Source organism: Pogona vitticeps, chromosome 2, assembly GCF_051106095.1.
Source record: "Pogona vitticeps strain Pit_001003342236 chromosome 2, PviZW2.1, whole genome shotgun sequence".
Classification (NCBI taxonomy): domain Eukaryota; kingdom Metazoa; phylum Chordata; class Lepidosauria; order Squamata; family Agamidae; genus Pogona; species Pogona vitticeps.
The window spans coordinates 31369428-31428563 of record NC_135784.1 but is presented as its reverse complement, the minus strand read 5'-3'; the positions used below and the strand labels follow the sequence as shown (position 1 = coordinate 31428563).

The 59136-nt window shown below is 44.4% G+C and overlaps 3 protein-coding genes and 1 long non-coding RNA gene across 5 annotated transcripts; 1 reads left to right on the top strand and 3 right to left on the bottom strand.

Annotated features, from left to right (window-relative positions):
• Positions 1 to 16537: 16537 nt before the first annotated feature.
• LOC110089325 (cholinesterase) lies at positions 16538 to 24222 on the bottom strand. The gene is made up of 4 exons (XM_072989187.2): positions 24075 to 24222; positions 21883 to 23338; positions 20538 to 20698; positions 16538 to 17625 (listed from the first exon to the last, which is right to left on the bottom strand). Exons 1-4 carry the CDS (start codon positions 24091 to 24093, stop codon positions 17615 to 17617), a joined length of 1647 nt encoding a protein of 548 aa, XP_072845288.2. The 5' UTR covers positions 24094 to 24222; the 3' UTR covers positions 16538 to 17614.
• Positions 24223 to 25509: 1287 nt separating this feature from the next.
• On the bottom strand, positions 25510 to 39517 carry LOC110089326 (cholinesterase). The gene is made up of 4 exons (XM_020812304.3): positions 39359 to 39517; positions 33386 to 34862; positions 30782 to 30938; positions 25510 to 28538 (listed from the first exon to the last, which is right to left on the bottom strand). The coding sequence occupies exons 1-3, from the start codon at positions 39372 to 39374 to the stop codon at positions 30797 to 30799; spliced, it is 1635 nt and encodes a 544-aa protein (XP_020667963.3). The 5' UTR covers positions 39375 to 39517; the 3' UTR covers positions 25510 to 28538; positions 30782 to 30796.
• On the top strand, positions 30945 to 32228 carry LOC144587606 (uncharacterized). The gene is made up of 2 exons (XR_013542765.1): positions 30945 to 31105; positions 31298 to 32228. It is a non-coding gene; the product is annotated as an uncharacterized LOC144587606 (long non-coding RNA).
• A 13120-nt stretch (positions 39518 to 52637) lies between the features above and the next one.
• Positions 52638 to 58425, bottom strand: LOC110071630 (cholinesterase). Of its 2 annotated transcripts, XM_078388747.1 has the most exons (4): positions 55423 to 58425; positions 53784 to 53937; positions 53538 to 53603; positions 52638 to 52968 (listed from the first exon to the last, which is right to left on the bottom strand). In XM_078388747.1, exons 1-3 carry the CDS (start codon positions 56907 to 56909, stop codon positions 53577 to 53579), a joined length of 1668 nt encoding a protein of 555 aa, XP_078244873.1. In that variant the 5' UTR covers positions 56910 to 58425; the 3' UTR covers positions 52638 to 52968; positions 53538 to 53576. The 2 variants fall into 2 exon arrangements, with proteins under 2 accessions (XP_078244873.1, XP_072845287.2); XM_072989186.2 differs by lacking the exon at positions 53538 to 53603.
• Between the last annotated feature and the right edge of the window lie 711 nt (positions 58426 to 59136).

The window sequence follows — 59136 nt, the reverse complement described above, 5'->3', positions numbered from 1 at the left end:
CTTCCTCAAACTCTTGAATTTATAGGTGTTTAGCAGTCTTTGGCCTTAAGACTGAGACAGGAAGAATTACTGCTAGAATGGACTCCAAGGAACAAGTTCCAAAAGATTTGAATAAATGCGAAGGAGAATATAGAGGCTGGCTGGACAGCTCATTGGTTTAGGTATCTGGCTGCAGAGGCAGAGGCTGGCAGGTAGATTCCCCATTATGCCTCCCAGTAGAAGAGTCACAGTCATGTACAAGCCGTGGTCAAGATGGACAGTCCCAGAAATGCCCCCAGAAGACGGGAATTGTCAACCACTTCTGAGTATTCTGCATCTAGAAAACCCTGAACAGGGCTGCCATAAGTGAGGAGTAGGTGTCTAGATGCTTATAGATCTATAGTGGATGAGTGATAACATTCCCATAAGCAATGTTTTTCAATATGGCTCGGCAAGATTCCACCCGTTGTGCATGCAACTCTGCTCTCCCCCTGTGTAGGGTTCAGTTGCGACTGGAGCCAAAGGAGCTGGAAACAATCAATGGAGGAGGAGGAGCCCTACATGTAGGGTGCGGAGTTCCACGCAGTCCCGCAACTTAGAGGAAACCTTGCCCACCAGTAAGGGGTGTGCAAAGTACAGCCACCCCAATTGTCTATTACTTCTACTCTTCCCCTGTATCACTCCCATCAATTAATAAAAAAACTAGACTCTACCCTACAACTTTCAGCAGACCTGCCTGGAACCAACCCAAAGAGGCTTTCGATATCAATGCCCTCACTGTGGGCATACTGACCCTCATTTCTTAAGATGAGACAACCGCCAAGCCCCCTTTGGACATGGAGTCTCAGCGCCAGTATCTACTTCAGCCTCAGTGAAGAGAACATTGGGTGTTCCTCCGCGGAAAGAACTAAGGGACCTCAGACTGTGCGTATTGATCCTCTCCCAGTGAAGGGAGGTGGGCAGAAGGAAGTTGAGTTGTCATATATTAATCCCTTCCCTGTTACAATAAACCCTATTTTGGTCCCCTTTTTTTGGTATCTGGAGTTTCTGGAACACAAGATGGAGGAAAGTAATCCAGCATAGCCAGCTGGGGCTGTCAGGGCTCACAATGATTTCTGGTAGAACATATTGTCAGACGAGAGGCTTTGCTGGACTGGGTGAAAAGGTGGCTTTGGTTGACTGGGAACAGCCCTCTCTCTTTCCTGACACCCCAGCCCTGGCATGACATGACATCTTGTGAAGTTATTCAAAGATTGGCATTGCAAAAGAGTATGGTTTTCCTTTACTGGTGTGGATAATTTCTTGATACAGTAAATCTAGCATCCATCATTCAAGGCAAGCCCCTTTTCAGGAATTAGGGCTTGTAAGGTAAAGGTAAAGGTTCCCCTTGACAATTTTTGCCCAGTCGTATTCAACTCTAGGGGGCGGTGCTCATCCCCGTTTCCAAGCCATAGAGCCAGCGTTTGTCCGAAGACAATCCTCCGTGGTCACGTGGCCAGTGCGACTTAGACACGGAACGCTGTTACCTTCCCACCGAAGTGGTCCCTATTTATCTACTTGCATTTGCATGCTTTCGAACCGCTAGGTTGGCAGGAGCTGGGCTTGTAGCAGAAATTAAATTTGGTTTATCTTCTGACAGCCCTTCATGTATAAAACATGGCTATTAAAACATCACTCCATTTTTCTTCTCCAGGGATATATATACTCAGATCTCTCAGCTATTCCAGATTTTTCAGATCCTTTGCCATCTGTCTCATCCTTCTCTGAATATGTCCTGTTTTTTCAATACTTAAATTATGGTGCTCAGAACTGGACACAGTATTTTAAGTGAGGGCTTGCCCAAACAGAATAAATAGAGTTATTGCTTTGATTCTTTCCTTTGATCTAGACACAATACTTCTGCCGATGCAGCCTAGAATTGCATTGGCTTTTATTACCATGGCCTCACATTGGCTGAAATCCAGTCATAAATCAGAATTAGAGTAGGCCCATTGAACCAGTGAACATTTGGTGAATCAACTTCTCCATAAGTTCCATTGATTCAATGGACCTATTGTGGTTGTGACTAAACCCAGACCTACTGGGATATGTCACACAGTTACACTAAGCTGCCACCAACCATTCCCTTTAAGAAGTCACACAGACCAGGGATGGATTTTTAAACAATAAAAAGAATAAGGTTTATTTAAATACACACAGAAAAAAATAACAATCAGGTGAATAAAATAAAGTAACGTGGCTTATTCTCACTCATACAAGCATACAGTTTGGTTCACCCAGAACCCTTAACTTGAAGCACAGACCCTGAACCTATCAGTTCTGGCTAACCAACAGACACCTGAACCTATCAGGTTGGTACTCTGACACACAGTAGTACCCTGTCTGACACACAGACTCCCACAACAGCTTCTTCTTCCCAGCTGCTGCTTCGTCACAACCCAGTGTCTCTCAGTGTCTCTCTCTCACCACACAGGTTTCACCTTTATATACAGTACAGCCCCTCCTCCTGATGTCCCGCCTTCCACTCCCCATAGGATGGAACTTTCCCTCCAAACCCATGACAGACAGGTAACATCAGTGCTGTATGTAACACCTCCCCTCTTTATAAGTTGTTTTGTAGGGGAAAAGCTAAGGTGCTTTTCACCAAAAAAACAACCTGGATAAAACATACAACAACAGTTATACATACCATATAATACTTACTTATCCTTACACTCTAAGTTAACCATAGCAAATAGGCATTTAAACATTTACCATATACATTACATCAATTTACCTTTATTCATACAAACCAAGTTCAAAAAACAGGTACATTTTACTTTTTGTCATCATTATATACACATAGTCCATGTTCTTTCGCCGTCTTCATTCTTCAGGTCTTCTTGATAAGGCGTCAGCAACACAGTTCACTGACCCTCTGACCACCTTCACTTCAAAGTCATAGTCCTGTAGGTTTAAAGCCCACCTCATAAGTTTGCTATTGTGGGTTTTCATTGTCTTTAACCATTGCAATGGTGAATGGTCAGTACACAGAATAAAATGTCTTCCCCAGATGTAAGGCTTGGCCTTCTGGATCGCGTAGACTATGGCCAAACACTCCTTCTCCACGGTTGCCAAATGTCTCTCACCTTTTTGAAGTTTCCTACTCAGGTAGGACACTGGATGCTGGTCACCATTCTCATCCTCCTGGCACAGAACTGCTCCTACCCCGCTGTTAGATGCGTCGGTGTAGATGATGAACTCCCGGTCGAAGTCTGGAGCCCGCAGGACTGGATAGTTGATTAACGCCTCCTTCAACCTCTGGAACGCCGCCTCACAGTCGCTGGTCCACGGGATGCGGTCATCAGCCTTCTTCCTCGTCAGATCGGTCAGCGGAGCCGCAATCTTGCTAAACCTCGGGATGAACTTTCTGTAGTAGCCCACCAACCCAAGAAATGATTTGACTTTTTTCTTGGTGTTGGGTCTAGGCCAATCACGAACAGCTTCTATTTTGGCCTCCAGGGGTTTTATCACTCCTCCCCCTACCATGTGACCCAAGTATTTTATTTCTGGGCTACCCAGCTGACACTTGCTGGCCTTTACTGTTAGCCCTGCTGCACTTAACCTCTGCAGCACTAACTCCAGGTGTATCAGGTGATCTTCCCAGGTATTACTGAAGATCCCTATGTCGTCAATGTAGGCCACTGTAAAGTCACTGAGCCCTGCCAAGGTCTGGTCCATCAGCCTTTGGAATGTGGCTGGTGCATTTCTGAGACCAAAGCTCAGGACTCGAAACTCATAGAGACCAAAAGGGCTGCAAAAGGCAGTCTTTTCTTGATCCCTGGGATCAATTCTTAATTGCCAATATCCCTTTACCAGGTCCAATGATGAGATGAACCGACAACCCCCTATGGTTTCAATCAGGTTGTCTAGCCTGGGCATTGGGTAGGCATCAGGAGTGGTTACACGGTTTAATTTCCTGTAATCAACACAAAACCTAATGCTCCCATCAGGCTTGTCAACAAGGACTATTGGAGAGGACCAAGGACTAGAAGAGGGGACGATTATGTTCTCCCTCAGCATTTCGTCCAGCTCCTTCCGCACCTTGTCCCTATAGGGTCCCGTTACTCGGTATGGGGATACTGCCTGCGGGGGTGCATCCCCTGTGTGGATCCGATGCATCACTCCCTTCACTATCCCCGGCTTGTTGGAAAACACCTGTTGATATTTACTAAGCAGCATTTTTAGTTCTTGCTGCTGGTCTTGGGTGAGTGCAGGACTGATCTTTACCTCCTCTGGGTTGTATTTTACTTCCCCTCTACCCTCCCAGAAGGGTAATTCAGCTTCCTCACTCTCAGCTGCTTTTATCGCGAATAAAACCCTCTGTTCCCCTCTGTAGTAGGGTTTTAGGGCATTCACATGAACCACCCTCCTTGCTTGGTTCTCCTCCTGCTCTATTAGGTAGTTCAGGTCTGACATCTTGGAAATGACCCTATATGGTCCTGCCCATTTGAGCTGCAGTTTATTCTCTCTGCAGGGCCTAAGCCAAAGCACTTCCTCCCCTGGGTCAAAGTGTCTCTCTCTAGCTTTGTGGTCATACCATGTTTTCTGTCTGACCTTCTGAGCTTGCAGGTTTTCTGCTGCCAGCTCGAGATTTCTCCTTAGGTCATTCATCAAGGTGTCTATGTATGTCACAACGTCTTGTGGGTCATCCTGGGTGATCTGCTCCCAAATTTGTTTGATCAAATCAAGGGGCCCTTTCACCCCTAAGTGTGCAGCAGACATGTCAGAGTGACCCCTTTGTAAGATCATGGGGCGATACTTTTCAGGTACCACCAGCTGACTTCTGATCCCATCTCCCCCTTTTGAGATATTCCTCAGGGTCTCTCTATATAAAATCCCCTTTTTCTCCAGAAATCTCACTGGGGTTTCAGGTGTTAGCTGGGCGTCAGTCACCTGTTCAAAACACTTTTGGAGAGTGGCGTCTGCCTTTTGCTCCTGTCCAAATCTGCTGTCTGTGGTTAAGGTTTCCACCACAGCTTCTGAACTCCCCTCTGCTTCCGTCTCTGGCTCATCATTACCCCCCTGAACTGTCCCCGTGGTGGCTTGTGAGCGTGTAATCACTAGCACCCGTTTCACATGTTCAGCCAGGTCATTTCCCACGAGCACGGCTGCTGGCAGAGTCGATGAAATCGCTAGCCTCCAAACTCCCCTCCAGCCTTGAAAGTTGACAGGTACCTCTGCTACTGGCAGAGAGATTACCTGCCCCTCAATCCCTGCCACCTTCATGCTCTCATTTGGGATTATAAACTCCCTAGGAATAATATCTGGATGGCACAGGGTTACCTGGGAACAAGTGTCCCGCAGCCCCCTATACTGACGGTCAAGTATTCCTACGTCCACCCCAGCTGTCTCAAACAACTGAGAATCTGTTTTTACCAGCAAGCAGCGCTTTACCTCCACAAGAGGACCATTTTCCTCAGCCTGATCAGCAGAGGTAGCTGTCCCAGACTGAGTAGCCATGGCAACAGGTTCCCTCAGTGACACTGAGTCTTGCTCTTTCTGGACACAGAACACAGCTTTTGGCTTGGTCCCACTAGAATTCTGAGGCACCATTCCTTTTAGCTGCTTCAATTTCTCACAATCTGAGATTAGATGACCCTTTCCCTGACAGAAATAACATTTTCTGGTGTATTTTGATTCTCTCTCATCTTGTTTTGGTTTTCCCTCCAAAATCTGAGGTCTTAGTTTCATGTCTGAGGGCTTCCCTTCACCATGGGCCCCTCCCCCTTGCTGGCTTTTCCCTGGTCCCTGAGAGTACTTGCTGTAGGTTTCTTTGGGTTTACCTACAGATTTCCCCTCACCCAAGGGCTTTCTTATTTGGGAAATAAAATCTGCGATCTCTGCGGCTGCTGCCACAGATTTCGGTTTCCTTTCCCTCACCTGGAATTTCAATTCCCCATGCAGGACTGAATAGAACTGTTCCAGTGCTATCAAGTCTTTAAGCTGCTCATAGGTCTCTGTTCCCTCCTGCGATAGCCATTTCTCAAGCAGCCTCACCAATTGGGCCCCCACTTGGGTAAAAGTCTGTTCTGGCTTTTTGGTGAGGGACCTGAATCTTTGTCTCAGCTGCTCCGCATTTATCCCATGTCTGGCAAACACCAGTTTTTTAAACTCTGCAAAATCTTTCATCAGTTCCTCAGGCATCTCGGCATAAACCTCAGCCAGGCTACCACTGATTAAAGACCGCATGATGGTCATCTTCTCAGTTTCCCTCACTGAGAAGTCCACAAACGCTCTTTCCACTAAGGAAAAGAACACCTCAGGACAATCTCCCTTGTGGTACACAGGGAATTTCTTCAGGTCAGCTTTAGACAATTGGCCTCCCTCAGAATCCCTATTGTTATTATTGTTCTGGTTCATCAGTTCCAGTTTTCTTAATTCAAACGCCATTTTTTCTTTCTCCAGAGCAATTTTCTCTCTCTCCCTCTCCATTTCCATTCTCTCTCTCTCCAATCTTTCCTCCCTCTCCATTCTCTCTCTCTCTCTCTCTAATTCAAACGCCATTTTCTCTCTCTCTAATCTTTCCTCCATTTCCCTCACCCTCAGTTCATGCTGTTGGGCTAGGAGTATTTTTCTGAGTTCTGGGTTCTGCTCTCCTGTGCTGTCACCCTGCACTGAGCCAAATTCATCCTCAGAACCTTGGTCAATCTGGGGGTCTTTCACTTCACTCATTTCTGCTACTTGGCTTCGAGTCAAGGGCATAACCCCCCCCTCAGAACAGGCTGCTTTAAAAAGTCAAGCCTCAAAATAAAACGACCACTTTTTTTCCTTCTTGCCTCAGAACCAGCTTTCCCTAGAGATTGCTGCTGTTCTTCAGCACTAAACTTGCAACAGTATCGAGTCAGAGCCTACCCCCCTCTGCTGGGCCTCTCAGCTGGCAAGCTAGCTCACTGTTACTACGCAGTTTTGCCTCAGCTTTTTCCCGCCAAAACTAGGCTGCCTCAGAGCACCTTAATCTAAGTCTCCCCAGTTGGCACGTTCTTCCACTAGTGCACCCCCCCGTGAGGTACACCTAGAAGATTACCTACGCGCCTCAGACTGTCCCTGACTAGACCCCCCTTGCTCTGGGCACACTTGCCAAGGCTTTGCTGGACCGCTGGACAACTGGACCAGTCGTATCCCACACGCTGGACACCAATCAATGTGACAAACCCAGACCTACTGGGATATGTCACACAGTTACACTAAGCTGCCACCAACCATTCCCTTTAAGAAGTCACACAGACCAGGGATGGATTTTTAAACAATAAAAAGAATAAGGTTTATTTAAATACACACAGAAAAAAATAACAATCAGGTGAATAAAATAAAGTAACGTGGCTTATTCTCACTCATACAAGCATACAGTTTGGTTCACCCAGAACCCTTAACTTGAAGCACAGACCCTGAACCTATCAGTTCTGGCTAACCAACAGACACCTGAACCTATCAGGTTGGTACTCTGACACACAGTAGTACCCTGTCTGACACACAGACTCCCACAACAGCTTCTTCTTCCCAGCTGCTGCTTCGTCACAACCCAGTGTCTCTCAGTGTCTCTCTCTCACCACACAGGTTTCACCTTTATATACAGTACAGCCCCTCCTCCTGATGTCTCGCCTTCCACTCCCCATAGGATGGAACTTTCCCTCCAAACCCATGACAGACAGGTAACATCAGTGCTGTATGTAACAGAACAGAACAGGCTGTTGTGACTAAACTACTGGATTTCAGCCATTGTTATTCATGTTTAAGTTGTTGTCTGCTAGGACCCTCAGAGCCTTTTCAAATGTGCAGTTGCCGAGCCATTTGCCATGAATCCTGTGTTTATACATATCTGTTTTTTCTTGTCTAAACATAAAACTTTACATTCATCCCCACTGGAATTCATTTTGTTGTGTTTCTGGCCTGGCTCCCCAACCTGTTAAGGTCATCATGAACCATGATTTTGTCTTCTAAAATATTGGCAACCCCTCCCATTTTGATGACTGCTGCAAATGAGCACCCCCTTCATCCAAGTCATTCATCAAAAACTTGACCAACACTTTTCTTCAGAATGATGATAAACCACTGTTGAACACTCTTTGGGTACAAACTGTAAGTCAGCTTCAAGATGACCAGCTCCATTCTTTAAATTGGTTAAAGAATGTTCTTGGACTACAATCCCCAGAAAATTCTGCCCAGCACAGGTAGTGGTGAAGGCTTCTGGAAATTCTAATCCAAGAACATCTCAGAACCTAAGGCTAGGAATCACTGGTATAATTTATATATTGTCAGCTTATCTCCAGGAAATCCATGGGGATCTTGTCAAAATCCCAGCTGAAATCAAGTTAAACTCCACTCACAGCAGTTGAAGTCCTGCAACTACAGAGGTGCCTTGCTAGATGATGATAATCCATTCCACTGAAATCGCTGTTTAGCGAAATCATTGTCTAGCAAAAAGCATTTCCCTATTGGAATGCATTGAAACCTGTTTAATGCGTTCCAATGGGGAAGAATCGTTGTTGTCTAGTGAAGATCGGCCATAAGAAAGCAGCTTTGCGAACCGATGATCAGCTGCTTAAATAGCTGTCTTGTGAAGCTTAGGTCCCGAAAACACTCGTTTTGCAAGCGCGAAGGGAGCTGTCAAAATCGTCGTCTAGCAAAAATCAGTTTATTTATTTATTTAATTTATATGCCGCCCACTCTACCCAGAGGTCTCTGGGTGGCTTACAATAATTAGTTTGCGAAGCAGGGACCAAACATTGTCCAGCGAAATTCCCCCATAGGAATCTCTGTTTTGCGAGTCGCTATAGCGATCGCAAAAAATCAATGTCTAGCGAAAAAAATATCATGCGGGGTAACTGTCTAGCGAGGCACCACTGTATCAATGAAAGGTTAATCCAGCATGATTTGTTTTTTGAGAATTTAGCCTGGCTCTTAGTAATCACAGTGCTTGTTTGTCTGTGGTCACAGATTGCTTGTTTAATTATTTGTTCTAGAACCCAGCTGGTTGGCATTTGCCCAAATCCTTGTCCTCTGCATGTGAAGAACCATGTCCTGAACAGAGGAACTTCTGCTAGAGATGGATGCTCTCCATACAGCCAGGAACTATGACTTTCCAGGATTCTCAATTATCTAGGACATCCACACATGAAGGTCCTCTTCAAACGAATGGATGAGGAAAGGTGATGGCTGGTTCATGGGTTTATTTCCCACAATATAACAGAATGCTTGACTAATAAGTCAGTTTCCAAGCAATTCAGGGTGTGATCACGTGGGTAAGCATTTTGGAGTGCTTGTGACAAAGGCTGGTGCAAGCTATTCCCGGATGATCACAAGACTTACAGGCAATAGTGCACCAGCCCAACCCTGATCCCTGCCCAGGCTGGCCCTTTTTAGTCCAGCAACAGAACTACATATAGAACTGCTTCTTTTGGGGGCCAGGCTGGAGCAAGTTCACAATGGACAGAAGTATTGCTTTAAAGGAGGTTTCACCCAGCAAAGTGATCCTTTCCAATGAGATCGGACATGCGGCTTTCTTCCCATCTGATTGCACCACCCTCGGTGAATAAGCATCAACCTGCTCTTTAGAGGACACCAGCAAATACAGATAAGATGTTCTTAATGTTAACAATTACATTCAACAACATGTACAAATAAAGATATCTAGTATTGCATTCAAAGACAGGCTGAAATTACAGCTGGTTCTTGTTAAATCATTCACATAGCAAGTTCTCTTCGTCTACCTACTCAAGGAAAGCAGCTGGGGAAATCAAATGAAGTCATTTGCCTTTGAAAACTCTTCCCACAGGCTTCTGCTTCTGTGGGCTCCTTGTAACTACTGAAGCATGCAGGAAGGGCTCCGGCTTAAAACCTTCCCTGTCAGGATCTTCATATAGAGAGAGCTGGATCCGGGCTATACATTTTCCATATAAACTACAATTTATTGTCAGAAAGTCAGCAGCTGTGTGTGAATCCTGAACAGCCTGATGCCCCTTAAAAAAAAATCCATTTCCTGCTGTAGTTTGACCCACTTCCCAAATGATCTCAGACTACGAGAATCATTGGAAAGTTTTTGCCTACTGACTTGATGAGAAATTGAGGTATTTTGAGAAATAAAAAAAAAACAAAGGGCTGGGAGGATCAAACTCAAGGACTCATTTTTAGGCCAAGAGCAGAGTTTAGCGATAGCTCATAATTCCAGCTAACAGCACATTAATATTGCAGAAAAATGATTGTCCAAAACTAGACTTGAAAGGAATCCTGTGATCATCAAACAAAGCAAGCTAATTTGCAAAAATTAAGCATATGAGAGAAACCCGTGTGGTGACAGGTGCTTTCATTAGTCAAAGGACTTCCATCTTCTGGTCGTAGGCTACCTCGGATGTCCTCTCTGGCTTTAGCTGCAACGTTCAATGTATAGTTGCTGCTGCCTCTCCTTCTGATGGGTTTAGCAATTAGCAGTTGGATGGAGGAGGATCTCCTGGGTGAAGGTGCATCTAAGCAGAAGGAGGATGCCTGGCTTCTATCTTGCTACCTGAGGACCTCAGTGAAGGCAGTCAATAACTGAAGGAAGAGGCGCTTAAGTATAGTTCTGCTGGACATATATTCCAGCATAATACATGGTGCCTGATGTTGCTTCATGTATGATTTCATCAAAACGTGGTGGCTGGTAGGTCTTCCATTGGGCCCTCATATTTTGGGAGGTGAACAGTGGATGAAGACAGGGCCCTTTCAGGGGTGGGGAGTCATCTCACCTGGAAGGCTCACCTGGAACCCAGATGATGACATGTATTTGCCAAGGGATGTGATCTTTTACATTGTTGATATCCACAGCCCAATTAAGATCAATTGCTCTTCTATGCTTCTGCTGCATCTGTTTTGTCAATTTATTTTTAGACTTGCTCTATCATTTCTAAGTACGATTGGCCATTTAGATTGTCCTTTACTGGGAACTGAAGACACATAAAATAGGTTAAATCTCTCTCTCTCTCTCTCTCTCTCTCTCTCTCTCTCTCTCTCTCTGTGTGTGTGTGTGTGTGTGTGTGTGTGTGTGTGTGTGTGTGTGTGTGTGTGTGTGTGTGTGTGTGTGTGTGTGTGTGTGTGTGTGTGTAGCTCTGTCTCACTACCTATGATCCTCTTTCTTCAGTGCACCTGCTTTCTTCTCAAGCCATGTGGTAATCTGGATGGCACAAGGTGAGCCAGGTAGAGCTGGAAGAAGAAGTGCCCAGCCTTTTGGTGCAGGGATTTTATTAAATTATGCAGTTGGTCTTCTCCAAAATGATAGCTTCAGAGGACGCCATTCTGGTGACCCTTTTATTCCTTAGATATTAAAACAAGTCATCTGAGTGTTCAGCCTGGAGGCAGGCACTGCATCACGGCCTCTCCCAATTTGAAGAGACCCTTGCCCAGCAGGCCGAGGCAAAGAGGAAGTCACAAAAGCAGCAAAACCAGGGAGCTGGACAGGGGACAGACTGGATTTGTCTTCAGTGTGGAAGGGACTGTCACTCTCGAATTGGCCTTCTCAGCCACACTAGGCGCTGTTCCAAGTCCTCCACACAGAGCACGTTACCATAGTCTTTCGAGACTGAAGGATGCCTAACTAACTAACTAAAAACAAGTCAAAAGATGGTGGGAAGTATCAGGTCCTGGAAGTCTGGGCAGCTGTGTGGGGCCCATGGACATCAGAAAGGGCCACTGAGCTAACCCTGAAATCCCATCACACTTCGTCAGTCTGGCACTTGATGGAAGGAATAACAATTTTGGATGCGAGTTAAGTGCTGGAAACAATGGGACGATTCTCCTATCTCCTAGCCTCCAGAGGTATTGGCCCCTGTTGGTTGCAGGATTCTGGAATTCTGAAGCTCCCAAAGGTACGCTTCTCAAGTTCAAGCAGGCTCTGTGACCTATCCAGGGTCAGGACCCATCAATCTGAAGATCTCTTGGTGGAGCCCACACAACACCTTCGGGTCTTGACACAGAAGAAGCTGCTTACTTAATATTTAGCTACCCAGCTGGCACTTTAACTCTAGAGACCTTGTTCCTGCAAATGCCCACGGATCCCGGAGAATTCCACCTAGATTGCAGGGGTCAGACTCTGATGGAGGTTGCCAGCCAGGAAGAGTGAAGAGAGATCAATTCCTCCGCAACCCTTTTGTCCAGGACCAACGCAGGGGAAAACATTTACTCACTGCAGCACCGCTTGCTTCTAAGAAATTCAGCTTAGAAGACCAGGATGCCGAGAGCTCTCCATTTCACAGCCTGGGTTTTGCTCAGCTTTGCACACATAGGTATGTGCTCCCTGCTTAAATTAGTCAGTCGGCTGGATCACCCCCTTCCAAGTTGGCAAATAGTTTGGCTTGCTTCAAAACCAATTGTACTTCGACTTAATCCCACTTCCTCATCACTCTCTATCTCCTTTCTACCCATTAATTTCCCAAATCATCTCCTTCCAGCCCCATTTACAGGAGTCATGCTGACAGTGTAATACAATTGTTGTTGCTTAGTCGTTAAGTCCTGTCCGACTCTTCGTGACCCCATGGACCAGAGCACACCAGGCCCTCCGGTCCTCCCCTGCCTCCCGGAGTTGGGTCAAATTCATGTTGGTAGCTTTGATGACCCTGTCCATCCATCTCGTCCTCTGTCATCCCCTTCTCCTTTTGGCTTCCCACTTTCCCAACATCAGGGGCTTTTCCAGGGAGTCTTCTCTTCTCATGAGATGGCCAAAGTATTGGAGCCTCAGCTTCAGGGTCTGTCCTTCCAGTGAGCACTCAGGGTTGATTTCCTTCAGAACGGTTTGTTCTCCTTGCAGTCCAGGGGACTCTCAAGAGTCTCCTCCAGCACCACAATTCAAAAGCATCAATTCTTCAGCAGTCAGCCTTCTTTATGGTCCAGCTCTCACTTCCATACATTACTATTGTACAGCAAAAACCATAGCTTTGACTATGCGGACCTTTGTCAGCAAGGTGATGTCTCTGCTTTCTAAGATGCTATCAAGGTTTATCATTGCTTTCCTCTCAAGAAGCAGGTGTCTTTTAATTTTGTGGCTGCTGTCACCATCTGCAGTGATCAGGGAGCCCAAGAAAGTAAACTCTGTCACTGCCTCCATATCTTCCCCTGTTTGCCAGGAGGTGATGGGACCAGTGGCCATAATTTTAGTTTTTTTCATGTTGAGCTTCAGACCTTTTTTTTTTTTTTTTTGCACTCTCCTCTTTCACCCTCATTAAGAGGTTCTTTAAGTCCTCCTCACTTTCTGCCATCAGAGTGGTATCATCTGCATATCAGAGGTTGTTAATATTTCTTCTGGCAATCTTAATTCTGGCTTGGGATTCATCCAATCTGTATTTTGCATATAAGTTAAATAAGCAAGGAGACAATATACAGCCTTGTTGTACTCCTTTCCCAATTTTGAACCAATCAGTTGTTCCATATCCAGTTCTAACTGTTGCTTCCTGTCCCACGTATAGGTTTCTCAGGAGGTATATAAGGTGGTCAGGCACTCCCATTTCTTTAAGGACTTGCTATAGTTTGCTGTGGTCGACACAGTCAAAAGCTTCATTGCCGAGGCAATGAAGCAGAAGTAGATGCTTTTCTGGAACTCTCTGGCTTTCTCCATAGTCATAACATGATGTTAACTGTTGTAAGCCAGGGCAAGAAAGGCAAAAAACAGATTTTTCTCTCCACATGTCCTTTGGACAGCAAAAACAGTAGCACTTTTGTTGCTGACAAGTCAGAGAAACTGGGGGCGAGGGGAAAGGAAAGGAGTGCTGTCCATAGCAGCATTTTAGGATGCCAGTATATGGCTCACAAGAGTTCAGAAGTCTCCTAGGAAAGTTTAGCTTTCAGAAACAGAGTGTTTTTTGGCAAGTGGTACGCTGAGGGGACATTTGGGGATGTCTGCGAGTGGGGTAGGAAGTGGGCCTTTCCCCTCCCAGTCTGGGCAGAAAAATGTATAGCTCATGAGGGAAAGGAAGAATATAAATATAGCAAATACTCCAATCATACGTGTTGTGTGTCGTCAAGTCACTTCTGATGTATGGCGACCCTATGAATGAGCGATCTCCAAAATGTCCCTTCTTCAACTGCCCTGCTCAGCTCCTGCAGATTCAAGCCTGTGGGGAGTCACTCCATCTCGTGTTTGATGTTCCTCTTTTCCACAAGAGAACTCAGGGGCCTTAAAGCAGCCTGTCCCCTACAAGGAGCTGGAGAGCAGACTCCACAGTCACACAGGTCACCTGGTCTCAGTCCTCCCCCACTCAATCTGCAGTGCCATTCAGATTATTACATGAAAATTATTTCTAGTTTCCCTATTAGTTAATATAATTATCATATTCAGTTTTATGCAAATAGAGAGAAACACCCCCCATTGGTATCTCCCACCTTTATTTGGCAATCCTGTCGTTTTTGTTTTGAATGTCATTTTTGTTTTGAATTGGTGGGTAGGTGGCGAGAGTATCTGGTAGCTGTCATGAAAAGATTCTCTTTCCTCACCACCACCCTCACAGAGAAAGAAAGAAGGCATAAGATGCTGCTATTTTCTGCCATACAAAATAAAACTAGATTAAATAGGGAGCCTCTCCCTCAATTTGTTTGAATCTTTTTGTTGTCTTGAAAACTGAACATTGCCCCTCCCCACATTTCCAGTCAGGCACAAGTTCAGACTTTTAGTATTAATCCCGACGAGAAACGTCTGTACCCACTGACATGCTCTTAAACTTTCAAAGTATTTACATAATCTGGCACAGGCAAATCATACATTGATTGACAATCTATAATAAGGATATCTTTATCCTTATTATCCGAGGTGGCAATCCCTCTGCCACCTCGGCAAGTCAATGGGGTTTTGAGAGGTGCAAACCGCATCCACAAGCTATACATTGCCCCCCCAGCAAGCTGGGCACTCATTTTATCGACCTGGGAAGGATAGAAGGCTGAGTCAACCTTGAGTCACTACCTGGGATTGAACCCCAGGTCGTGAGCACAGTTTTGTCTGCAGTACAGCAGTTTAACCACTGCGCCACGAGGCTCCTCCACATTTAAACTCTGTATGAAGCAAAATACTAATTGTCTCCTGTAGAGCATGCCATTCTTACCAGCTTAAAGTTTTTCCTCTCTCTTTTTCTTGCAGCTTATAGTTTGAAATGCAACTATTGTGTACGGGAGAACCCTCAACAAGGCTGTAATAGCAGAATGAATGTATGTTTCGCAAAAGATAATCAAAAGTGTATTGCAGTCACTATCACCTTCCGTAAGTTGACACGGTGGAGCGGCCATAATGATGACGATATGCTTTTCTTTTCATAGTTTCAAAGCTGTCTTTCCTTTTGCTCGGCTTAGATTTCCCTCAGGAAGGACTGTTGTTCAGGGAGACGCATATACCTGTGATGGATCCATGTTCCCTCCCACAGCAGGGTCTCCTTACAGATATATGTCTCAGCCATGCAAATGATTCCCATGTTGACCTTCCACTGACCAATTACAACTGTGCTTCCAGAAAAAAAAAAAACAGGTTGTACTGGGACCCTCAAAAGGAAAATGTGATATGCAGTAGAGAAATATCAAGAGAGGAAATGGTGTTTGTTTGTTTGTTACATTTATAGTCTATGTTTCCTTCATTGAACTAAAGATGGGGTACCCAATTCTCTCCTTCTCCCCGCTTTTATTCTGGTTACAATCCTGGGAGATCAATCTGGCTGACAAGAGGATGTAAGCAATTCTAACAGCAAGGGTGTCACACAAATTCTTCACAGTGGGCTGACGAGGGGTCCATGTCCTCTTCTTGTGGGCCGCAGGGCAACAGGGCCTTGACCACTCAGAAGAGATTGACAGGATGCTATAGACACAATGGCGGCAGGAAAAAAAGGAGCTTCTCCATGGCCATGGAGACAGCAAAGTTTCATTCACTGGAGGAAAAGGGGGCTATCAATGAAAGAAACGTCATTTCCTCTCCTATCCTTTTTCTACTACATGTGACCTATTCTTTCTGCTGTCCAGAAAACAACCCCCTTTTTTCATGGGGACACACCTGAGCTGTGCTTGCCACAAAGTTGGTCCCTCCTGCTGGGATTCTGAATGTCCGGGTACATGAACAGTATGGTCGAAAACAGAGGCTTGAAGCTTTTCTCAGCTATTTCACTTGGAACATCTGGCCCAACTTATCAGGGGAGGCCTTCCTCTCAGTCCCACCACCCTCACAGGGGCAGTTGGTGGGGACACGGAAGCGGGGCCTTCTCTGTGGCTGCTCCCAGACCGTGGAACTCCCTCCCATGGGAAGCTAGGTTGGCCCCATCTTTGCTGTCCTTCTGTAGGCAAAGGGCAGCTCCAGTGGCTCAGTTTTTGCCACATATCAGTCGGGTGAGGACTCTGGTGTTATCAGGAGCCTCCCAGCCCTGACTGACCGGAAAGAGAAGAAGCCCTCCTGCAAATGTGCATTGACACAGTTTCTAAACTGCATCAGGACTTGCATCTTGTGCAGAGAAACCAAAGAAATGTAGATTTCCTTCAAGTTTTCCATAATACAGTATATCTGTATTATAATACAGTATATCTGTATTACCTCTCCCTCTTTCTTTCTTTCTTTCTTTCTTTCTTTCTTTCTTTCTTTCTTTCTTTCTTTCTTTCTTTCTTTCTTTCTTTCTTTCTTTCTTTCCCTTTTTCTCTCCTCAGAAGACAAACTGAAATACAGGATGGAAGGGTGTACCCGTGGCAGGAACGACTGTACGCGAGAAAGGAAGAGCCCTGTGGGTTACATCGTGAACGTGACGTGTTGTGCCACAAATTTGTGCAACCACTGGGATCATGATCACGATTAATATCCGAGGAAAACTCAGACCAAAGTTAAAATAGTTTTGTAAGGTTTGGAATTTTGCAGACTGAGAGGTTTAGTTACTGTATTTCTGTTAATTAGGGAAGGGACCCAGGAAGTCCAGTTTGGCAAACTTTGCACTTCCTTGAGGGCAAGTCTGTTTTTGGCCCATGCATGTTTCTATACATTTGTTGGGAACAAGCTCAACCAATGTCTTAATAATAATATCAGGAAAATGTCATTAAGAAGCTGACGACTGCAGAAGAATAAAATAACTCAGAATTGTTCCTGAAATAATGTGCCCATCATTGGAATTGACATTAAAATCTGCATTTTGTAAAAAACAGACTCAAAAGTCATCAAATGACACAAAATGCATGCTAACAATATATGACTAGTTTTAATACTGTACACTGGGTTTCATAGTAAAGAAACAAATGTGCATATTATGTTCAATAACATTTCATGGATCTTTTCCCCTGCTTACCTGCTACGACTTGAACAAAGCTTCAAATTAACTGTACCTGTGGACATTCTTCAATCATCTCTCACCACGTTGGGTGAATATTGGTCCTCATTTTCACTTGTGCCTTCCCTGATACTGCAAATAGTGACAAGTGCAGAAGGTGAGGGCAGGTCAACACATTTGATAAAGACTTCCATTGTGTCTGAAAACACAATGCTCCTTTATTTTCTGAAGAACCAGTTCAATTGTAATAAAAACCATAGGTCATTATTTTGTTTTATTTGGATCCTGCTGTACTTCAGAACCATGAACTTGGAATTCTCAGGCGCCAGAGACTACATTAAGTCCCACTCTTCTTCACTTCAAAAACATGCTGAAATAAAAAAGAATATTGATAGTTGCCACAGAATGTAGTTTTTACAAATGCTTACAGGGGAATGCATGCTGGACTAAACTGTCCCCACACATTAAGATCTACTGAAGAGAAAGTAAAGGAATATTCTGACAAATAGAGGCATGAGAGGCTGAATTAGAGGGTACATTGATGGGCTAAAAACTAGAGGGTACATTGATGGCAGTACTGTATAATATAATTGTGGTTAATTTTAAAAACTCACACCCACAAAAAGAATAGTTTCCTTCTCTAACAAGGGGAAGGAAGGGTTCACTACTTGAATTCTCCACAATGAATGTTCACATACAGATAAACATTATGGAGAATGGTTGTTGTGGGTTTTTCGGGCTCTTTGGCCGTGTTCTGAACCTTCAGAACACGGCCAAAGAGCCTGAAAAACCCACAACAACCATCAGATCCTGGCTGTGAAAGCCTTCACCAATACATTATGGAGAATGATGTAAGCAAGTAAAACTGCAGCAAATATAAAGCAATGAATTACAGAAATATTTTCACTTCAGAAATCTGCTAAGGATTGATTAAAATGGATTGATTAAAATATATGTGAAGAGGAGGAAAAATAACTTGGGGGGGGAGAAAAAACTTGAAACTAGAGATGGAGGTACTGTATTCGTATACGAATGTCCCCACGCAGCTGGACTTAACAAGGGGCCGGCCCCTATGGCCGGCCCATCCACTCACATGTCTGGCAGCAGGGGCAGCCTCGCTCATCCTTCCAATCACTTCCGCTCACTTCCTGCTCACCTGGCCACTTCCGGCAGTGGGAGGGAGGACGAGTCTCCCCGCATGGCTGCTGGGCTGGACATGTGAGTGGATGGGCCGGCCACAGGGGTCACTCCCTCCTTAAGTCCAGTTGCGCAGGGATATTCGTATCTGTACACGAATACAAAACAACCATCTCTACTTGAAACCAACCTCCCTTGCCATCTAGGGCTCAAACATGAGCTTGTGATGTAACAGCTTAGCAAGGTGGATGTAACTGGATTTATATGGTGACTGGATAGCCCATGGCAAAATATAATCTGGGATTAAAAAGTAAGCCTATCACACAGATAACTCTAATCCACCATTCCCCTTCTTCCCCAACCAATTTGCCAATGCACAAGTGGAATTTCTTCACACGGATGCAGAATGCATTGACTGGGCAGTTCGCCACCCTGCACAATTCCTGTTATCTGAACCACCATTCCCTTTCTGTACAGGTCCCTCAACACCTTCCCACATATCTTACAGTGATAAAGTGTTTATGGGATCCTAATGCTCTGAAACAACACTATATTTGCATAATTGCTGCCTCCGGACACAGGGTGCATATTGCCCAGCATCATTCTCTCACCCACCCACATGTCATGGCCTTAAAGCCTTTTCTCACCAGCATCCATGCTCCACTCTGTTGTATCACAGACACACACATACATACACACACGCACACTCTTCTCCCATGCCACATGGAAATTGCACATCAGTTCCTTCCTGGTAAGGTCTGATCCCTTTTCCTAGTCATTTACCTGGCCACATGGAACAGTGTCCTTTCAATCAGTCTGCAAGAGCGGTTAAAAAAGAACAACAATAAAGAGAAAAGATGTATTTGTGAAGGGTTTCACGGCCGGGATCTAATGGTAGTTGTGGGTTTTTTGGGCTCTTTGGCCGTGTTCTGAAGGTTGTTCTACCTAACATTTCGCCAGCCTCTGTGGCCGGCATCTTCAGAGGACAGCACTCTTCAGAGGACACACAGAGTGCTGTCCTCTGAAGATGCCCATGGTCACAGAGGCTGGCGAAACGTCAGGAAGAACAACCTTCAGAACACGGCCAAAGAGCCTGAAAAACCCACAACCAAAGAGAAAAGAAGTTGACTGAGCATTTTGCCGTTGTTGTGATCTCAGTTCTCATTGCTGCTTTGATTTAGGAAACCCAATTGCTTAATCTTTGTCCCACAAGCCTATGGCTTTTAATTGTTATGGCCCTCACACCTCTTGAGACCAGTTGAGTAATTATAACAACCTTGCATTTGAAATCCACAGATCTGCAAGTGTTGGGTGGTTTCAAGAGAAAACAGGTACATGCTGTTACACTTTTAAAATATAACAACTAAGTATGTATGAACTATAAAACATTTTACCCTTTGGCGTGGACACATTTAAGCAAATATATTAAAAATGCATGCAAATGTGTATGCTTTTATAGTGCAAAAATATACATGAAAGTCCTTAATGGGAGGAAAAACAAAGTTATTACTGTAATATTAACCTACTGTCACATAAGGAGCCATTAAGATGGCTATTTGGCCTGTCCAGTGTTGAAGGATGTATGTCTCTTTGTACAACTTGATGGGCTGGCTGGATAACTCAATGAGTTAGGTTGAAGCTAGAGGTTAGGGGTTCAAATCCCTGCTGAGCCTCCCAGAAGAGCCAGCCGTTGTAACCCTGAGCAAGCTGTACAGTCCTATTGCACACCCAGAAGAAGGGAACAGTCAACCACTTCTGAGTATTCTCTACCTAGAAACCCTGAAAAGAGTCACCATGAGTCAAAATTGACTTATTGACACACAATCATTGTATCAGTAGAAGATCTGTCAAGACAGGGGCTGTGGTTGTACAATGTCCAGCTGAAGGGCTTCCCATGACAACTGGTGTGAGGTGGCACTCACACCTTGGTTAAGAAAACAGGAAATATTGTAGAATCACAACAGATGGGAAAATGAGGTGTTTTCCTGCCCCGATCCAAAACTCCTGCCACAAATAGTAATCCCAGGGACAAAATAAAATACTGTATGATACTAAACACCTCATCGGCAACATCATGGGCAGGGTGTGGAGAATTTAATAGCAGGCAAGATGCTGTGGTACTGGGATAGAGAGTTTGTAACTCACTTCTCTGGGTTATATTTTGGTGGGTTGCCAAAAAACTGCAGTGGTGGGCAGGCGACACCTGCATGACCTGAGGTGATTCTGTGCTGATGTGGAAGAAGTTCTGCTCTGTGGCATTGTAGAGCGGCCACTGCACATCCTCGGGGGTGGATCCAGTGGGATTCCTACCAAAGAAATGAAGAAATCGTTGCTATCCATATTATAGTATAGCCAGAGATTTCGTGGACTTCCCTGACTGATTTGGTGCCTTTCCACTGTGTTCTCAACTGTTCGTGTTATCTCCTGCTGCCTGCGTCTTTTTCAGGTCTAGAGCTGGCCAGATGAAGCCTCAGGGAACTGCTACAATGCTTTTCTCTGGATCTCGAAAGACAAAAAAAAATCTCAGGGCAAATAATGCAGGAGAAGTTGATAGTTTGCGTTCAGTGTCTGAGGTGGTTTTGAAGCATGGCTTCTATCAACAAGCACTCCCAGGCAGGTTAAGGAACCATTTCCACCAGAGAAGGGGATCAAGTTACAGTTTGTGTGAGAGAGTGCGTATGTGAGGGGGGAAGAGGGAGGGGATGAGAGAGAGCTATATTTTTTTAGATCTACAACTTCTTGGAAACCCCAGCTACCATGGTTTCTAGTATGTTGTTTTCTCCAGCTCCGGAGGGTAGAACTTGTGGTAATGGACCCAAATTCTGACTACAGATTAGGAAGAACTGTGTGATAAGGTTGACAGTGGAATAACCTGCCTCCAGAAGGGGTGGATTCTCCTTCATTCGTTGTTTTTAAGCAGAGACGGGATGGCCCTCTGTCAGGCTTACACTAGTTGTGGATTTTCTGTTTCTGCAAGGAAGTGGGTTCAATGATCCTTGCGGTCCCTACCAGCTATAAAATTCTGGGATTTGAAGTCCAAAAATGAGAGAGAGAGAGAGAGAGAGAGAGAGAGAGAGAGAGAGAGAGAGAGAGAGAGAGAGAGAGAGAGAGAGAGGCTGCCATGGTGGCATTCACATAAGGAGCCATGGTGGCTGCCATGGCGGTTGCCATGGTGATGAGCTATCTTCAAGTTAACATTTAGCATTATACCACAAAGTACATTTAATTCTGTATACCATATATCTAAGAAGAGGCGGTTCATTAACCCTATGAGAACCTGATTTGGTGCCTCTGCCAAATCACATGGAAAAAAGAATGGGAAAATATAGGAATGAATCCTGGGAAGCCAACCTATTGATGGTGGCAAGCAGGTGGAGCAGGGATATTTTGTGGCCCCATGAAGGGAGAGCTTGGACTCGACAATGGCCAGATTTATTCCCAGGGCTTGAGTTTCCCCATGCCTGGTCTAGAGGAGTATCACATGCCTTACCCACTTCGGGCAAACTCTGCCCAGTAGCGCATCACCCTGTGGCTCAGTCCAGCATCTGCTTCCGTGGTTGTTTGGTTTCTCCCTGGCAGGGATGACAGAGTTCCAAACAGGTAAGGCACCTCAGCGCCATGGGCTGCACCCATCCACTCTTGCCAAACGGAGCCAGAGACGTATTGGTTAAAGGAGTAGCCATATATAGGACTTCCAGATGTTGCCATGCTTGCAGCAAAATCCATCATTGGGCACAAAAAGAAGTAATCTTTGTAAAACTGGGCCAAGGCCCTACGGTACTGTTCTGGCCCATGGCCATCTTCACTGTATTTCAGTGCTATAGCCTTGACCGCTTCAGGTTCAGATTCCCCGTTCAATGCTAACTCTGTTTCTCGCAGTTGTTCCTCCCAGGTAAGTATTCCATCCTTGGTTGGAACACCAGCTACAAAGCTAGACCCATCATTGCCAGTGACTCCAAAGAGCAGGGGTTTAGTCTGTATCTGCCCAGTCTGTAGAAGTTTCTTTGGTTCATCAGGAAGAAAGTCCCCATCTGGGACAGGTCTGATGAGAGAATCCATAGTATAAAACACATCATCCCCAACATCCATGTCCTGTAGGCAGCTCACCACCGCACTGTGATTTTTTGGATCGCATGCTAGGTTTTCCAACAAAGCTTGTGCAGACTCTGTGGCCTCTTGAGGAGACTGCAAAGCCCAGCAAGAATTGGGAGTACCGCTCTGCAGCACTGCTTGGGCAAAAAGGGGTTTGCTTGCTGGGGAAAGGAGATGGAAGCCCACAGACGCTCCCCCAGCACTATGACCAATGAGTGTCACCCGAGCAGGATCACCACCAAAGACGGCGGCATTTTCCTTCAACCATTTCAGAGCCAAATGTTGGTCCCACAAGCCCATGTTTCCTGGGAAATGTGGTGGGAAGAAGAGGAAGCCCTGAAGGCCCAAACGGTAATTCATGGAAGCCACAATGACCTTCTCAGTGGCAGCTAAAAAGGCCCCGTTGTACAATGCCAGAGAACTGGCCCCAGCAAAGAATCCTCCCCCATGAATCCAGACCAGGACAGGCACTGGGGCTGCTGGCCGTGGGTGAGGGACCCAGATATTGAGGAAGAGACAGTCTTCCGAAGGCGGTGTGTCAGCAAACCACAAGCTTCTATATGGATCAGAAAAATAATTTTTCTGACGGCAAGGGCTTCCGTAGCTGGTGGCCTCCAAGACGTGGCTCCATGGCTGATGAGGGAGGGGCTTCTGGAAACGCAGTTTCCCCAGTGGGGGCTCAGCATAGGGGATGCCTAGATAGGCCGTCACAGAGCCTGATCCTGCTGGGACCTGTTTGCCTTTGATAGGGCCGGTGCTGGTGACGACCACCGTGTCCTCCTCTGAGGCGGCCGAACAGGAGACCAGGAAGAAGAAGCCGAAGCATGAAGACAGAAGAGCAGGCATGGCCACAGCTAAAAGAAACAGGGACCAAAAGTAGTTACATCTTGAATCTCATCTCCTGGGACAAGGTCTCCCACCAATGAAGGAGAAGAAATGAACTCTTCCTCAAGACACACACATACATACCCTGTGTTGGTGCAAGAGTAAGCCACTCAGTCTCACCCTGGTGCATCTCTACCCTGTCGAAAACCACCAAGCCAACTGTATACCAGCAAAAGAAGGCCCAGCCTTGCTGTTCAGTTTAGCCCCAGTTAGTCTAGTTATCTTCAGCAGTAAGACCTGAACTCAAGGGTTCTCGCAGATAAGGCTTCAGTGATCCTAAGAAGCCCTTAACACAATCTGATAAACCCAAAGGTTTTGTGTAAATTGAACAAAGCATCAAGTTCTGTTTTCATCCCTTCTTTCTCTGCAGTATTTCAATTTAGAAACCTTTTCAGTCCTATGTGGAAATGAGAAGGGTGGCAACGGAAATTCAGAAGTGGAATCTTCCAGAATTGAAATCTGCCCTCCAGGTGCAACAGCTTAAAGGGGACAACTCAGTTCCACCTTGATCCCTTTAAGCTAAAAAGCTGGGGGTTGCTCATTCACCAGAATTCTGGCTTCGTTCAATTCCATGTATATTCTCTTTTGAGGAAACAGAGTTCTAGTGCTAGACCTCAGAATCTCTCTCACATTTCTCCAACTCATGCATCAATATTTTTGTACATTCTTGAAGGGCTCTAGGCCTCCTGGGCTTAATGGACTCACCTATTCCTCCTTGAAGCATTTGCCTGTCTGCAGTGTCTTTGTAGCTCACTCCAAATGACAAGACTAGATAATCAAGGCGTATGGGCTACTGTCAAATCCTACCAATAATGTGTGGGGAGGAGGTAGCTGACAGTATATATGTGTACAAAGGTCAATGGCCCCTTGGGCTTTGACTGCTCCATAGATGCAAGCCAGGTCTTAGGTAAGCACCCATGTCAAGGCTCAGAGGTCACAGGGTGAGAGGTGGCTGAGGTGAAAGAAAACAATGGTTACTTAAATTCCCCTTGCCTTTCCGCCACAGGAAAGGGAAGCCTCCCTCAACACACATAGCAATGGAAGCCTGGTAAAGCCAGGCTTACACTTCTACTGAGGGTGGATCTTTACTTATTTTACACCCATGGCCACAAATGAAACCTAAATTCAGAAGGGCCAGCTCAAGACCTTTTGCTGTGGAATGAAATGGACTGCAAAGGAAGGCTGGGGCATATTGCTGCCTAAAGCAAAGGATAAAATGGTTCCCTCTCCCCGGTTCTATGTATAGAAATAAAGTGACTTTTTGTTCAACATTAATTCTGGAACACGTTCCTCTAGCACATGTCCATTGAGAACTGGCGACTCCAGTTTCAGTGAGCACTTCTATTTTTCGGTTCGAACTTTACAAGAACTGTCCAGGGTGCTGAAGGGTGTCCTCCAAAATGGTGCCTTTAAAGTCTGGGCTTAAAAACTGGAGCAGATTCACTGCCCCTGCAAAAAGGGAGTGCAGGACAGACCATGTAACACTCACAGCTCTGTCCTCCAGGTGAGGGGTATAGCTGGAAGAGAAAGCTGAGAGAGAATGGCCGGGGGGGGGGCTGCCAGAACTGCCCCTGCCTCCATCAGTATTTTCTGGCTGCTGTTTTTTTTCCCCTTACTCTGCCCAATTGGAGGGCTGGTCCTGAAGGACTCGCAGCGGAATCTTACTTCAGCAGTGATTATGGGAAGGGAGGGGAGGCTACCTTTTGCTAGCAGAAGGCAGGCCACATGGCACAGTGCAGAACCTATTAATATCTGTTACGTGGTACATAAAATATGTATATATTTTGCTTGTACCTATAGCAAGAGAGATTGTATACACTTTTTGTTCTTGTAGCTCTCGCGCTGCTGCTGATCCCCTGTGGAGGATGGAAAATGCTGGTACTTCACATCAGGAACGACACCGTTGATTCTGGGGAAGTTGCTCTCTTTTGCGCTGCTTGCCCTGAGCGGCAAAATTGGTAGGTACAAATCTGCCTTTCCTAAATGCTTGCCTATTCTGCATGACCTGCTCTTCTGAAAAAAACAAGGCTCCGGGTTGTTTGTGATCCCTCCACCCTGTTAGCACACGCATAAGGGAACTTTGATCTTTCACTATAGTGTGCCTTGACGTAGATTGGGCTGAATATATAATACAAACAGCTATGCATAAGGGGAATTTTATTAAAGACAAAAAGAACTCATGTACAGCGCAGACACACAATGAAGTATAACGAATATGGGGAAATACAAGCTCATATAAGATATATGATGAAGATTACCTCTTGTCTTGGATCTATGGACTGTTGCAACTCCAGCTGGCAGGAGCGAGAAATACAGAAACAAGAAACTATTCATGAAACTGAACTGGAACTGAACCTGAACTGAACCCTGAATTTGAACAACTGGTAATGGCTGCTGCTACATGTATTTTTATAGGGTTTAGTGTTTTCCAGGCTGACTAGTGGTCTGGCTCCTTGTTGTCATGTGTTCTACTTTGTCTTCTCACTTGGCTAATCCACAGACTATAGACATAAGTGGCCATTGGCTAAACAGGAAAAAGAGGGTCTTTTCAGAGGCTGATCCCTGGTGTAATGTATATAGTTTGGCTGGCTAGCCTATATTATTTTAGTGAATGTCAGTCAGTGAACAAAAAAGGGTATGGCTTAATAGATTAGGAAAAGGGGGGAGGGGTGTTCTTCCCAGTACTGTACAAGCTCTCTGGCTTATCTTTGAACTTGCATTGGGACTTTGCTATACACTGCAGTTTTTGTTCTTGTTTTTAATTCTCAGGCAAAGAACAATATATTAAGAAACAAAACACCTTCCCCACAGAGGCCAGACTGGCCCCCTCCCTTCTTTCCATCCTCAAACATCCTTTGGTTCAGGCAGATAAATGCTTGCCTGCCAAGCAAGATGCTTTAATCAGGCATGCTGTGCTTTTCAGTTTTAAAAATACATTAATGTTTATTCTTTTAAATGTTTTTGATTCAGTAGTCAGTTTAGGGCTCAATCACACATGCCAAAAGAACCCCAGTTATACCAATATTGATGTTATTTAGAGTGTTTCAGAATTTTCACTTACCACAATGCACAGCATAACATTGGGAGGGAAATGACCCAGAATTAAGAAATCAGCATAGATAAAACTACTGGATAGCTCTATGGTTTAGGTATCTGGTTGCAGAGCCAGCGTTTTGGAGTTTGATTCTCTTCTGATCTTCCCTGAAAGGGGCTGGACTTGATGAACCATACCCTGTTTCCCTGAAAATAAGCCCTAGTATGATTTTTCAGGATATAAGCCCTACCACCAAAATAAGCCCCAGTTAAGTGAAACCCCGCCCTCTAACCTTGTGCAGCAACCAGAAGAAGATGACATGACTGTATTTGAATAAATGTAGATTGTTGTACATGGAAAAAAAATAATCCCCTGAAAATAAGGCCTAATGTGATTTTTGGAGCAAAAATTAATATATGACCCTGTCAATTTTCAGGGAAACACAGTACAATCCTTTCCAGCTCTATGGTTCTAAGACAGTGGCGGCGGTGGTGGTGGTGGTGGTGATGATGATGATGATGATGATGATGTTCAGGTACATACTGAGTCACACAACGTAGTACACTATGCAGCTGATAATGTCTGTGCTGATTTCTTAACTCACAGCTATTTGCTTCCAAAAGCTATGCCTTTTGTGCTACACTTGCATAAGTAGGTAGGTATGCAACTATACAGCGAGGTTGATTTGGACTAATTCAGAGTTTTCTGTCCCAAGCCACTGGAAGCTTCTACTGCTGAAACCGCTGTTGTTGTTCATTTGGAAAATGATTACTTATCCATGCGAACCTAAAATCACTGTCTATATCAACTGCAGCAAAGACTCCCACCCTATTAGCACCACTCACTTCCCCACCCTTCACCCCTCTCCTTCGTCCACAGACTTCTTCCTTTTAAAAAATCGACAGATGATACTATGCTGAATGGACGGAATAGCCTGCTAACTTAGCACAGTCTTCTCCCATGTGTAAAAAAAAGAGAGAGAGAGGTAAGGGGATGTGAAAAGTGTCCTGGCAAGAGGAAACAGCTGAACATGGGGGGGAGGGGAGAGAGAGAGAGAGGCCTAAGCTGAAGAAGAAGCACTGAAGTCTAGCCACTTGGGAGGAGGAGAATGGGCTGGAAGCAACAACAATAGCAGCAGCTCTGGCAAAGCTTTCTCCATATGAGTGCTCCAGCTCCTTCCAACCAACTCCAGTGAGAGCTTGTTAGTGTCAACATCACCTAGGGGACACACACACACACAGAGAGAGAGAGAGAGAGAGAGAGAGAGAGAATTGGTCCCTACACACACACACACACACACACACACACACACACACACACACACACACACACACACACACAGCCTCCTTAGACCAAGATAAGCAACAACCTCACAAAAACTCTCTCTCTCACACACACACACACACACACACACAGCCTCCTTAGACCAAGATAAGCAACAACCTCACAAAAACTCTCTCTCTCTCTCTCTCTCACACACACACACACACACACACACACACACACACACACACACACACACACACACACACACACACACACACACACACACACACACACACAGCCTCCTTAGACCAAGATAAGCAATAACCTCACAAAAACTCAGTCTCTTCTGCCAGGGGGGAGTTCTGGGAGTTACAGTATACTGTAGTCTAAAAGAAGTGAGATTTCCAAGCTATGGCCACTCCTGAACTGATGTTCATGTGCACTCACCTAAAGGTATGAACAGGGTGTTTTGTGGTTCTCATGCTAAGCAAACCAGAGGCTTCAGTGGGGATGACTATTATGCACACAATCTTTGGGGAAGAAACGGCCACAACTTTATTGTTTACAGCAGCAGTATTCCTGGCACTGCATTGGGAATGGATCCAGAGGATTGAGAGACCTGAGTATCAAGCCCAATGCAGGCACTACCATTGGACCAGGAATTATGCTCCAGTGGACATCTGATCTGTTGATCGTACAAATAAAATTGAATTGATGCTCGAGTGGAATACATGAACATAGAACACTCTGTGGCATCCAGTTCCTGAGTGACTGTCTCTTTGCCCCAGGTCCCTTAGGAAGATCCCCACAAACACTGAGAGGGAGGTCTTCACCAGGATAAAGCAGAAGCTTCTTAGGATTTACTGTATCTGCAGAGAAAGAAGGAACAAAAGGGGGAAATAATGGATCAACTAAGGAGCAAACAATGTGTCATACAGTAGATCTAGGGCTTGTATACACAGTTTTGTTGTAGTTTTTTTGTTTTTGGAGCGGGCTGGTGTAGGGTAAATAGGGTCACTTGAGAGTTGATAGAGATGTAATATGCCATTTAGTGCAGTCCGCACATCCAAAAAACTTATGGGAATTCAAGCTCCTTTTGTTCTAGCGACTCCCACTGGGGATTTACAATATCCTGAAGTGGCTTAAGAAGAGAGCCACTTCTGGATATTGGCCAAATATACACTTCCTCTGCTCCTTGGTTGAAGGGAAGAGGAAGTGGGGGGGAATAGATTCCATTAGGATGGTGAAAATGTGCTGTATCACTTATTAAAAAGTTTTTTAAAAACTTTTTCTTTGCCTTGTCTTAAAGGTCCTTTCCAGAAACTTTCCACAGCCAAATCTATGGCCTGTTTGGTTGTAGGCAGATCCTTGAGTGGCCCTTTAAGGCAATGCAAAGAAAATATATTGTAAACAACATTTATAAGTGATGCAGTACATTTTCACAGCCCTATTAGAATCTAATTTCCCCCCACCTTCTCTGCCCCTTCGCTGAAGAACAGAGCAAGTTTAATTTCTCAATATCCTGAAGTGGCTTTCTTCTTAAGGCTCCTCACAATATTGACAAATCAAAAGAGGAAGCCTTTTTATTCATTCCCATGATTCACACACACTGGAAATGAACCAAAGGAGACAAATAAACCACGTGCACACACACACAAAAGAACAAGCTCATAACAGGGGCCCAGAAAGGTATGGAGAGTACTGCTCTGGGGACAGGATGGTTTGCTCCAGCAAAGATTACATCTGATATTTGAGGAGCAAAGTAGTTTAGTCCACAAAGTGATGTGGACCATACAATGGGCTAAATGGCCTCCCAGTTGGTCTTTTGAATGTTTTTAATTTAAATGCATCCAAAGACAACTACAAACCTCTTGGCAGCAGCACCGGGGGTGGAGGTTATCCCTTCTCTTTGCTGTTGTTTTTCTGATAACAATCATCCTAGCTCCATGGATTACCCTACTGGAGAAAAGCGCCAGCCAGCCCTAACATATATATATATATATATCTTAGCGATTACTTCGTTTAACGATGAAATCGCTTAGCAATGACTTTTTCGGAGCTATTTTGCACTCCGTTTAACAATGGTTCCTATGGGCGATTTTCGCATAGGGACCATGCTTCACATAGCGATGACAGTTTGGGTCCCCCTGTTTCGCTTAACGATGGTTTTGACAGCCTCATGTTGGCTGTTTTTTTAAATGTTTAAAAATGTTTTAAAAATGTTTAGAATGCTTGAAATCATAAGTGCACTTAATAAACCCTTTGTTAAATTAATTTGACTTTGTTCCGACTCCTTTTAAATTTGTTGTAATTTCTTTCCCCCATTGAGATGCATTGAATAGGTTTCAATGCATTTCAATTGGGGAACCGTGTTTCGCTTAGCGATGTTTCCTATGGCAATTTTCACTTAAGGACGGCAATCCGTTCCCATTGGAACGGATTATCCGGTTTTCAATGCATTTCTATGGGAAACCGTGTTTCGCTTAGCGATGAAATTGCTTAACAGCGATTTTTGGGAACCAACTGTCATCATTAAGCGAGGTACCACTGTGTGTGTGTGTGTGTGTGTGTGTGTGTGTGTGTGTGTGTGTGTGTGTGTGTGTGTGTGTGTGTGTTAGGGCTGGCTGGTGATTTATATATATATGCTTGTTGTTTGGGGTGGTTGTAGATCTATCTATCTATCTATCTATCTATCTATCTATCTATCTATCTATCTATCTATCTATCTATCTATCTATCTATCTATCTATCTATCTATCTATCTATCTATCTATCTATATCTATCTATCTATATATCTATCTATCTATCTATCTATCTATCTATCTAAAATTCTACAATCCCCCCACCCCAAAAAACAACCATCGGATCCCAGCCGTGAAAGTCTTCGAGAAAACATTTGGGGGTATTTTTTAAAAATATTCCTACACTTCCTCTCTACAGGCTCCTGGAATCTTTGCCTTCCCATGAGGGAGCTATGGTTAGAAGAATCCATATTTCTTTATTTGCCAGACACACCATTTCATTCATAAATACTTTCTTCTCATTTAAGAAAGTATTTTGATCCTGATTTTGTGCATTCGTGTTCCAGACAAAGCCAAATGCTGCACTTACTTGTGCGAGTCATATTCAAAGTGTGGCTAGGAAATCACAGTGTGGGGCTGGCGATATTGGTTTGATCTGGGGTGTCCCGGTGCTGATGTGGAAGTAGTTCTTCTCTATGGCATTGTACAGGGGCCACTGCACCTCATTTGTAGACCCAGTGGGATGCCTACAAATGCAAAGAAGAAACTGTAGTTCTCTTATTCATAAAGACAAACTGTTTTTTTGTCCTAGCACATGAAACAGAAAGAGTGGCCATATAGTCAGCATCAAATTGTCAGTAGATTATTTTCAGAGCTGAATGGATTTTCTGGCTGCTTATCAGTTATCAGATAGGTATATTTAGATCTGCCTATATTGATTGTGTATCAGTTTATCACGGTGGCCCCCAGCCTTGGGCCTGCAGATGTTCTTGGACTTCAACTCCCAGAAATCCTGGCCAGCAGAGGTGGTGATGAAGGCTTCTGGGAGTTGTAGGCCAAGAACATCCGGAGGCCCAAGGTTGGGGACCACTGGTTTATCAGACAGGAATATTTAGATCTGCCTATATTGATTGTTTATCAGTTTATCAGACAGGAATATTTAGATCTGCATACATCCAAATCAGTTTTGATTGTGTTCTGTACAGAAAAGAGGACAATGTAACTGTAACCAGGTCATGGGTGCAGGATTATCACCAGATTAAAGGACTCATCCACAAAAATGTATTCAGGTGTATTCTGCAAACCATTACTGCACATTCTGTTCTGTAAATCGTCTTGGCATGGCTGTGTGGCAGGAACAGAGGCAGCAGCGTCATTTCAAGCAGCATGCAGTGATTGTGTTTAGCCCCCATTATAGTTTTCAGCCACGCCCCTGACAAAAAAGGCAGCATGTGAAGGAAGGCTGCTTCCTCCATGTTTGATTGGCAGTCAAAATGGCTGCCCCTGCATAGGGTTGCCAGATACAGTACATGGGTACCAAAAGGAGGACATAGAAAGACAAAAAAGAGGACAGAGGAGGACGTATTGAATGTTTCATTTGAATCGTTCCAGATTAAACCCGCAATCAATACAATTTTATTACAATAAAGGAAAAGGTTCCCCTTGACATTTAGCCCAGTTGTGTCTGACTCTAGGGGGCAGTGTTCATCCCTGTCTCCAAGCCATAGAGCCAGTGTTTTGTCCGTAGACAGTTTCCGTGGTCACGTGGTCAGCGCGACTAGACACGGAACGCCGTTACCTTCCCACCATGGTGGTACCTATTTATCTACTTGCATTTACATGCTTTCGAATTGCTAGGTTAGCAGGAGCTGGGGCAAGCAACGGGAGCTCACTCCGTCGCATGCATTCGATCTTACAATGGCTGGTCTTCTGACCTTGCAGCACAGAGGCTTCTGCGGTTAACCTGCAACAGCATCACGTCTCTATTGTATTACAATAGCTGCCAATAAATGTCTCTTAGTGAACCAACCAAGAAACAGTTATGTTAAAAAATAAAAAATAAATTCAATTGAGGCTTTTTTTCAAAATACCAAAAAACATTATTTAAACAGCCAATTGTACCCGAACCCACCCCTGGCCGCTCACACTCTCCACAGGCTCAGAGTCAACCTTGCTAATCTGGACATCCAAACAAGGCTCTGGCACAGGCAGGTGGAAAGCGGCACCGGGCAAAAGCAAATGAGGCAGCCTCCCCTCCCCTGAGGGTCATAAGTTTAAGGCTGGGGAGTGTGGGAGTTGGAGTCCCCAAAAGGGACCTTGAACACACACAGTCCAGGCGCTCGCCTTCCCATCGATGCGCTCGGGCGCTGCTTTCTCCTGCCTGGCTCAGTGGGCGGTGCTCCACTCAGGCTGCCTTTTGGGCTCCACGTGGCCTGGGCGGGCATGGCGGATAGCAGCCGCCACTGCAGTGAAAGGGGGTGAGGGCTGTGCTCTGGCGCTGCTGGCAGGTAACGCGGGGTGGGCAGGCAGGTGGGGGCGGGGAAAGGCAAGGGGAGGGGGTCCTTCCACCTCTCCCCCTCCCATCCAAAATTATAACATAAAATAGACAAAAACCTGACGTTTTAAAAGTTTTTTTTAATCTTTGCCTGCCTGACGGAGGACATTAGGCTAAAAAAGAGGACATGTCCTCCTTTTGCCTCACGTCTGGCAACCCTACCCCTGCACTACGGCTATTTTGTGTTACAAAGTGATGCCTCCGGATCCAGAGCTATGAACGATCTGATGTTAACTGACCCACAGCTGTGTCCAAAGCATTGTTCATATCTGTAGGACAAACATCATCTTTTACAAAAGCAACAGGCTGGAAGTGGGATTATTGAAGGTGGGCCTCCTTCACCAGCGATACCAAGAACAAAGGGAGCAGATAAGCACAGAATGTGCATGGGTGAGCCTGGCGTTATGCAGAGCTCAAGCGTGTTATTTATTTGGATTACCGCTCCCCAAATCCCGCATCTAGCCCAGTCATTGGCTGTACATGACTGGGGATTCTGGGATTTTTATTCCCAAAAATAATGTTTCCACACATCTGCTCTATGTCATGAAAGCAGAACTTGGAGAAGCATATATATTTTTTTTTGTTTGCTCGTTTGTTTTCGACTACAAATGTTGTGGCATAACATGAACAATCCCTTACCCATTTCTGGCAAACTCGGACCAGTACTGCATCACCCTGTGGCTTAGCGCCTCTTCAGCCTCTGTGACAGTTTGGTTCGTCGGCAAAGCTGATGCAAAGCTTCCAAACAAGTAAGGTATCTCAGCGCCATAGGGCATCCCTACCCATTCAGGCCAGATGGAGCCAGAGGTGCGATGATCGAAGGAATAAACATACGCTGGTCTCCCAGCTTCTCTGATCTTTGCCGCAAATTCATCCAATGCACACACAAAGAAGTAATCTCTCATATATTGGGCAAATGCCAAACGGTACCGCTCTGGTCCATGAAAACCTTCGCTGAACTTCAACGCTAGCATCTTGGCAACGGCTTCGTCGGTTCCTCTTTTCATCGTCCCCATCACTCCTTGAAGGAACTGCTTCCAGGTCAAAATCCCACCGTTCGTCTTGGTGTCAGAATACATGAGCATCACGAAGGTAGATCCTTCATCAGCTGTGATGCCAGTGAGAACAGATTTGCCACGAAAACTGGCAGTCTCCAAAAGCTTCCGGGGCTCATCTGGAAGGAACTCTCCATCTGTTGTCAACGAGTTGACAGTAGCGAGATGAGAAAATTCCTTGCCACCAATCTCTATACCTTGTAAGCAGCTCACTACAGCACTGTGGCTATGGTTAGCACACCCCACTGAGCTGCTGACGGACACCGTTTCCAGTCTGGCCTCTTCAGGGCTTTTCCAAGGCCAGAGAGCATTGGGAATGCCGCTCTGAAGCACAGCATGAGAAAAAAGAGGTTGGCTTATTGGTGAGAGCAGGTGGAATCCCACCATGGCTGCCCCAGCACTGTGGCCAAGGAGAGTCAGTTGAGCTGGGTTTCCACCAAAGACCTCTGCATTGTCTCTTATCCATTTCAGAGCAAGATGTTGGTCCCATAAGCCAATATTTCCTGGAGCGTAGGGTGGCAGATATAGAAAGCCCAGAGCTCCTAGGCGGTAATTCATGGAGGCCACAATCACTTTCTCTCTAGCAGCTAAGAGTGCTCCATTGTAGATGTCCAGCGAGGCTGTGCCAGTGATAAAACCCATCCCTTGGATCCATACAAGGATAGGCAGTGGGGTGGAAGGCTGTGGGCGAGGCACCCAGATGTTGAGAAAGAGACAGTCCTCTGAGAATGGTGTATTGGCAACCCATATGTCTGCATCAGGGAAGCCAGAAACGTTTGTCTGGGGACAAGAGTTGCCAAAACTGGTGGCCTCCAAGATGTGGCTCCATGGCTGATGAGGGAGGGGCTTCTGGAAACGCAGTTTCCCCAGTGGGGGCTCAGCATAGGGGATGCCTAAATAGGCCGTCACAGAGCCCGATCCTGCTGGGACCTGTTTGCCTTTGACAGGGCCGGTGCTGGTGACGACCACAGTGTCCTCCTCAGAGGTGGAGATGGAAGTCAGTGAGAGAAAGCAGAAAAGATGGAAGAATAAAGGGATGAGATGAAACATGGTTGCCACAACTGGGGGGAAAAAATCAGAAATAGTTAAAAGTGAAGAAGAATATTTCATATGCTGGCTGTAATCTTATTGGTCTTTGCATCGGGTTTTTGGTAACTTGCCATGGCTAACTGCAGCTAATTCACAAAATATCAGTTGTTTAAGCAGGTGCAGGACCAGACATGCAACCAGGATGCATCCCAACAGCTTGTCAATTAGCCACAATTAGGCACAGGTAGTTTCACAAACCTGAAGTGAGCACCAGTAGGAGTCTAACCATTGTCTGTCTCATTTAGGTCTGTCTCATTGTTAGGTTGCTTCCAACTTATAACAACTTTAATCACATTGTTAAGATACTGTATGTGCAATATTTATAGTTTAACTTTGGTAACCCAATTGGATTTTCACAGCCACCTGAGAATTTGAATCCAGATCTCCTGATTTCTAGTCTGACATTCTATCTGCCACACCATTGTGGCTCTCTATTAGAATGTCTGGTACTGGAGGAGGTTCTGGAGAGTCCCGTGGACTGCAAGGAGAACAAACCTATCAATTCTAAAGGAAATCAACCCTGAGTGCTCACTGGAAGGACAGATCCTGAAGCTGAGGCTCCAATACTTTGGCCATCTCATGAGAAGAGAAGACTCCCTGGAAAAGACCCTGATGTTGGGAAACTGTGAGGGCAAGAGGAGAAGGGGAAGACAGAGGACGAGATGGTTGGACAGTGTCATTGAAGCTGTCAACATGAATTTGACCCAGCTCCGGGAGGCAGTGGAAGACAGGAGGGCCTGGCTTGCTATGGTCCATGAGGTCATGAAAAGTCAGACACAACTTAACGACTAAATAACAACAAAAGTCTCAGCTAGCTATAAAGTGTCAGAAAGAGAAAGCCTATTTTGTTTCTTTGCTTTCCCAAGAATTCTCTGATGCATAAGACACTAGACATTATCCCGTGTTGGGCAACAGAATTAGTCTAGAAATCTTCATCATCTTAGAACTGCAACGCTGGAAGGGACCCCATAGATTCAGCCCCTGTCAAGGAGGCACAGAGGGGAATTAAGCTCCCAACCTCTAGCTCTCCAGCCAGATGCCTAAAATTTGTGAGAGAACCTGTGGATCCCTTCTGATGCCTCATGACAGGATCTCATTAATGTCAATCACCCAGTTTACAGATTTTGTGTGACCAAATGCTATGAGTATCAAGAGAGGCCCTCTTATGTTGGAAGTGACTAGATGCAACTCAGGTAAGACAGGGAAACCCCCCCCCCCAGGTTTCCTATTTATTTATTTATTTATTTATTTATTTATTTATTTATTTATTTATTTATTTATTTATTTATTTATTTATTTATTTATTTATTTATTTATTTATTTATTTATTTATTTAATATCCCGCCTATCTAGTCACTTAAGACCAATCTAGGCGGCTTACAACAGGCGTGATACAATATAATTAAAACAATTTTAAAAAGGGGACAAACTTTGGACAAGATGGAACAGACACTAGGAGAGAGGAAAAAAGAGGGAAAATCAGGAATTGGTTGAGGGGAAGGCCTGCCGAAACATCAGTTATTTTTTTTTATTTTATCTTGTTTTTCACATGCTCAGCATGAGCTGAACTTCCTTTAACCAGCACTGAGGGCATTTTTCAAATAAACACTAGTTTTCCCCTCCCCCTAAAATAAGAAGTGTGGATGTGATTTATTTCCAAAGCTGTGGGGGCATGTGCTATGTAAATTATTCTGATATTCAAGGGCTGACTCTGTAAGTTAACTTAGCTACTCCTTGTTCTGGTAACAGCCACCATTGTCTGCAGTTAGTTTGTTTAGACTAGTTGTTGTTTAGTCGTTTAGTCGTGTCCAACTTTTCGTAACCCCATGGACCAGAGCACGCCAGGCCTTTCTATCTTCCACTGCCTCCCAGAGTTGGGTCAAATACATGTTGGTAGCTTCGGTGACACTGTCCAGCCATCTCATCCTCATGTTTAGACTTAGAGCATTACCTGTATTCTAGAATCCGTGCTTGGAAAAATTACTTGGCTGAGCTGAAACTCCCAGAAATTCTTCAGCTATCATGAGCAGAACTCAAAAAGCCACTTTTCTAGGCTTTGTCTGAAACTATCAAGTAAGTCCTGCCTCAGAATCTTAGAACTGCAGAGCTGGAAGAGACCTTATGGATCATAGAGTCCATCCCTTTCCAAAGAGGCACAGTGAGGTTTTGAACTCTTAAAGATGCCTCAACCACCAAGCTATCCAGATAGGTCTTCTGTAATCACTTCCCACAACAGAACAAAGGCCTTCCTTTCTAGAAACTACAACTGTATCAATGTAGGCACCTAAATTCACCGTTCCATTTCTTGGGGTAAGTTTTAGGCTTCCATATTGTCTCTTGGTGTTTCTTTATTTCAGTTTAATGGCCCCACGCTTTGGTTGCAGCCAGCAGGTTGCTTTGCTTCCTTGGCATGTTTTAAAAGGCTGTCTTTTCTTCCCAGGCTACTAAGATATTTTCCATTCCCCCCCCTCCCCAAAAAATATGCTATGTCTCACAACATATAAGTTTATTTTACTGGGTAAAAAGGAAAAGAGGGGGAAAGATTGCTGCCATGTCAGAAAAATACTTTTCAGCTGTGCATATGGGAGAGAAAGCTTCTAGCTCCTCATTTTCCCCCCTTCAGATTTTGGGGTCTTCCCACCCGGTCCTTCACACCCCAAATCATTCCTCCCCCACCCTCTGCCTTTGAACAACCATTTACTTTCTGGAACTCAGTTACTATGACATTGTTTTTAACTCATTTTGTTTTTAATGTAAACCTGTATATTTTAAATTGTTTTTATATTCTAAATTGTGAGCCGCCCAGAGTAGACTATGTCTAGATGGGCGGCATATAAATGCAATAAATAAATAAATAAATAAATAAATAAATAAATAAATAAATAAATAAATAAATAAATAAATAAATAAATAAATAAATAACCTCTTCCTGTACACTATCTAGCCTTGCTATGGATTCTGATTTCTTGTGACACTTCATGTAAGTGATGAAATACAGTAGGTCTTTACCTACGAAAGCTCAGAGCACAATAAATCCTTTGTTATCCCTCTAAGTAACAAAGGGCTCTTCGCTGTTCTTCCTGTTAGTTTTGGCTTCTCAAAGTAACAGGAACAGATCCTTTGACATTTTCAAGGATGCCAACATCCTTGGTGAGGTACAGAGTTGGTATCCTCCTTATCACAGCAAAGATGTCGGCAGGCTGAAAATGTCAAAGGATCAGTTCCATTACCTTAAAAAGCCAACACAGGTTACTCACCTTGGAATCTTCACATGAATGTATTTATTTTATTATTATTTATTTGATTTATACCCTGCCCATCTGGTCTATACAACCACTCTAGGCGGCTAGAACAACTTGCCAGATGGACAATTTTTGCCCAAGTTTTGTGACCATGTATAAATATTTGCCATGTAGTGCCACTCTTATTACCGAGGAAGTAGACTTGTCCATAAAGGCTCACATTAAGATACTGTACAACACTTGAAGGTGTGTTTTGTCTTCTTTTTTGTTTGTTTGTTTGTTTTTGCCTGATATTCGAACACAGACTAATATAATGGCTATTGCTTCTAAAACGTCTAGCAAGCAAGTTGTGCTCATTTGATAACCTGGGCTGTGCCTTAGGCCAGCTCCTTGTTTTCTCTTTTTTGAAAAACTTGAATCCTGGGCGCCTGCTAGTACACTAGTACACTTAATGCTACATCTCCATGTTAGCCTAATACAGTATGTATACCATTAGTAGAGATCCTTTCAGAGACCCTGGGGGATTCTGGGAGTTGTAGTCCAAAAAAGTAACTTTTCTAAAAGTAGGACTCTATCTTGATGTGTTATATCCAAGGAACACACACACACACACACACACAAACACACAAACACACACACACACACACACACACACACACACCTTGCCGAATCTTGGCAAACTTGGCCAAGCTACACTTTAGCCGTTCCATTTCTTTGTCATCTCTTTTTCAAACACACTAGACAACCACCGCTTGTGCCAGCTGGCCAGAAGGCATTGTCGTTGTTGTTGTGTGCTATCAAATTGCCTGCAACTTCTAGCAACCCTCTGAATGAGTGACCTCCCAAAGGTCCTTATCATTAACAGCTCTGTTCAGCTCCTGCAAACTCAGAGTTGTGCATTCTTGTCAATTCATCTCGCATTTGGTCTTCCTCTTCTCCTGCTGTGTTCAACTTTTCCTGGTATTTTTGTCTTTTCCACTGAAATGTTTATACAGTATAAAATGCATGCTTACATGTACATATCAGACGAAACCACAGAGCTAGAAATCTGGGTTCTTAATTTAGTCTTATGCAGCTCTCTTCCTGTTTGCAAAAATAAACAAACAATTTTCTCATTTTCACCCATTTCTATTCTCCCCCCCCCTTTTTTTCCCCCTGGTGTTTTGGAATGTTTGAGAACATTCATGCCTGACACCTACAACCTTTCTATGTTATTATGGACTCACCTCCTTTCTCCCACATGTGGTTTTATAGCTCCTCGGTGTCCCTTTGCTCCTCAGATCTAATCGCTGGAGTGGGTGTTGAGAAGTGAAGCAGTTACAAATAACACCCAGGGAGAGATCAGGATATACAGGAAAGTCAGTGACCACACAGGATATAGTCACATGTGACGGGAGATCACGCCTTTGCAAGATATGGATATAAGCCAAGGATCGAAGAGACATTGTGTACATGGACAAATGCTGTACTTCAGAAGGGAACACAGTCTAACCACCCCTGATTACAGGCAAAGGCTGGAAGGACAGGAGAAAGCAATGCAGAGGCTGGACAGTCACATAGATGTGAACACTAAATGCAAATATTTGGAAGGCAGTTTATTGGCTACCTGGTCATGTAGCAGAACCAAACCAAGTAAGGTTTTCCCTCTTTTGGGATGTTTGCAGGATCCTTTCCCATACCTTGGAAATGGTATTCAAGTTGGCATACATCAGAAGTGACTTGACAACACAAAGCGACCCAACAAATTGTATTCATTTATTCTTTCGGTATTGTATACTCAGTGTTACTCACTGTCTTTCAGTTGTGGTAAGCCACCGTGAGTCCTTTTTACGGAGAAAGGCAGGTTAAAAACCGCTTAAATAAATAAAAGGAAAGTAGTATCCTTTTTGGACTTGATAAATTGACACACATTCCTAGATGCTCCCTAGAATTACAAGCCACCCTTTCTTTTCCTTTTTTTCCCTTGTCTTTTCTTTTCAAAATGCCATTAGGTTTCTCTTCCTTTGCAGTCATTGTGCTTCTCACCCCACGACCCCTCTTCCCCCTCCTTCTTCCCTGACATCAGGAGAAAAGAGAAGGTTAACAGGCATCCTAGAAGCTTTTTTAAAAGGGGGGAGGGGAAAACAGCTCTCAAGAGATGGTGAGGAGAAAATAAAATCTAGCCCCAACTGTTTCAAGTGTAAATAAGAAAGGTGAAGAGAAAGAGGACCTCTTTAAAAAAAAAAAAAAACCCCAAACAGCCTCGCTTGATGAGGAGGCCGTCAGAAAGAAGAGGTGGTCATGGAGGTGATCTTGGGGCCCCTTTCAGTTACTCTAAGTTCAACAAGCAGTTAAACAAGTATTTCAGCACAAACCCTTACACAATCAGATGCTTGTAAATCTGCTTGGCTCTGTTATCCATTATTACTTATCTCTCTCTATGATTAAGGGTGCAAGTAAACAGGGCAGCTGTCCTGGTTTGGATTGGGTTCAGCTGAGCCGAGGGGCTGTTTAGAACAGCAATTACATTGATTTTCCCATTCACACAGAAATGTTCCCCTATCCCAAGTAGTTTTGAGACAAGAGATCACACACACCTCAGACCGCTGCCCCTCAGACACTCTTCTGTCATTGGGGACCCCTCTCTTCCCTGCCCTTCCTTTCATCCCCATAACAGACCTCTCCCCTCACCACAAAGGATCCTTCTCAGGAGAAGACCATCATGTTACTTATCCCTGCTTTCCTTTTCCTGATGAGGAAAGGTTTCTCTCTGCATGTGGGCAGAGCTGCTTGCTCTTAGGGACCATTTCTTCTCTCTCTCTCTCTCTCTGTCTCTCTCTCTCTCTCTCTCTCTCTCTCTCTCTCTCTCTCTCTGTGTGTGTGTGTGTGTGTGTGTGTGTGTGTGTGTGTGTCTCAAAAGAGGGGGTCCAAGGCTGGCCACAAACATACAAATTCCCATCCACGGATCTCCACCCATATGGAGACCTTCACCCTTCAGGCCACTCCGCCACTGCCTTGGAAGATGCCGGGAAGAAAGGAAGGAGCCCGGAAAGGACCCACCACCTTGTGAGCAGGGGCTGCTGAGAAGAGGCAAAGAAATCTCTCTGTCCTAGAGACTTGGCCACTCCTGGCCCGGAGAAGGGAAGGCAAACCCGGGTAGAAGGGGGGAGATAGGGGACCTCCACCAGTGCCTAGATGGGGCTTATCTGACACATCTGATAAAGTGGCTTAATAGGGAGAGGGAAGGTGATGCTTTTTTAAAAAACTATGTTCAGAGCAGCGCTAGCAGCAGAGAAGAGGGCCTGCCCACTGTCCACGGCCAGAGGAAGGGAGGTGACCATGGATTCCAGCAGCTGCAAACTGTGTGGATGGAGCTGTCAGGAGAACAACCCGCACATTTCGCCTGGAAGAGGTCTGGGTGGGAGGGGCTTTGGGCGAACGTCAATCAAAGAAAAGAAAAACATTTTTATTCTTTCTAAACCAGGGTCTCTGACTATTTATATTGAGATTGTATGCCAGTTAAACTAATGTGAGACAAATCTGACTAAAAACGAAGTGCTAATAAGGGGAGGTGTATCTGACAGAGACTTGTAAATAAAATTACAATAGGACTCCCCATATACAGGGGATCAGTATCCACTGATTCACTTGTCCGCTGCCTGAAAATACTAAATAAAATAAAAGACAAAGAAATATAGGGAGTATTTACCAGAACTGAGACAGTGTCTAGCCTTGAATACTTCCACGTCGTTGTCATCCACTAAGTGAAGTCCTGGCTGTAACTGGAAACAAATGGGTGGCCTTGATCCAGCACCACACAGCCCCATTCCAATGCTGTGCAGCCACACAGTTTAGAGCAGGCTTGTCCAACCCGTGGCCCGAGGGCCACATGCGGCCCAGGTCAGCTCGTAATGCGGCCCAGTGCAATTTTTTATTTTTAAAGAAATTCCAAAGTTTCAAGTTACACTGCCAGCGCTTGTGGCCGGAATGTGGCCGGGGCATGTCACAACAGTAGAGGGGGAGAGAGGGAAGGAAGGAAGGAGTTGGAGGGGAGGGGAGGGGAGAGGGGGGCTGCGTGACTGCATTGCGGCGTCCCCGTCAATAGGTGGACCCCCTCCCGGCCCCATAAAGCCGCTGGAGTCAAAGCTGGCAGCCTCTGCTGTCTGAGATTGCAGCTGCCGGCAAGCGTGCTTGGAGCAGGGCTGCGGAGGACGGCTAGGGCTGCCCCCTTCATGCGGCCCAAACCAAATGTATGTGCGGCCCAAACCAAATTTTCATCTTCTAATGTGGCCCAGGGAAGGTGAAAGGTTGGACACCCCTGGCTTAGAGGGAATGATGCCTTTGCCACTGTGTGTGTGCAGTTCCTGCTGTGACCAAAACAAATAAGTGGCCCTGATGCAGCATCACATGACAGCACACCTTAGAGCAGTGTTCCCCAACCTTGGGCCTCCAGATGTTTTTAGAATACAACTCCCAGAAGCCTTCACCACCACTTCTGCTGGCCAGGATTTCTGGAAGTTGAAGTCCAACAATATCTGGAGGCCCAAGGTTGGGGACCACTGCCTTAAAGGGAACGTTGCCTCTTCTACAGTACTGCCCCCTTCATAAACAGCAGCCTGGCTTCCTTTCTGGGAGTTGGGCCTTGTGTCTCTGCGCATGGCATGCCTGTCAGCTGACAGGTATGCCCATGAGGAGGGACAGTGGTCTGGGTTCCATGAGCCAGGCCCGCTATCTCTGCACATGCACAGAAAGCACCACCTGGGCTCTTAGAAGGCAGCCCTGCCACCACAGCTCTTACCCTCCCTATACAGGACATTATACAGCTTAAAACTGCATTAGCAATTTCTTATTTCCACATCACACTGTTGACTAATAGTAAGCTTACACTCCCTTAAGCCACTGCAAGCCTTTTCACATACAGTACTGCCAAACCACTCATTCCTCAGAAAGTCAGCTAGTAGGTTAAAGAAACATGTCCCATCAGATGGCTTCTATATGTTTGCCCAGTTTTCCTGTAGCTACTAGGTATGATGGAATATACTAAAGCATAATATATGGGAACAGTATCACTTTAAATTTTTAAGCATCTGTCAGATGTTTTCCCAATGCTACCATATCTACATACTTAGGTGGACTCTGGTTTTTTTTTCTATCTAGCTTTCACTTAAAACTGGCCCAGCAATTCTGTCTGCAAATCTATGTGGATGTGGCCTTAAGCCTTGTACAACCCACATCAACATATGATTGTACAAATACTTTACAGTAGAACCCTCTTATCCGTGGGATCAGTATCCACTGATTCACTTATCCAGTCATATTAAAAATATATGAAGAAAAAAACACCTCAAGATACATTTTTTAACAATGAAGCTACCAGAACTGGCCACTACAGGGAGCCAGAGACTATGCTATGTAGAGTGTTCACAAAAGAAACACTGTATATTTCTATGATGTCATTACCATCATTACCAGAACTCACCATGAGAGGGAGCCATATATATATATATAGCAAGAATTATGCAAAATATATGTATATATACGTGTACACACACACATATACATACATATACAGTGTGTGTGTGTGTGTGTGTGTGTGTGTGTGTGTGTGTGTGTGTGTGTGTGTGTGTGTGTGTGTGTGTGTGTGTGTGTTTGACATAATCTGTGTTTTTCAGCATGGACAGAGGTGAGGCTTAGAAACAATCCCCCATGGATACCAGGGTGCATAGGATGAAAATCTATTTTCTAAGACAGAAGATATTTTCAAGACAATGTGTCTGCCTATGTGCGTTCTCTTCCCTTTCTCAACATTATCTTACCTTCCTACATTGGTTTTCTATACCAAAAGTTTAATTTCCTCTGTTCCTCACTAGCTAAGCTTTACCAGAACTGGCCACTAGAGGGAGTCAGAAACCATGCTATGTTGTATGCATCCCCTATTAAAATAGCATTTGCTATAATCTGTGTTTTTCAGCATGTGGGGGTGGGGACTTGGAAACAATCCTCCGCGGTTTCAGGAGTCCTATTGTAGTTAGTAGTCAATGTTCCGATGAAGTCATCTGTGATCAGTTAGTCAGTTATGTAAGTACAGTATGCAGCTATGAATCAATTAAGCTCAGTTCATGTAACCAGTCACATTACTTCTACAACATGCTGTATTTTTGTTCTATTAGAACTGTGAATAAATGAACTTTTTAGTCTTTTCCTTACCTAATGTCTCAGAAGGAGTTATTGAGACTGTAAGTGCCAGTTGATGAGAACAAATTAAAAAGGCATAGTCTACTGTGGGGAGACGGAAAGCTAATTCCGCCCTGTAGGTCCCTGAATTTTTTTCCACTGCACAGCTAGAGTATTTTAGCCAAAATTTCACAGCCTGTCAAGAGAATATAGCATAGATTATAGTGGTGTGACCACACTGGCCATTTTGTTTAAGGGATTTGAAGCCCTTTTACCAGTGCAAAAGTCAGCGTCAAATAAACCCTAAAATAACTCATTTTAATGCTTGAACTCAAATTGCTTGCCGTTTTCATTTAAAACACTGTAGTGAATTTTCCGGATTCTAGGGACTCGCCTCCTTGGTGAGCTTTGCCACTTCTCACTATAGTTCCCTCACAGTTTAGTCCAGAAGGGAGAGCTATATGTAGAGCTGGCTGATGAGGTCAATGGATAGGGAAAGAGGAATCGTGCTTATGTCCTAAGAGAAAGAACAATGGCCACATGGTGCTTAGTCAGCCACTGCAGGAGAGGTAAGGACCTCTCGGGAAGGGAGAAGTCCATGTTGGTTCAAAAGCATCAAAAATGGAGATGCTTTTGAAAATGGCAGTGGGGTGGACAGGAGTTCTGGCAAAGAGGAGTTGGAATCACCCTCCTTTTTTCCCACCTTGAAAGAGAAACGCCTCAGATAATATTCTGGATTTCAAGGCACATGCAAATAGACAGTGACAGTCCACATCCTCTCAGGGCACCACAATTTCCAGCTTCTTTCAGCCAATTGGAACATCACACATTCTTTATCCTAGGCACCTCTCAACATCTTTCCACAGGTTTTCAGACTTTCCAATTATAGGAATCTATTTGTGGTAACACCGCCCCCCCCCCAAGACGGCCCAAAACATCATTGGCTGTTCACTCCCCTCTTTGGAAGAATTGTATAAGAACAGATGTAAGAGGAAGATATCTAACATACTGAAAGACTCCTCTCATCCGGGATATCAGCTCTTTAAACTATTACCATCAGAAAGGAGATTCAGGGTATTGAAAGCAAGGACAAGCAGATTCAAGAACAGTTTTTACCCAAGTGCAGTATTGAGTTTAAATGTGGGGCCATAGGTTTTTGGTGGAATTTTAATTGCTGAGAGAAAATGGGGTATCTATATTTGGATGGTGAAAGTTGTGTATATTTTAACTTTTTTTTGTAGTGTTGTCCAGTTTTACCTTGGGGAAGAGCACCTCATTTCGTTGCACCCACTTGTGAGCGCAATGACAAATAAATTTCTTATGTCTTATGTCTTATGTCTTATGTCATATCTTCCAGAAAGAAGGTCAAACCCTTTCTCTTTAACACTTTCCTAACCCAAAGAGAGAGACTGAGACTGTGGTCTCACTGGCAATTTGAATCAATTTCTGTTCAGACTTTTCTGTCATGCCTACTTTGTAAGTATTTTAACTCTAAGGAGGAAGGAATACAACACAGGTTAGTTCATTTTCATTGTTATTCTGAGCTCTCATGTTTCTTAGGACTTACACCAACTCTAACAAGGTTTTCAAGCTAGGTGAGATGCTCAAGGAAGGGCTCACCATTGCTGCCACCATGACCCATGAATGTCCACGGCCTAGTGAGGATTTGAACCCTGCTATTCTGAGTTCTAGTTTGAGAAATTTACCCACTATACTACATGGCTTAATGTGTTGTTTTTATTTGCCGTCAAGTCACATCCAACTTGTAGTGACCCTAATACAGATTTCAACATAAAGGGACTATTTCAAGTCTGGAGATTGGGCTGTTCAAAGCAGCTTACACACTAATTTACGTTGGGGGATTTGGGTAGGGGAGTTGGTGGTAGGCTCTTGACCGGGAAGATCAATACACAGGCAGCATGTTTCCATATGGGATGGTGGGTTGTTCTACAGCTGCGGTCTTCAAAGACCGAACAACACAGTTGTGGGTCCAAAGTTTCCATGGTGGTTTGAGGGCGCTGTTCACATCACCGGGATGGGATGGCATGGCATGTGTTGAAACCAGCTAACTAACTCAGAAGAGGCCACCCAGCAGTGCTTTTGTTGCATCTTGGGGAGAACAACCTGCCGGTAATCAAGGGACTGGACTTAACCTATTCCATCAGGTGGACTAGGATTTGATGCATAGCTGTTATCCCAAGATGATATCTTCTGACCTACCTGACAGATGAATGTGACAAGGACCCTCAGAAGGCAGAGAGTTCAAGGTGAAAGGTGAACATTAAGCGTGTTGTTTTCTGTTTGATGGTAATATGCATGCTTAGCCAACTCTTTTTTTTAATAAAGTATATAACGACATCATCATGAGCAAGTGTGGTGTGGTGGATAGTGGGAAGCAGTAGAGCTTAGGAGAACAGGGTTCAAATTCCTACTTTGCTGTGGGAACTCACTAGGCGGTGGTATGAACCGTTGAAGATAATCTAAGAGTAGATCAGAGTCACTGAGAGCCATACGCTTGTTCTCTTTCAAATGCTAAGCTTGGTCCCGGAGATCTCCTCTAGATGGACCTCAGGAAGCTCTGCCGGAGTCCCTGTCATTATTGTTGTTATAGCTCACTATATTAGCCAGGAGCCGTGTCTTTCACTCATGGTGGGCAGGAGTTGGCAAAAGGAAGGCCAGCGTGCGACACAGCAGCACCTTGCATGCAAATTAGTCTGCTCTCCAAAATTTCTTTTTGTTCCAGGAAGCTGGGCTTTTATTGAGCAATCCTGGTGCCGCTGTTTCTCCTCTGCCTTTGGAATCCCAGTGCCTGTTTCCAGCAACAATGGTGTTGCAGGGAAAGGGAAATTCCCACTTTCCCGGAAACTAATCTGGAGCGCTCTGGGGCTGGGAAACGGCCATTCCCACCCCCACCTATAGACACCCATCACTTGCAGGAACTCCCCAGTGGGGGCAATGGGAACTCGGAGAGCAGGGGCACTTTTTGGATACTGTTTGTGGAGACATCATGGACTAGAAAGATAACTTCTCTCTTTCCCCTCCTTGTGTCAACAGGGCTGACCTCAGACATTTTGCTGCTTGAAAGGACAGTTCAAAGGACATGCCTCTCCTCAAAACTAAGATTTTAAAAAGTCTGTTCGTACAGTTCACTGCCAAATTTAATCCCTGCCTCCCGAAGAGTTACTGTTATAGGTAAAGGTTCCCCTTGACATTTAGTTCAGTTGTGTCCGACTCTAGGGCACGGTGCTCATCCCCATTTCCAAGCCGTAGAGCCAGCGTTTGTCCGAAGACAATCCTCCGTGGTCATGTGGCCAGCGTGACTAGACACAGAATGCCATTACCTTCCCACCGAGGTGGTACCTATTTATCTACTCACATTTTTAACATGCCTTTTCGAACTGTTATTGTTATAGTTCTTTTCTTTATTCAGATTAAGAGCGTTGCACAATTTAAAATGATGAAATATAGGTTAAATCTTAAAAAAATTAAAATGTTAAGATAATTAGACTATTTTTGACCAGAAGCAGGCTACTGAAACAACTTTACCTCAGCCATTTGCTAGATCTTAACTTGTGCACATGGTGGGGCATAAATTGCACATACATTTGTGCTCCATTGATTGAATTTCTCCACACTCACAGAAAATGTTTCCATTTTCCTTAATTATTCTTTGACATTCCTACTTCACTTTGAATATGAAACAACTTCCAGATAGCCCACTGTAAACTGAGTCTTGTCCTGGTGGGAGACTCTTCTCAGCATTCGTCCATTCGGCAAGGCGTGTTGTTTTCGCTCTCCGTGGGTTTAGCCTAGCCCCTTCCGGTTTCATATTTAAAACCTAAGAGGTGTGCAGAAACCTTTTCCTTCATTTTTGCCATTGTCTAGGGCAGTTATTCTCAACCGTTTTTGGGCCATGGCCATAAATACAATATGAAAGAAAATATAGGCTGAATCAGGATTGTATAAGTTGCAGAATGTATACTTTATAAGGTGGCATGTGAAGAATTGTTTCCAGCCAAATAATAGACTTTGTCAATGAAGGTAGGTTTCAGGCAGTCAGTAATAGTCCTGCATGATTCATTAAGAGCTTCATCCACTTGTTTGGCATGTGCTGATTTATACCACACAGCACTAGCATATCCTGTTGTGGAGTAACAGAGGGACATTGTTTGTGAGTGTGCCACCCAGTCTGACCCAGCCACTTTCCTGAGTATGTTAATATGGATGGAAACTTTCTATTCGGTGTTTAGGAAATGTTTTCTGTAGGTCACAGCTCTATCGAAAGAAACACCCAAATTCTTAGAGAGGATGAGGCTCTCTGAAGAGTGGGAAAGCATTTGCAAGTGCACTCGAGCATCTCCTCGGTAATGGCATGAGACCAGCCAATCCTTCACTCCCAGAAGCATTGCACTGTAAACTTGCTGATGAGCAAAGTGTTGTGGTAGAGCAATTCTTTTTATGTTTCTCAGTGGCAACAGCTGCCTCTTATGATGGTATGGAAGGCATAGCAACCAATCATAGGTGGAGCCAAGATAAAAATGGATATTGATACACACACAGGGGCATTCTCTCTCTCTCTCTCTCTCTCTCTCTCTCTCTTACATACATAACCTGTTTCCCCGAAAATAAGACCTAACCTGAAAACAAGCCTTAGTAGGATTTTTCAGGATGCTCGTAATATAAACCCTACCCCCAAAATAAGCCCCTGTTAAGTGTAACCCCACCGTTCATCATTGTGCAGCATTATGCACCAACCAGAAGAAAATGATATGACTGTGTTTGAATAAATATAGATTGTTGTACATGGAAAAAAATAAAATCCCCTGAAAACAAGCCCTAATGCAGTTTTTTGGAGTAAAAATTAATATAAGATCCTGTCTTATTTTCGGGGAAACATGGTACATACAGAAAGGGAGACATGGCCATATATTTACTTTTGACTTTTAGAGGGATGTGGCGGGACTGCGGATTAAACCGCAGAAGCCTCTGTGCTGCAGGGTCAGAAGACCAGCAGTTGTAAGATTGAATCCACGCGACAGAGTGAGCGCCTGTCACTTGTCCCAGCTCCCGCCAACCTAGCAGTTCGAAAGCATGTAAATGTGAGTAGATAAATAGGTACCACCTCAGTGGGAAGGTAGCTGCGTTCCGTGTCTAGTCACGCTGGCCATGTGACCACGGAAACTGTCTTTGGACCAATGCTGGCTCCATGGTTTGGAAACGGGGATGAGCACCACGCCCTAGAGTCAGACATGACTGGACTAAATGTCAAGGGGAACCTCGCTAGATGACAACACTGCTAAACGATGAATCTGCATAATGATGACTTTTGCGATCGCTATAGCGATTCACAAAACAGTACTGTAATTCCAATGGGCGATTTTCGCTTGATGATGATTTGGTCTGTGCTTCGCGGATCGTTTATTCGCAAGACGACAATTTCTACAGCTGATCGGCGGCTGTACAAAATGGCTGCCCTGTGTTTTCTGGACCCATGCTTCGCAGGACAGCCATTTTTACAGCTGATCGGCGCTTCGCAAAATGGCTGCCCTATGGGTGATCTTCGCAAAACGACGAGGTATTTTCCCCATTGGAACGCATTAAACGGGTTTCAATGCATTCCAACGGGGAAATGGTTTTCACATGACGACGATTTCGCTAAACAGTGATTTCTATGGAATGCATTATCATTGTCATGCGGGGCACCACTGTACCTTTTTGAGGTGGAAGGAGATTCATTGTTGCTTTTTGCTGCCACAGGCTAATATGGCAGCTCGCTTGAAACCTTTTATATGAATCTCTAGGCACATTCGTGCTAGCATTTGTACCAAAAGTAACAAATGTATCACAATACTTTAAAAGGTGTGTGAACTGCCCTTTTGATTTAAACATCTCAAAAAATTATTGGACTCATTTATGTTTGGTTATGTTACGTTGTTTCACCTAAAAACATTGTTTTAGAGGTGAAAGTTCTGACAACGTCAAAATATCAGGCAAGCAGATACGATATGATGGTATTCTGCATAAGCCTTTTGTAGCAAAAACAAAAGAAAGCAACAAACACAATCCCTAAACCCTTTAAATGTTCAGCAGTTGCCAAAAGAATACAAATTACATTACAAGACATGTGTAACCTTTTGGTGCCATGTCTCGGTGCCTGCTTGCTGTGCCTCAACTTGGATTCCCCCCCCCCTTTTGTTTGTTTGTTTCTTGATAGGGGAGGATTTTTCACCATTTTATTGTATTATTTTTGCTGGTGCCGGGCAAACTGCCTGAAAAGGCAAAATCTCCTCAGTAATATTTTGTTTGTTTGTTTTAATTCTCCCACCCTGATATTTACCCTTCCTTGTTTTTGTTTTTTTGTACGTATGTGTGTTTTTTGTTTGGCTGTATTTTGAAGGTTGGGTGGGCCTTTCTGTTTTTGAGATTAGTTTTGCTCTCTGGCCCCGTCATGCTGGACTCAATGAAGAGGAGAGAAAGCATCATGCAGTAGTAGAGGAAGGGAAATACCCTCATATTCTAGTAGTGTTGGTTTCAGGGGCTTTGAGTGTTTTTTTTGTGTGTGTGTGTGTGTGTGTTTTGTTTTGTTTGCTTTTACTTGCTTGCTTCCTATTCTTGGTTTTTTGGGAGAGAACAGAGGGGGGAAAATATTTGTTTGTTTGCTAATCTTTTCTAGAGTCGCGGGTGCTTTCCCAGTTTGACTGATTTTTTACAATTTGCTATTTGACTAATTTACTGTGTATTTATTCTGTTAAAGGTTGGGACTGTTCTGTTTGCTTTTGTGGGGGTGTTTGGGCTGAGGGAGTGGACATTGCGACTGTGCTAATTGGTCATTGGGCTGTGTGTGTGGTTGTGGTTGTGGTTAGACACAGTTTGGATTAATGTTGTGGTATGGTTGGTTGCTTTGGAAAATGGATATCCCTATGTGCCAGACAACCAGTGCCTGGCTGCCTGGCCACTTCTTTGCCTTTTTCTTCTTGTGATGTCCAGGCTCAGAGGTCAATCATGCTGAGTGAATTGATATTATCATTTTTCTGTTTCTCATGTACTATCATCTGCTTGCTTCTGTGTTGCTTTGCCTCTGCTTTTTGGGAGTCGTTTTAAGGGATTCTTAAGGGTTCTGGAGTACCAAAAAACATAAACGGGGAAACACATAATGAATTACTTGGGGAAAAACTTTCCTTTTTGAGAAAATAAACGACTGGTGTACAAAAAATTAAAATAAAATGCAAAAAACTAAAGAGGCACACACACACACATCAAGAACCTGGACTAAAAGAAATGCAGTTTTTTCCCATGCCCATCCCTACTCTTATAGTAAAGACTGATGGCTTTTCTCAAGAAACAAGTTGAGAGTGAAACTAGACACTGAAAAGGACAGATATTCTCTGTGATTAACTAATTCTTTTAAGATCCCAGTAAAGGATTTTCCTTAGAGATAACATGTCTGCACAACAGGCTAACAAATTTAGCGCCTGTTTACCTTCTGTTGATAAATCAGAAAGCAAAACAGGTAAGATGGAAGAACCAAAACAAAGGGAAATCACATACTGCAACAAAAAGTGGGAGAACGCCTTTTAAAATTGTTCTAAGCTTCTAATCTAGTGAACTCTCTGTGCTACAGTGATAAGTGTACAGAGAGACAAGAAAATGTGTGAACTTTTGAGAATGTTATCTCTTCATCAGATGAGATCTTGAAAGTAAGTGGAGGGGACTAGAAGTGGGCACCTTTTTTCCTCCCGACACAAAACATTATTTTTTATTTATTTATTTATTCATTTACACCTATAATTTTATTTATTTATTTATTTATTTATTTATTTATTTATTTATTTATTTATTTATTTATTTATTTATTGTATTTATACCCCGCCTATCTAGTCATTTCGACCACTAGAAAATGAAACGTTTTGGTTTCTATTCCTTGCCACCACCCACCCCCTGCATCTGACAGCCACATTTCCTTTCCCCTTGATGGGACAAGACATGACCAATCTGTACCAATGAGTGATGATCATCATGCAGAACACAAAGAATTCTGGTGCACAATATTGTCAACGTTGGTGGCACTGCAAAATGTTATAAGCCAATTTTCCCAACCTCTTGCTCTCCAACAGCCATGCGAGTTGGGAACTATGGGAATTGTGGTCCAACATATTTATATGGAAGACATGAAGGTTTGGGAAGGTGGAACCGGGCCTCAGAATCCTCATAGTTGATGATGTCTACCACAGTCACCCTGGGGACACAGAGTTACTCAAGACAGCAAATGTTTCACTATTGCCAACATAGATGGATCCAGCTCATGATATGGCATAACAAAACGTGGTTCAAGAAACCACAAGGCTTCACACATTCTCACAGTTCTTGACCTTTTATTTGCATATAGATTGCTGTAGCCATGCGTTTTTTAACTGTAGACTCATATTGTATTTTAAAGCAATTGTAAATGAATAGAAGGTTTGGGAAAAGATGTACTCTTTTTTTTAGTGTTAATATGGGGGGAGGGCGAAATCCCATCTACAAAGTTAACACGGAGTACAGGAAGACACTATATTTCAACTCTGCTTCATGCTGTGAAGGATGGAGGGGGTGGCTCTTCATACCAGTAAGAAATACCTCAGATGCCTCTTTGGTTTTCAGACATTCTCCCAGTGAAAGAGTCTTCAAGCCACTGGGTCTGAGTCTGGGAAAAAAGCAATGTATGTTTGGTTAAAGGAGGCTGTAATAGGAAAAACTTCATCTACTGCAAACTTCAGTCTTATCAGCGTAATCGGGTAAGTTCACCATGTTGGCCACCCATGTGGAAGTCATAGAGACAACTCATCATTGTCCATACTAGCCCAGGTCTTGACTGATGAGGAAAACCCATTCACCAAACACTTTCAACAAATGGAATAGGTATCTGTGCATCCCCCTTTACCAAATCATTCATTAGGTGATCTGGTAATCTACAAATCAGACATCTGGTGCGTTTCTTCCCAGTTCTGAGGAAATCTCCTGAAACCCAAGCCCCTTTACTTAGTTATTCATTCATTCATTTCTTTCTTCATTTATTATTGTTTAGTTACATATACACCCTTCCTTTCTTCCTCTAAACTTAAAAAGCTGTAAACAGTTGCTTGTCTCTATTTTTATCCGCTCAACAATCCTGTGGAAAAGAGAGTGACTGGCCCAATAATGAGGGGGTCAGGGGTTTGAGAAATTACACCACCTCAGGCCACTGACGCAAGTAATAATGTCTATGTTATTCACCTTTTAAATCACGTCTGATGAATTTGTGACCTTTGTGGTTCAATGCAATTGGGCTGTTTTGGAGGTCTATGAGGAAAAACACAGAGATGGGTTGGAAAATCAGAACTACCTCCAGCATTAGAGCATCTTGCTAGTTCCAGATCCTTCCAGATTTAATGATGTTCTGAAATCACATGCCGCAGTAGGATCATCCAGTTGGTTCATGGTCCTCTTACTCCCTTAGCACCCAGGGTTTATACTACTTACCGTACATTGAGATTTCCCCAGAGCCAGCAACTTCCAAAAGTCACAGTAGAAGGTGGGTGATGTTTCTTCAGCCTGATCCTGTTCTGTGCCAATGCGAAAGAAGTTCTGGCCTGTGTAAAGAGGCCACTCTTTGCCACTTCCCCCATCAGGAGACCTTTGAGGGGAAGAAAACCAGGCCGAGGCACAGCAAGAAGACATGAGTGAGGGAAAGAAAGGAGATCGATGGGTTTTTTTTTCCTAGCAGTGCAATTACAGGCACATTGAAAATCAACAAGAATAGCAATCTCCATAAATAGGGCAGGGGAAGGAATTCAAACAAGATCATAACATTTGTTGAGGTAGTTCTAATAATTACAGTAAAAGCTCATTGTTACTTAAAAGAGCATTGTTTTGGTAGTTGCTGTGGACAGCTCACAAAGTTCAGACTCACCGAAGTATTTTAATTAACCTGTTTGCTGTCTGAAGTTCAATAAAACAAAGAGCGCTTTAAACTATATTTTGTGAAGTATGACTAATACTAATTGAATAGTTTGATGTTCTAACCAACAAGCAGGAATCTTTCGAGTTGTCAGTAGCCTCACCAATGCTAGACAAAATGAACAATTACAACTAAGTTTAGAAAATTCTAAGTAGCTAGCAGCATATTTCAAATCTAAAACTGAAAGCATCCAATAGGACCTGGACTCCTTTTTGAAAGCAGTAAATCAAACCGAGATGTCCAATGCACCACCTAGTCAAGGTTTACCGGATTGGTTTTAATTGGTGATGCCTAACGATGTAGACAAGGCATTTTTGTGCTGCAGAGCAGAGGTCTCCAAATTACGGCCTGTGCCTTTTTATCTGTCTCAGTCCTGTATGCTGGGGGTCCACAACTGCCTAAAATGGATGGTTGTGGAAACAGAAGCAGTTTCAGTTCCAGCAGCCTAGCTTTTGCAAGGAGGAGCGGGGAGGGCTTTATTTTCGGTAAGCCCTAACTGAGGCAATTCCCCTGCTATCTTTTCAAAGACAGCGGGGGTAGGGGATCGCTTGGGTCCCCCTTCCCTCCTCTTCCTATGCTCAAGAGGGAAAGGAAGAGGAGCGAAGCCTGACATAAGCAATCCCCCACCCCATCCCTCATTCACTTATTATAAAACTGTTGTTTTTTTCCCCTTCAGCCTCGAACATATATAAAATATATCATGTGGCTCTCCTACTGAAATGTTTGGAGACCCCTCCTGTAGAGCAACCACCTCTCCTGTTGATTCTTGTCTTTCTTGGCTATTAAAGTCCACCAAGGAGATTAAAAGTAGACTAGGCCACTCATATCACCAATACATCTCCTCAGGAAAGCTACATGTCTTTCTCTTTAAAAGAAACTGCAACAAGACCCATTCCTAAGAAAACTAACATGATGACAAATGAATGAAGCAACTATAGACCCATTACAAACATCCTGTTTCTGTGCAAGCGAATAGAGAGGGGGGTGGCTGATCAGCTGCAGATGTTTTTGGATGAGACTACATCCAATTTCAATCAGGATTCAGGCTACGTTACAGAATAGAGACGGCATTAAAACTGAAATCCTGTTGATCCAAGACAGAATGAACAGGTCTAGAAGGCTAAGGGTTGGGTGGGATTAAAAAAGATGAGAATCACTTACCCAGTTCTTACAAACTGCCCCCAATATTGCATAACCCTTTGGCTGAGAATCTCTTCCTCATCCGAGTTGGTGGCATTGCCATCCAGCGTAGACAGGATGGAAACAAACAAATAAGGCAGCTCGGCACAGTGGGGTACCCCAATCCAGTCGGGTGCAACTATGAAGGCAGGACGATGGGTGAAGATGTAGGCAAAAACGGGGCTTCCGGCTTCAGCCATCCGGTTGGCCACACTAGCCACTGGGCACAAGAAGGCGTAGTCCCCACTAGCCCTGATCATGGCATCCCTATACCGGGCTTCCCCTTGTTCCCCGCCGCTGTAAATGAGTGCTGCAGCTTTAATGACGATCTCAGGAGCTTCTGGGAGCAACAGACGGAGGCCCTCTAATAACTGCTCGAAGCTGATCAGGCTGTCATTATACAGGCTGAAACCAGGCGATTCAAAGAGGAAAATGGTGCCCTCGTCAGGGGTGAAGCCAGTCAGAACAGGTTTCGCCAAGAAGCTCCCAGCTTCCAGAAGTTTCTGAGGGTCGTCCGGAAGGAACTCCCCATCTGTTGTTGGCACGAAGGGGAAATTAAATAAAACGTTCTGTCCTATGGTAGATGACTTCTGCACCAACGTGCCTGGTTCCTTCCTCTGCAGGCATTGAACAACAGCTCGGTCGTCCTCCTCCTCCTCCTCAGTACAGTCCAAAATCTGGCCAAGGGTTCGTCCTCTGACCTTGGCCTCCTGAGGATTCACCCAAGCCCAGGGGCTAATGGTGGCTCCACTTTGTACGGTTGCCTGAGCAAAAATAGGTTGGCTTGCTGGTGAGAGAAGGTGGAAACCAGCCGAGGCACCCCCGGCACTTTGACCTCCTATGGTGATTCGGCTTGGATCCCCTCCAAAGGCGGCCATGTTTTCCCTCAGCCAACTCAACGCCAGTTGTTGGTCCCACAAACCAGCGTTCCCTGGAGCATCCGGAGGGAGGTAGAGGAAGCCCAAGGAGCCTAGACGATAATTCATAGAAGCCACAATGATGTTCTCCGTGGCAGCTAAGACGCTTCTATCCAGGGATCCAGAACCTTGGACAAAACCACCTCCATGGATCCAGACAAAAACTGGGATTGGGGTCGTGGGTCGTGGATGAGGCACCCAGAGGTTGAGGAACAAGCAGTCCTCGGAGAGCTGCAAAGTGGCTTCTGAGTTCACTTCTGCAGGATAGCTGGAACGTTCTGTACTCTCCTGGTAGCAGGAATTGCCATAGCTGGTAGCCTCCAGGATGTGGCTCCAGGGCTCATGGGGAAGGGGCTTTTTGAAACGCAGGGTCCCCAATGGAGGTTCGGCGTAGGGGATTCCCAAGAATGCTGTCACCATGCCAGAAGCTGTGGTAAGGCGCTTGCCCCGGATAGGGCCACTGTTAGTGACTACCACAGTATCTTCTTCAGAGGCGTAAGTGAGACTTGCCAGAAAGAAAAGAATCAGGCATGAAAGTACATGGAGCATCATGGTAGCTGGAAAGGAAATTAACCCAGAGGAGTTACAGCAAATGAATTACTGTATGAAATGTGACTTGCCAATTCCTTGCTTTTCAGGTGTAAGCTCTAGCCATTCGTCCTGCTGGCTACGGATGACAGAACGGGTAGTTCAAAACAGCTGGAGAATGTCAGGTTGCTTAACTCTCTCTTAGAGCAAGCCTTTGGTGGACCGTGAAGCTCTCTGTCTGCCTCTGTCAGCAGCACCATTTTCATACTGAGCATGGATACCCCGGTGATAAACACATAAGAACCGTAGCATGGGTTCTCATGAGTTTATCATCAGGGTATCTACAAGAAGTAAGTTGAGCAGAAAAAGTTACTTGAAAATTACACAACCAGCCTCACAATGCAACAAAAGTGAGAAACATCTAGGTTGGAGCCCAAACTTCCAAAGCAACTGCAATGCATCTCTGTGGTGTAGAAGAGATGCTTTCTGCATCATGAGCAGGTCCGGGTGTCTCTTTCCCTTGGAAACAGACCGTTTTCCCCTCTTCCATTCTTGAAGTGATTTTGTTTTTCCTTTTTTGTCAGCAGCAGGAACCTCAAAACAGGCAGCTTGAGGTCCATGGGCCATGTGTCGCCTCTCTTTTGCTACTTACAACTTCCTTCTCTGTCAGAGATTCTTTGGGTTTGGGGGTTCCCGGTGTTTATGATTCCACATTCATGTGGTTTGACATATATAGGACAGACAGGGAGAAGCACTGAAATCTGATGGAAAGAACATCAACGCTACCTTAGATTGGGTCAGGAAGAAAAGTCTGTTTTAGCAAAACATGGCTGGGAAACTGGGCATTGCATCTGCTTTAATTAAATAAAAAAAGCTGTTTCAGTCACAATCTTGGAAGCTGAGACAGATCAGGGAGTCTTGGGAGATGGTGTTCTGAACCGTGAAGAAGGACAAATACTTAGAGACTCATGGCTTCTATAAATTGATCTCATTAAAAGAGCAGAAAATTGATGAAGTAATTAGTACACCTGGAATGTTTTGTGACATAATTGCATTGAGTGTATATCACCATATGCAATATAGTTAGTATGATGTCTGTAATCCTGAACATAACAGGACGTGTTTTCCTTGTTGAAAGCTTGATTTTTAAAAAATTGTTTTTCTTTTTAAAATGTACTTGGAAGCTAAACCTGTGATTTTTTTTATGAGCCCAGTTCAGTCTGTTTGATTGGGATTGGTCAGATTTTTCTGTCATGTTCCAAGAAAGCAGAAAGGTTTTCAATTCCAATGTCTTTCTTGCATATAGTATCAATGCGCCAAGTATAACCCATTTTATAACTGTGCACTTGTTTTACGCCTCCGGGGGGGGGTTGTTTGTTGGTTGGTTTGTTTGTTTATTTATTTATACCCCACCCCCTAGACCATGTCTACTCGGTTAACTTTGTTAACTTATCCCGGTTAAATTTAATTTTGTGGCTTTCAACCCAATTCTTGAGCATATCAGGGTCTTTTTGAATATTACTATTCCCTTCTCTGGTATGAGCTAAGGTAAGGTAAGGTAAAGGTTCCCCTTGACAATTTTTTGTCCAGTCGTGTTCAACTCTAGGGGGCGGTGCTTGTCCCCGTTTCCAAGCCATAGAGCCAGCGTTTTTGTCCGAAGACAATCTTCCGTGGTCACATGGCCAGTGCGACTTAGACACGGAACGCTGTTACCTTCCCACCGAGGTGGTCCCTATTTATCTACTCGCATTTTTATGCTTTCGAACCGCTAGGTTGGCGGGAGCTGGGACAAGCAACGGGAGCTCACTCCGTCACGTGGATTCGATCTTATGACTGCTTGGTCTTCTGACCCTGCAGCACAGACTTCTGCGGTTTAGCCTGCAGCGCCACCAAATCCCTCTGGTATGAGCTATTCCACCCAATTTTTTGTCTCCTGCAAATCTGATAAACATTCCCTGCACCTCCTCATCCAAGACATTAATGAAAATGTCGAAGAGCACTGGCCGAAGAACTGAACCTTGTGGTACCCCCCGTTACCTCCTCCCAGTTTGAGAAGGAGTCATTGATAAGTGCCTTTCTGAGTACAATTATGTAACCCAGTGAGGATCCACCTGATGGTTGCGCTGTCCAGCCCACAACTAGTTAGCTTTCTAATCAGAATATCATGGTGCACTTGGTGAAAAGCTTTACTGAAGTCAAGATATATGAAATCTACAGCATTCCCACCATCTACCAGGGCGGTTACCAGATC

What these genes read in the sequence shown, in the direction of transcription:
- LOC110089325 (XM_072989187.2), bottom strand. An exon ending in GCAGAGTTTGCCCGAAGTGG is followed by an intron (nt 20,699 to 21,882) that starts GTAAGGCATGTG and finishes TTTCTTTGGTAG; the next exon opens with GAATCCCACTGGATCCACCC.
- LOC110089326 (XM_020812304.3), bottom strand. An exon ending in TCCGAGTTTGCCAGAAATGG is followed by an intron (nt 30,939 to 33,385) that starts GTAAGGGATTGT and finishes TTGCATTTGTAG; the next exon opens with GCATCCCACTGGGTCTACAA.
- LOC110071630 (XM_072989186.2), bottom strand. Translation starts at nt 56,909, where the DNA reads ATGATGCTCCATGTACTTTCATGCCTGATTCTTTTCTTTCTGGCAAGT. An exon ending in GGGCAGTTTGTAAGAACTGG is followed by an intron (nt 53,938 to 55,422) that starts GTAAGTGATTCT and finishes TTCCCCTCAAAG; the next exon opens with GTCTCCTGATGGGGGAAGTG. An exon ending in TGGGGAAATCTCAATGTACG is followed by an intron (nt 52,969 to 53,783) that starts GTAAGTAGTATA and finishes CTTTTTTCCCAG; the next exon opens with ACTCAGACCCAGTGGCTTGA.